A 72,089-nucleotide genomic window follows, 5' to 3' on the forward strand; every position below is an offset into this window, starting at 1 on the left:
TTTCTATTTTGTTGCTGGCTCTGTACACTGTGCCGGTGAACAATGTGAGGAGCAACAAATTTTTTTTTTATGTTTCACTACCGAAAATCGACAGTTAAGCTGGCGTGGACGATTTTCTAGCAAACCGGTTTCAAAATTAACTCTACCTCCGGTTTCTATTTTGTTGCTGGCTCTGTACACTGTGCCGGTGAACGATGTGAGGAGCAACAAATTTTTTTTTTATGTTTCACTACCGAAAATCGACAGTTAAGCTGGCGTGGACGATTTTCTAGCAAACCGGTTTAAAAATTAACTCTACTTCCGGTTTCTATTTTGTTGCTGGCTCTGTACACTGTGCCGGTGAACGATGTGAGGAGCAACAAATTTTTTTTTTATGTTTCACTACCGAAAATCGACAGTTAAGCTGGCGTGGACGATTTTCTAGCAAACCGGTTTCAAAATTAACTCTACTTCCGGTTTCTATTTTGTTGCTGGCTCTGTACACTGTGCCGGTGAACGATGTGAGGAGCAACAAATTTTTTTTTTATGTTTCACTACCGAAAATCGACAGTTAAGCTGGCGTGGACGATTTTCTAGCAAACCGGTTTAAAAATTAACTCTACTTCCGGTTTCTATTTTGTTGCTGGCTCTGTACACTGTGCCGGTGAACGATGTGAGGAGCAACAAATTTTTTTTTTATGTTTCACTACCGAAAATCGACAGTTAAGCTGGCGTGGACGATTTTCTAGCAAACCGGTTTCAAAATTAACTCTACTTCCGGTTTCTATTTTGTTGCTGGCTCTGTTCACTGTGCCGGTGAACGATGTGAGGAGCAACAAATTTTTTTTTTATGTTTCACTACCGAAAATCGACAGTTAAGCTGGCTTGGACGATTTTCTAGCAAACCGGTTTCAAAATTAACTCTACTTCCGGTTTCTATTTTGTTGCTGGCTCTGTACACTGTGCCGGTGAACGATGTGAGGAGCAACAAATTTTTTTTTTATGTTTCACTACCGAAAATCGACAGTTAAGCTGGCGTGGACGATTTTCTAGCAAACCGTTTTCAAAATTAACTCTACTTCCGGTTTCTATTTTGTTGCTGGCTCTGTTCACTGTGCCGGTGAACGATGTGAGGAGCAACAATTTTTTTTTTAAGTTTCACTACCGAAAATCGGCAGTTAAGCTGGCGTGGACGATTTTCTAGCAAACCGGTTTCAAAATTAACTCTACTTCCGGTTTCTATTTTGTTGCTGGCTCTGTACACTTTGCCAGTGAACGATGTGAGGAGCAACAAATTTATTTTTATGTTTCACTACCGAAAATCGACAATTAAGTTGACATGGCCAGTGTTATTTTTGGCGCCAATGAAAAAAATTTAAAATTTTCACTGTTTTTATGCAGCAACAAATTAGCAACAAATTCATCTTCATTTTTGGAACGATCCATCCCTTTTTCCGATTTCTGCACGCTACCTTAACGTTAAGCTAGAACTGTTGCTGATTTTCAGCGAACGGGTTGAGCAACAAAATCATCATTATAGCAACTAATTAGCAACAAATAAGCAACAAATTCTGGTGTTGTTTTTTTTTAATTTCGCTAATTTTTCATCGCCAGCTTTACGTACCTTCAAGTGCAGTTTGTTGAGAAAGTAAACAAAATGGTTTTATAATGGCAAGAGTATCAGTATCACGACTGCCAATGCCTAGTTTTGAAAAAAAAACCATCCTTATCTATACTAATATTATAATTTATATACTAATATTATAAAGCTGAAGAGTTTGTTTGTTTGAACGCGCTAATCTCAAAAACTACTGGTCCGATTTGAAAAGTTCTTTCGGTGTTAGATAGCCCATTTATCGAGGAAGGATAAAGGCTATATTTCATTAAGCTAAGATTAACAGGAGCTGAGCCACGCGGGTGAAACCGTGAAGCGCAGCTAGTACTAAATAATTAATTATTTCTGATATTTTCATTCCTCTATAATATAATTTTCATTAATGAAAAACGTTAAAACAACTTATCAGGCTATTATTTAATGTATCTCAAATAAGTTTGTTATATAATAGACTTGAAGGCCATAAAAAATACTGTGATTAAAAAATAAATCAAAGTTTGCTAAAAAATCATATTTTTCTAATTTTCAATTGGGTTGGGGCACCTCAAGACACGTAAACAATATTTTGTATGCTGAATTCACTCATTAAAAGGCACCTTTCTGTCGCTATGCCATTTGAAAAAAACAAAAAAAAATTCTTTCATACAATATCACTCCACCCTAATGTTTAATGTGATAGTATAGGTTCCACACGTATTCTACAGATCTTGAATATTAATGATTTAAAAATTTATAATTAAAAATAAAAATGTTCTATAATCTATTCTTAAGAATCTGTACCCAAAGGGTAAAAAGGGGACCCTATGGGGACTGGCTGACTGTTTGTCCATCTGCCACCAGGCATGTATCTCATGAACCTTGATACCTACATTTGAAAATTTCAGAGATCATGATGTCGATGTCGCTTCAACAACAAAAATAATAAAAACCGTAGATTAGCAATCTTGGCAAGGTCTTATATTGAAGTTTCATACTTATACGGAAACCTTAGTGTTGTGTGAGAACCGTCCGTAGAGAATCTGTATAAAAATATGGTTGTTTAACCTCGATTTTTTACAATTTGTTTTAATAACATCAATAGAAATTACTCATCTCGGTTCGTTACCTATATTATTATATTATTATTCACAACTATGCGGATTCTTCAACTACGCTGGCGCGCGGAGAGCTAGTACAAAAATATATACCTGTCGTAGCAAGGTGTAGAATGTGAATCTATTTTAGAAAGAAAGAAAGAAAGAAAAAATGTTTATTTAGCACCACACAATACAAACAGAAAACAAAATATAACAAAAATAAACCGAAAAAAAAAGAAAATACATTAAAAAGGTAGGTACTTACTGCTGATCAGTGTGGTGCCAAAAAGGGTAGCTACTCAGCATGTGCTACACGTTATGTTGTGAAGCGCTGATTTTCAGTAGTCCCTTGTTGGAGTGCCAGTCAAAAGATGTAAATCAATAATACTTAAATATAACATAATACAGAATACTATAATTTTTGTGTACTTAAATATATATTGTATAATATATAAATATATCTACCAATTAATAGAATACATAGGAATTAATAATAATAATAATTTAAATGCAATATTATAATAACACAATTATACATAAGATAAAAAATAAAAATAAAAAATACCATATAGAATAACAGGGAGTAAACAATAAATACAACAATCACGGTACGACTGTAATAACAATGCGACTAAGGCTGGTTACGAAACTCGGTAAGTAGCTGTTTTTTGAGACCATATTTAAAACTTGATAAGGTCCTCGAGTTTCGCAATGGAGGTGGTAAATTATTCCAGCACTTAGTCGCATTATATTTAAAACTACCTTTAAAAATGGATGTATGGTGTTTTGGTACTGCCAGCTTGACGAGGGTCGCCCTAGTAGTCATGCCCTTCGCGCTTCCCATCCATGTCAGCTTACTATAAAGATACGCTGGGGCTTTGGTACTGATCACATCGAAGAGAAGAGATGCAAGATGTAAACGCCTACGGTGGTCCATGTTGAGGATATTTGCATTTTTCAAGTAAGGTGAAATGTGTGTTCGAGCAGGAATATCCCAACAGAACCTAGCGCAGGCGTTTTGCACTCGTTGTATGGCTCTTTTTGTACGAGACAGGAGACGAGGACCGTACATTACATCCGCATAGTTAAGCTTTGACAGAACCAAAGACTCACACAGTCTCAGACGCAGACGAGGATTAAGATAGCTTCTTATTCGGTATAATAGTTTTAATCGGTAGAAGCAGTTTGCGATTGTTGTATTTATGAATTTTTCGAATCTTAGTGCTTCATCGAAAATAACACCTAGATTCCGAGCTTCACGCACACGTTCTAACGGGACTCCGTTTATATGCAACGGCGACGTTTGTTGCTCAACCTTTTTAATAACTTGAGGAGTACCCAGTATCATAAATTTTGTTTTTTCTGCGTTAAGTACTAATGCATTATTCGCTGACCACTTTGAAATACTGTCGAGATCGTCGTTCAATTTTTGTATGAAGTCGTGAGTTTTGTCAGGTTTAAAGGAGGTATATAATTGGACATCATCAGCGTAAATATGGTAATGGCTGTACTTAATTTTGGATATTATATCAGCAGTGTATAAGACAAACAATACAGGTCCCAAAATAGAACCCTGAGGTACTCCTCTTTTCACTGGGCTACAGTGAGAAAGAGAAGTAGTACCGTCACTATTAGAGACCACTACAGTCTGCCTACGTTCACCTAGATAACTCTTAAACCAAGCAACAGATTCTGGGCTAAAGCCATAATAGACCAATTTTGACAAAAGTAGGTTAGTATCTATGGTGTCAAAAGCACGTGAAAAGTCTAAAAGGACCAAAAGCGTTCCTTTACCACAATCTTGTTCGCATAAAATATTATCCAGCACATCTGTCAATGCCGTTACAGTACCTCTTCGCTTTCTGAAACCAGATTGAAGGTCGGGCAGTATGTTATTGGACTCAAGATAATCCATTAACTGTTTGTGAACAATTTTTTCAAGGATTTTGGAGCAACATGGCAAGATGCTAATAGGCCGTAAATCTTTAACAGATGCAGGATTACTTTTCTTTGGAAGTGGTCGCACCAATGCACTCTGCCACATCGCCGGAAATGTACTACTTTTTAAAGATACATTAATAATGTGCGTCAAGATAGGTAGTGTCTGTGATATTGTGAGGTTAATCATATCTAGAGATAAGTCATCAACACCTACTGCTTGAGACTTGAGACTCTTTAATGCCTTTAGTACAGTATCTTCGCTCACAGGCTTCAGTTCGAAAGAGGAATTGTTTATAAAGCGATGTTCGTTGAAGTGAGCTAAGTAAGATGTTGGTACGGTGTTATTGGTAGGAACATTTAGGAAATGTGTATTTATAGTATTGGCGTCACTGATATGCGCTGGAAGTATGAAGTCATCTTTTAGTTTAATCTGTACATTATCTTTTATATGGGTCCATAAGGCGCGTGGATTTTGTATGTTAGAATTAATGTATGTTTCAAAGTAAGCTGTTTTTTCTCGATGAAGTGCAGATGCAACATATTTTTTTAAATCGATATAGTAGTTTTTGGCACTATCTGTCTTACAAATTTTAGCCCTGGCTTGAGCTTCGTCTCGTCTTTTCATCATTTGTTTAATATTATACGTCAACCAGGGTGGCTGTTTCAGTTTGACATATATATTTTTCCTAGGCGCATGTGAATCGAAAATTTCTACCATACTACTTGTGAACAAAGTAACGATATCGTTGACATTTTTTATTGATAACAAGTAGTTCCAATCAACTGCGATTAACGATTTATTAAAATGATTATGATCTATGTCCCTTATACATCTACGCGAGATCCACCTTGGCTTTGTCCGTTCTTTTAAAATATTCAAATGGCAAGATATAACAGAGTGATTACTAAGAGAGGCAATGTGATCAACTGTTACACTAGATACGCCTGCATTGGTACAAATTAAATCAATTAATGTTTCACTGTCATTTGTAAAATGAGTAGGTTGAGACACAATTTGGTTCAATCCCGCTGATTGTAAAAATTCGGATAACTTTTTTGTATTGTTGTGATTTTTGTTCAATACGTTCACGTTAAAATCACCTAAAAGTACGATATAGTCACTAAAAATGAATGTGCCTATGGAGTCAATGAGAGCATCAAAGAATGTGTCAACGTCTAACCACGGCGGCCGGTACGCAGTACCGATAACAATTGTGCGTCCACAACTTGTTATTTTTATCCACATCTGTTCAACGGGATGTGTCACTGGATGTGTTAATATGCGGTACGACAAGCTCGATTTAAGATAAAATCCAACCCCACCTCCCCGAGAACGTACAGTCTGTGGCCGAGGGATATGGCGTAGACGGTAACCCGGCACACTTGGTGCTCGCCCTTCCTCTCCCTCACGCAGCCATGTTTCGTTGATTGCCATGATATCGACAGCGTGACGATCCATTGCCACCATAAACTCATCATGGCGAGTGCTAAGAGAACCAGGGTTAAGAAAACCAATTTTTATTCTGTTTCCCCTATCGAACATGAATGAAATATATTTATTTGTTCAAAAGTATTGTATTTGATAATAATTGTGTCTAATTTTTTATATAAACAAGAATAATTGTTCTCAGTTAATAAAAAGTAATACAAATGCATGTTATCATATATTTTACACATATAAACATTAGAATTAATTAATAGTGTTGTAATTATATAAATATAAGTAAGAAATACAAGTAAATATATCAGTATACACACATATTCTTTAAATACTATACAAGACACATACAATATTATTAATAAGATATATATTATAATATTATATACTAACGTTTGTAGAATACCCCAATTCAGCACCACACTGCCGCAATAATGAATAATAAACCTTAAACCAAAAACAGTATCCATTAGTAACTTAATAAGTAACAAACTAAAATAATTATGATAGACTGCAACAGTATCATAATTCTTAAATCTATATCTAAACATTTTACTCGCTTGATATTTTATAATTAATAAAAAATTACAAATATTTTTATTTTTGCAAATATAACAAGCCTTTCTATAAAATGCTGATAGCTTTTTACATAAAAACAAATTATATACAGTACGAATATTTAGAATTAAATTGTTCAAACGGCAATACGACAAAAAATTTGTTTAATGTCCTCTTCTGACTTTATACAAAAAGATTGAGAATTTGATTCACATCTAGCATATATACGTCCTGCACGGGTCCAGATATAACGCCATTTCATTTCAGTACCTTTTTGACGAGCCATAAAAAATAATTTTCAAGCTGTGGGCGTTGCGTTGGGTAATCGAGCAAAGAAACACCTCAAACTCAATCATTTCTTTATTTACCACCGGTTCGGAAAGCAGTATCTACAGAGAAGAACCGGCAAGAAACTCCATAGTTGCTCTTTTTAATCATGTCAGTTTAATACAATTACTTTAAATACAATCACTTAATAACCGTTACGTTACACATTTAAATTAAACACTAGCAAAGAAAAGGTTAACAGTTCCTAGTAGTGGAAGGTCCGAACTCTTCGATGTTCGAATGTGAAGTGCCGTCCCGAGGGCGAGCCTTCACGGGCTCGACCCGGTACAAGCATGAAGTAAGCCGCCAACTTCACTGTGCTGCCACCTCCCGGAACTCGTGCTTAGAGTCGTTTTACATCCGCGCTATTGACCGTCTCCGACACGGCCATCCTGCGCTGAACACGTCCTCGTGTTGTGGGTGCTGTAACACAGAAAACATCTCGCACAGTACATGCTCTTCGGCCAATTCTGACAAATTTTTACAATTAAACTCTGATCAACTTCAACCCTTTGAAATTAACCATTCTGATTAAAATAATAAAACATTGAATTCTGATCATTTCAATTAAATTTATGAACTACTACTAAAAGAAAATAACGCATAAGCGACCAATTACCACTTTCACTGCTATTGTCACCAGCAGATCATTATTAAAGTATCACAAGAAAAACTAGAGCATGAATCTTATCCGAGGCCTGTGGCTTTTCACTAAGCCCATCATCACACACGCATTCCACCGAATGCCAACTCTGGCTTTTCACTAAGCCCATCATCACACACGCATTCCACCGAATGCCAACTATGGCTTTTCACTAAGCCCAACAACACACACGCATTCCTCCGAATGCAAACTCTGGCTTTTCACTAAGCCCCACAACACACACGCATTCCTCCGAATGCAAACTCTGGCTTTTCACTAAGCCCAACAACACACACGCATTCCTCCGAATGCAAACTCTGGCTTTTCACTAAGCCCCACAACAAACCTCATGTTTGTTCCACACGCATTCCTTCGAATGCCGAGTCCCACGGACTCCCATATTCCAATGGTCTCTACAAGACCCAACCTCCGCCAGCGTCACCCGCGCACCGCGTATCCACGGTTTACTATAAGCAGCTATCTGTACTCCTAATAGCAGACGCCGGCTTCAACGGACTACGGTAATACCGCGTATCCACGGTTTACTATAAGCCGCCATAACTCCTAATAGTAGACACCGACTTCAACGGACTACGGTAATACCGCGTATCCACGGTTTACTACAAGCAGCTATCGATACGCCTAATAGCAGACGCCGACTTCAACGGACTACGATAAAACCGCGTATCCACGGTTTACTATAAGCAGCCATAACCCCTTATAGCAGACACCGACTTCAACGGACTACGGCTACGAAATGACTACTGGCACACTCTGACCAATCGAACTAAGATTCACCGCTATCACTCAACTCAAACTCAAGTTTCAAACATTAATCAACTTCAAGTGGTACTTGGCCCTCAGGCATCCTCAGTATATTAACAAAGTGAAGTTACCCGAACATTGTATAAACAACATCTCAAAGTGATTATTGGTGTTTAGTATTTCAATAGCTCAACAGTTAAAAAAAAAAAGAAAAGTGAAATCTTATCTGAACTGAATATTACTCATCCAACCGAATATTAAAACTCTAGGTATCTTCTATACAGCCATACTGACAATCATGCGTCCCCGTACGCCATTTCTCACACTAAATTACTACGGTAATTCATCCCGGGATACCAAAATAACTACCATCCTGCCTCGGCCCACACTGACCTTACAGGGTTACCATACTGCCCCGGTCCTCCTGACCGGTCAGAACACACATCTACTATCCTGGACCTCATGCCAGATAGAACACCACAATCCTTCGATGAACTACATTACCATCACAATATTATTTCACGCAACACACATTTACTTCACAACGTACGAGACAACACAACTATCAGTATTTTTTTTTTTTTTTTTTTTAAGTGGGGAAATCTTACCTAAGATACCCACGGCTCCCGGGGAAGGAGCCGTGGGTTATGTCGGATTCCTACCGACTAAAACCCCACTGTGTACCAACGCGCTGCTTTAGACGGGATGCGGGGACACTATCGCAATCTTCCGCATGTCCCGCCCAGCAGTTGCCCATTTCCAGGCCCTCCGCGAATTGCCTGTTTCCAGGCCCTCCACCAAATTACCCACCACGAGGCGGCGCAAGCTGGAACACGAGCTCACGCCACCCACTCGCCGACGATGGATTGTTCCCCGTTCCATCATCGGCGTTCCCCAAACCCCCGACCCCAGCACCGACCGGCCGGAGGGCGCGCGCCGAAAGGCCCCACGAAACGTGTTTCACGCGTCGAAGGACCCTCCGGCGCACTTTTATAGAGGTTTCCCTCGCAGCCCCCACCTCACACCAGAGGTGGCGGCCCTCGGTCCGGCCCCACGGACCGGATTACGAGTTGGCAGACGGCTGTCGCAGGACAGCCGCCGCCCCACACCCACCTACAGGAGTCACCGCATGTCACCAAAGTGACGTGTCGGGATCCCGCCCCCTGCTTTGTTGGTAGTCAGACTACCAACAAACACAACACGCGCGGCCTCTGGCCGCCATCCGCCGCCGCAAAAGCGCGGCCCCCTGCCAGTCAGTCGGAACGAGTCCCAAACGAGCCCCGATCGACCTTCCAACCTCATTTTTTCCCAGCCAAATCGCCAGGCCGCGACCGCTGGCCGCCATCCATCGCCGCACCGCAACGGCACCTGAGCCAAACCTGGCCCCCCGGAGGACCCTAGCTAGCTAGCCGGCCATCCAGCCAGCCAGCCAGCCAGCCGGACAACCAGCCGGTGACAACAAGCCAGCCAGCCGCCGCCCAAGGCAGCCGGCCAGCCAACCGGTGGAGCAGCCGGTTTCAGCCAGCCTGCGAGGCAGCCGGTGTGACCAGCCGGTTCCAGCCAGCTCGGCCAGCCGGCCTTCAAGCCAGCCAGCCAGCTATATGGATCCCTGGCCGTCGAGCCAATCGAGTCGTCAGACGACAGACCGGCCGTTCAGCCCCTCCGCGTCCAATTAGCTTCACCCAGAGTACACAGTGCACTCCGAGCTACTGAGCCCCCCCGGCCACGACAAGGCTTGGAACTGATGGGGGGGAACTATCAGTATGCTACAACTCTACTCAACTAGAACTCTACTGAACTATACCTCCCAAATCTATCATTGTGCTAGCCTGTGCAGCTTGCTCAAATGTTAACAGCAGTTTTATTTTGTTGTTATGATCATTGACAAACAAATGTGACAACAGCACAAAAATAACATCTAAAAAGTTTAAAACGAATAATTCGTAACTGAACCGCAGAAAACACTCAAAGTGGTGAAAGCTTATTCCCAACTGAATATTTACCAACTTGAATTTAAAGTAATCATGTGATAACATAATATCTGCCTACAAAAAAAAACTAGAGAAACACTTCAAAACTTTTTTTTTTTTTTTTTTTTATCGGCAAATTTACATGTGGCTAAATTTCTTAACAGTATATTTACTTTTGAAAACTCAACTTAAAACAATTAATAAGTGTAGGCTTAAACTCATCTGTGAATCTAATATCGAACGGCAAAAGGGCTGAGCTAAATTTTAGTTTCAACGTAATAAGAATGAACTGCTCAACAACTACTGTACAACTACCTAATTGATGTATTCAGTTGATGTCAAACTGCAGCTAGTCACAAAAACTAAATTATCAAGAAATTACATTAAATGCACACAATGTAAATCGATTAGGTACTATCGAATACTCCACGTTTAGGACTTATTTTAAGCTTTTTTTTTTTTTTTTTTTTTTTTTTATTGGTAATAGGGAAGCGCTTGACCACAATCTCGCCTGATGTTAAGCTGAGATGTGGTCTAAGATGGAACGCGCTTCCCTAGAAGGTACCTGTTCACTCTACGCTTGAAGACCCCCATATTGTACTCGTCGGGGAACACAGACTTAGGAAGCATGTTCCAGTCCCTCGCGGTTCGGATAAAGAATGTGGAACCGAACCGCTTAGTCCGGGTACATGGAACGTCCACCATATGGCGATGCCTAGAATCTGTGCGCCTCGACGATCGAAGGAAGAACGGGGATGGCGGAACGAGATCGTGCAGTTCGGCAGCGCACTCTCCAAAGTGTATCCGATAGAAGACCGACAAGCTGGCCACTCTGCGGCGGTGACCGAGGCTCTGGAGCTTTTTGCCTACTAGGTCATCGTCGTTAATGAGCCTCTTGGCACGCCTCTCTATCGCCTCAAGCGCCTCCAGCTGGTACTTGGCGGAACCGTCCCAGAGGTGAGAGCAGTATTCCATGCACGATCGGACTTGTGCTTGATAAAGGTTGAGCAACTGTCCCGGGCTGAAATACTGTCTCACCTTCGCCAGAATTCCAAGCTTTTTTGAGGCTACTTGGGCTTTTGATTCTATGAAGGAACCAAAGTTCAGAGTAGGCGTTAAGGTGATACCAAGAAGCTCGAGGTGGTTAGTTATCGGCACGGACACACCCTGGAAAGTCGGAGTCAGGTGGAATGGACTCCGTTTTGCGGAGAATAGACACGCTTGGGTCTTGGACGCATTAAACTTGACCAGATTGGCATCGCTCCAGTCAGAGACCGCCTGCAAGGACAAGTTCATGCGATCAACCATCGCCTCCCGTAGAGACTGAATTTGTGCCGTACTGGCTCGCGCGCTGGATACATATCTCTCCACAACAGTGCTATCGTCTGCGTACCCATAGATACCGGGTTTCAGCAGATCGTTGATGTGTAGCAGGAAGAGTGTTGCGGAGAGAACTGATCCCTGAGGGACTCCGGCATTTATAGCCATTTGGTCGGACGAGCAGCCGTCGACGACTACCCGAAGCGACCGGTCTCTCAGAAAATCTGAGATCCAGGCGCAGAGACCAGCAGGCAGACCGTAGGATGGAAGCTTGCCAATAAGACTATCATGCCAGACCCTATCGAAGGCCTTTGAGATATCAAGGGAGACAGCAAGTGCTTCACCATGATTCTCGATAGCCTCGCTCCAGGTGTAGGTGGCGTACGCTAGAAGATCCCCAGTGGACCGGTTTCGGCGGAACCCGTATTGTCGGTCACTGAGGAGGTCGTTCGCTTCTAGGTGTGCCAGGAGCCGGCTGTTCAGTACACGTTCCATAGTCTTACAGAGTATGGACGTGACTGAAATTGGCCTGTAGTTGGAAGGGTCGGCACGACTGCCTTTTTTGGGCACAGGCTGCACGTTGGCAAGCTTCCATGATTTCGGTACTATTCCAGTCGTCAACGAAAGGCGAAAGAGGCGTGTCAAAACAGGAGCAAGTTCAGGCGCACAGGTTTTAAGAACTATGGCTGGAATTCCATCAGGGCCACTGGCTTTATTCACATCAAGATTCCGCAGCGTTTTAAGAACCTCCGTCTGACGGATGCGAATTTCCGGCATTTTCGCCTCGCATCCAGGTAGACTGGGAGGTTTTGCGCTTGCGGGATCCAGACGCGAATTTTCCGCAAATAGAGTAGCAAATAGGTTCGCTTTCTCTACGGCGGTGTGAGCCAGCGTCCCGTCAGGTTTCAGCAGTGGAGGAAGTGAGGGGCGGCAGAAATTCAATTCAACCGACTTTGCCAGGGACCAAAACGCTTTACTACCGGAGGGGTAAGAAGCCAGTTTGTTCCCTATACGGCTAACGTGGTCGAATCGAGCTTTCCGTAGAGCCTTCTTGCAGGACTTGGCAGCCCGGTTAAAGGCTTTCTTCTTTTCTGATACGTCCCTCGCTTTGCGGTGTCGAGCGTCAACCCAAGCCAGATAAGCCTCTTGCTTTAGCGCTTCAGCGCGTCTACAATCGGCTCTGAACCAGGGCTGAGCTTTGCCGGACATGGCTACGTCGGAGAATGGAATAAAGTACTCCATTCCCTGTCGCAACACATCAGTCACAGCATCCGCGCAGGTCGAAGGGTCTTCAGAAGAAAAGCAGACAGGCCGCCAAGGATATGACGCAAAAAAGGAACGCATCTCATCCCAATCTGCTGACTTGTATTGCCACACGCGCCGAGGGCCCTTAGGACTGGGATCGGGCGGCGAGTAGACAGATACAGATTTCACCAGACAGTGATCGGAGCTGCCAAGTGGCGAGGAAATCGCTACCGAGTAACGGTCTGGATCTGTTGTCAGCAGAAGGTCCAAGCAATTGGCCGTATGGCTCTCAACATCAGGAACCCGCGTCGCTCCTTGAACCAGCTGGGTGAGATTCAATGCTATAGCAAGTTTACGCATCTCTCTCCCAGCGAGGTCAGTGCACTGGTATGGGTATAGCCACTCCTGGTGGTGGGCATTAAAATCCCCCAGTAACACAAGCTGAGCGGAAGGGTATTTGTGTTGAGCAGCGTCCGCCACCTCACTTAGGTACTCTGTGAGCCTGATCGTCTCCTGGTCTCCGCTGTGCGCTCGGTAGACACATGCATAGAGAAGTTTCTCTGGGCCTGTGTCCACCAGCATCCATAGTACGGAAAAATGGGGGTCTTCAAGATACCGGAGACGCCGACAACAGATGTCGTCTCGGACGTACGCGCACACACCTGACCGAGCTTTAAAATTGTGCTCCAGGGTGTAGCCGGGATAGGACAGGTACGCCAAATCAGACAGACATCTTATCTGCGTCTCCGTGAGGAACAAGATACAGGGTTTATGAGTCTCAAGGTGGAAGTGGACTGCAGCGAGATTTGAGTGGAGACCTCTGATATTGGTGAGGTCCACTTTCAGCGAGAGGGAGTGCTGCCGCTGTGCAGACTTATTTCTGTATCTTGCCTTTTTCATGTTTTTTTTAGAGGAGAGTGAAGAAGGTAAGAAGACGGTAGTGAATCGAGGCGCTTTACAACTGGACCTGAGACACACACTTAGAAGCCGCAGTGACGGGGACTAGTCTGGAGACTGCGGGGACGCCCGAGCCCCCCCAAGTTGTCCATAGGGCCCTCTCATCCGGTCGCCAACCGGCACTATGGCGCAACTTGGGATTTTTCGCTGGTTGGCGGGGCAGCCTTTCACATGTGGCTAGCACGCTACTTGGGCCCCCTACTGACCAGCGGTCGGCCAGCGGTGCACCGTGCCTCGGATCCCGCTACCCTCCATGACTAGCCTCCGGAAGCAGCAACGACAGTGTGCGTCAGATCGTCCCGATTGTAAAAGCGCAACTGATTCGACCCGTCTTCACCATGGCTACATCAGCTTCTTCATGCCGGAACACGAACGCTTGGCGACATGTCTTCAGCTGATGGGTGGTCCTTATAGCCGCGACGACTGTCTCCCACCATGTCACCTGTTTAGCACCACCCAGGGGCCACGTGTAGGGATTCAGAGTTCTGGGTATACTCCTACGGACGGAGGTGACTCGGCCCCCAAAAAGCTAAGCTAAAAAAACAAACAAAAATGTGTGCGTGTACTACGCGTACGTGTACACACGTAAGAAATGAAACTTCTTTATGACCTTATTTTTCAAAAAATAATTTACTATATGCAACTTTACAGAAATATGTCGAATCACGCGTGATAGGGATAAGAAAAAAATGGTGCGTAACGGAAAAATGTCACGCGTAACGAAAAAAAATGTTACACTAAATTCTTTTTTCAACCCCGATAAAGAAGTTTCACTTCAAAAACCTTCAGAAAACCTGGATGGGTTTTTCTTTTCTCTATTCAATTAAACAGACATTATCTGACGACAGTATGTAAACTGTAAAGGCGCTATTAACCTTAAGATTATTTTCAACAGTCTTAATATCTTAACATTGAACGGAACGGACCCAAACGTCGATGAGATAGTTAAAATAATTTTAAAGCAATCAAGTTACGTACTGAAACTAAATCCAGACCCGTATTCCAATCATAACATTTATCTTAGGCCAGCTGTTTATTTGAACATGCTAATCATCTGCGACATTTCACATTGTATTATGAACTGCCTAAATAAGGACCTAATAAATTCTCTGTAAAAATTCAAAACTAAATGCCTCGATTTACCTTTTATTCGATAAAACTAAATCTGTAACATTTCATAAAACTGCATATTGTAAAAACTGCATACTGTGAATTGTTCACAACTTTATTATTATTATTTTTTTTTTTTAAAGAAATGACCTCAAATGTCACCTAAAATAAAACATACGAAAAGTTTATTAAACCTTCGATGCACTAGTTAACGCATTACTTTTCGTTTTTATTCGAATAACAATAAGGCTGTCTTTGTGTAGCAATTAATTGCTATTTGTCAAGGGTATAGCCTAAATAAAAACTAACGCAGGTAGTTCAAGAAATTAATGCGGGTAGTCAAGAAACTAACGCGGGTAGTTAGAAAACTAATTTGAAAGTAATTCGCATACTGTTTTTGTTCTGATACACGGACAAGTGAATGTTTATCGTTTACGTTCGATTGAAGGATCTGGATGCAGTGTACCAATTAATGTGCTTTCTTTGTTAGTGTTAATATTTTTTTTAAATTACGTGAATTACCTACTAAAGTAAACCCGTCCCTGAATAAGTGAAATAGGTACTGTTAATTTATCACTGCGTAACTAAGATGGGCTGAATGTAATGGAATAAGATTAAACTATACACTGGTCTTGTAGGATACAACTTTGAACAAAATCTGTAATCATTACATTCGGTACAACCTGTAAATCAGCACTGTTTTTGTGCAGCATTTTGCCGAGGTTGTGACCATTTTCCTCAATTAATTTTAAAATAAATTTTGTAACTAATGTTTTTGGCAAAAAAATTCTTTTTCTTTTGAATAAGTTACTTGAAGTTACTACATTTTGAAAACCTACTTTCTTTATCTTACTGTACACTCAAAGTGGAATGTTATCTACTGACCGGTTTTGTATGAGATTGAAGGATAGTTGCACGACACGTCGACACGTCGCTCTGGTTCCGGTGATCTCAGGCTCGACGTGTTGATGGTAGTGATGGTAGCGCGACGCCCGGCGTGGTATTGCGGCGCCTGGCGTGGATGCGCAACGCCTGGCGTGGTGTCGCGGAGCCCAGCTTGGTGCCGCGGCGCACAGTATGGATGCAGCACCACATGGCGCCACGCATGACGCTCGACGCTCGACGCATGATGCTCGACGCATGATGCTCGACGATCGACGCATGATGCTCGAAGCCGGACGCTCGACGCAATGGCACGGTGCACGACATGATGACACGGCGCTGCTCTCGATGATACGGCTTCCGACGCGGTGATGCGAGCGGCAGTGTCATCCGTGCAGCGCGAGGCGAAGTTGCCACCCTGCCCGCACATAACGAGCTCTCCCTTTGTCACCGGCTGCTCAGTGACACGTATGCTCGTAGATCTGTAGGATGCTTCTTCCCGTTGAAACTGGATCGAAGTGCCACGTGGTTGCGGCGCTTTGACTTTTAATCAGGTTATCGTATATCGTATCGAGGTTATCGCCACGTGTTTTCTCATTTGCTCGATTTGATCCCAATTCTGATGTCGTAGCAAGGTGTAGAATGTGAATCTATTTTCAAGCTGTGGGCGTTGCGTTGGGTAATCGAGCAAAGAAACACCTCAAACTCAATCATTTCTTTATTTACCACCGGTTCGGAAAGCAGTATCTACAGAGAAGAACCGGCAAGAAACTCCATAGTTGCTCTTTTTAATCATGTCAGTTTAATACAATTACTTTAAATACAATCACTTAATAACCGTTACGTTACACATTTAAATTAAACACTAGCAAAGAAAAGGTTAACAGTTCCTAGTAGTGGAAGGTCCGAACTCTTCGATGTTCGAATGTGAAGTGCCGTCCCGAGGGCGAGCCTTCACGGGCTCGACCCGGTACAAGCATGAAGTAAGCCGCCAACTTCACTGTGCTGCCACCTCCCGGAACTCGTGCTTAGAGTCGTTTTACATCCGCGCTATTGACCGTCTCCGACATACCTATAATTATTCACAAATCACATTCAAGTGTTTTCAAGTTTCATTAAAACCTTTGATGTAAGTAACAATTTAGGTAGGCAGGTCTATATTGATATCATCATCATCAAAAATTAACTAAGAAATTACCTAATTGGCTAATATTTTTTTAGGAAGTCGGTTAATAACTTCCCAAGGTCGAATTGGTTCAAAATTTGGAATTGTGTCTGTATCGTATTGAATTTGAATAGCCTTTGTAGATATCTAACTACTTATTGGCGTCTTTTTCTCCAATTTTATTTTAAAATTCATGTAATAAAAGCTTATGAAGTATGGTCCCATAAACGTGAGGATTAAAGACAGATAAATAGATACCTATCTACAAATCTTCAGTCATTTGAAAATGCATTAGAATTTCCTGTCCATATTTTGTTACTATCTGCTAAAAGCGATTCCACAGTCAGTCCGAAATGCTTATAAATTCCCTATTCAAGTTTTTTTTCTAATCCGGGAGGCCATCTTCCACCGAAGTTGCGTGGTGCGCGGGCAGCAAGCAGCCCGCGGCGCGTCCCAGGGCAGTAATCTTCAGTCATTTGAAAATGTATTACAATTTCCTATCCATTTGTTATTAAGTATCTGCTAACAGCGATTCCCCAGTCAGTTGAAACTGCTTATAAATTACTTATTCAAATATTTTCTACTCCGGGAGGCTGTCGACCTTCGAGGTTGCGCGGTGCGCGGGCAGCAAGCAGCCCGCGGCGCCGTCTTTTGCCGTTGCTATTCAATTACCCTTCCTACTATGAAAATTTCCATACAAAATTTTCGAAAAAAAAAATTTCGCTTTTTAACAAAAAATTTTATATGCCTGGAAGCGGACCAAGTTTTGAAGTATTTTTTACTTCGGCGACCCCGACCTACCTGTCACCGATTCAGAGAACCATTGAATTTCGTGATGTATGGAAAATGGAAACCGGGGGTCGGAAAGAAATTCTGAGTATGTAGTTTTGTAAATCTGGCCGATTAGAGCATAGAAGTCAATTTTCAGACCGATCGTAAAGTAACCGGCGCCACCATCTTGCTTTGAAAAATTAGCCATTTTTGAAAAAAAAAATTGCGTCCAATTTGAAATTTCTCCATTGCTCTGGTAGCGCCCCATCTTCCTGATCATTTTTTAGTTCTACACCCCCCACCTATCTCGCGCCGTTTCGGAGAGCCGTCGAATTTCGCGTTGTATGAAACTCGGAAACCAGCTGTGGAAACTCCATTATGAGTATCCCACCTTAATGTGCGGCTCGATTAAAGCCCCTGTGCCAAGTTTCAGCGCAATCGGACGAACGATGGCCGTTTTAGAATTTGTATGGCGGCGGCCATTTTTTCCGCCATTTTGAATTTTTTTCACTATCTGTGGTAATTGCTCGAGGTCTACTCCAAGTTTAGTTCGAGCACCCCAGATGTAGCTGCTACCGTTTGCGCGGGCCGTTGACCGTCTTCGAGAGATGAGGGAAAGTTTAAGATTTCGTATTTTTCTGGATATCCTGGGAGCTGGGCGAGTACGAATGCATCATTGGTGTATTTCTCCGTTGCGCCACCTCGTCTAAATTTACGTTTTTATGTTTGCGCCAAAAATGGAAAAATTCCAAAATCGAGCGACCCACTATGGCTCCCTGGTAGCGTCCCAGGGTGGTGATCATTTTTAGTTCCGGGACCCCCCACCCAACTCGCACCGTTTCCGCGGGCCGTTGGATTTTACGTTGTATGGAAGTTGGAAACTGGAGCCCGGAGCCACTTGAACGGGGCACTGATCGATTCGCCGGCTCGAACAGAGCACGTGTGCCAAATTTGAGACGTAAGGATTCATAAACGGCGATTTTGGCAAAGTACGGCGGCCATCTTGTTTTCGCGAAAATCCCCATTTTTCCACCTCCCCTGGTAATCGCCACCAGTTCTGAGCATTTTTTGTTCCGACACCCCCCCTCCAGGTGTCACCGTTTTTGCGCACCTCCAGGGGTCCACTCTCTTGTCCAGGGTGTTGGAGATGTCAATATTTTTCCGGTGGTCACTGGGAGCACCTCTACACGTCCACGTCGAAATCCCCCCAACTTTCCCCGTAGTTTCCGAGAAACCCGATGTCAGTGAGTGAGTCAGTCAGTGGTAGTGTAGCTTTATATATTATAATAACTAGCTGGTGCGTTGTGCGCGGGCTGCAAGCAGCCCGCGAGCCCCTTTTGCCCCTGGGTTGAAGCAATAGGGCAGTCATTAGAAAATGCATCAAAATCCCCCGTCAATTTGTTATTATTTGCCAACAGCGATTCCACAGTCAATCGGAAGTGCTTATAAATTCCCAATTCAAATATTTTCTATTTTGAAATGCTGTCGACCTTCGAGGGTGCGTGGTGCGCGGGCTGCAAGCAGCCCGCGAGCCTCTTTTGCCTCTGGGTTGAAGCAATAGGGCAGTCATTTGAAAATGCATTCGAATTTCCTGTCCATTTGTTACATCTGCTAACAGCGATTCTACAGTCAGTCGGTAATGCTTATAAATTCTCCATTCAAGTATTTTCCACTTCGGGAGGCTGCCCACCTTCGAGGGTGCGTGGTGCGCGGGCTGCAAGCAGCCCGCGAAGCATCCCAGGGCAGAAATCTTCAGTCAGTTGAAAATGCATAAAAATTCCCCGTCAATTTGTAAATACCTGCTAACAGCGATTCCACAGTCAATCGGAAGTGCTTATAAATTTCCCATTCAAATATTTTCTATTCCGGGGGGCTGTCTACCTTCGAGGGTGCGTGGTGCGCGAGCTGCAAGCAGCTCGCGGCTCGTCCCAGGGCAGAAATCTTCAGTCATTTGAAAATGCATTTGAATTTCCTGTCCATTTGTTACATCTGCTAACAGCGATTCTACAGTCAGTCGAAACTGTTTATAAATTACTTATTCAAATATTGGTTAAATTCTTGAAACGTGATCCCCGAATTTCATCATTTTGAGGTGTCTAATCGATAGTGGGCAGTGACTTTTCATAATAAACTGTTAAAGAGTTTACTTAACACGCTCGTCGCTTCGCTCCTCGCTACCTATTTGAATATTTACGCCGGCCGCTGACGTGACTTGCTCGCTTCGCTCGCTTGGCTAGTGCGTTAGTTCAAAAGTAACCTAACTCGCTCGTCGCTTCGCTCCTCGCTACTTCTTTGAGTATTTACGCCGGCCGCTGACGTGACTTGCTCGCTTCGCTCGCTTGGCTAGTGCGGTAGTTCAAAAGTTAACCTAACTGGCTCGTCGCTTCGCTCCTCGCTACTTCTTTGAATATTTACGCCGGCCGCTGACGTGACTTGCTCGCTTCGCTCGCTTGGCTAGTGCGGTAGTTCAAAAGTTAACCTAACTGGCTCGTCGCTTCGCTCCTCGCTACTTCTTTGAATATTTACGCAGGCCGCTGACGTGACTTGCTCGCTTCGCTCGCTTGGCTAGTGCGGTAGTTCAAAAATTAACCTAACTCGCTCGTCGCTTCGCTCCTCGCTACCTATTGCACGCCTCATAAGCGAAGCGTTGAGGTGGGTACTACTGTCACTTCGCGCAAAACATCTGATTTTTCAAACTTAAATTTGAATATTTACGCCAGCCGCTGCCGTGATTCGCTCGCTTCGCTCGCTTGGCTCGTGCGGTAGTTCAAAAGTTAATAAATATTTTCTACTCCGGGAGGCTGTCGACCTTTGAGGTTGCGCGGTGCGCGGGTAGCAAGCAGCCCGCGGCGCCGTCTTTTGCCGTTGCTATTCAATAACCCTTCCTACTATGGAAATTTCCATACAAAATTTTCGAAAAAAAAAATTTCGCTTTTTACCAAAAATTTTTATATGCCTGGAAGCGGACCAAGTTTTGAAGCATTTTTTACTTCGGCGACCCCGACCTACCTGCCACCGGTTCAGAGAGCCGTTGAATTTCGTGATGTATGGAAAATGGAAACCAGGGGTCGGAGAGAGATTCTGAGTATGCAGTTTTGTATATCTGGCCGATTAGAGCACAGAAGTCAATTTTCAGACCGATCATAAAGTAACCGGCGCCACCATCTTGCTTTGAAAAATTGGCCATTTTTGAAAAAAAAATGGCGTCCAATTTGAAATTTCTCCATTGCCCTGGTAGCGCCCCATCTTCCTGATCATTTTTTAGTTCTACACCCCCCACCTATCTCAAGCCGTTTCGGAGAGCCGTCGAATTTCACGTTGTATGAAACTCGGAAACCAGCGGTGGAAACTTGATTATGAGTATGCCATCTTAATGTGCGGCTCGATTAAAGCCCCTGTGCCAAGTTTCAGCGCGATTGGCCCAGTAATGGCCGTTTTAGAAATTGTATGGCGGCGGCCATTTTTTCCGCCATTTTGAATTTTTTTCACTATCTGTGGTAATTGCTCGAGGTCTACTCCAAGTTTAGTTTGAGCACCCCAGATTTAGGTGCTACCGTTTGCGCGGGCCGTTGACCGTCTCCGCGGGCTGTGAGAAAGTTCAAAATTTCGGATTTTTTCTGATATCCTGGGAGCTGGGCGAGTATGAATGCATCATTGGTGTGTTTCTCCGTTGCGCCACCTCGTCTAAATTTACGTTTTTATGTTTGCGCCAAAAATGGAAAAATTCCAAAATCGAGCGACCCACTATGGCTCCCTGGTAGCGTCCCAGGGTGGTGATCATTTTTAGTTCCCGGACCCCCCACCCAACTCGCACCGTTTCCGCGGGCCGATGGATTTTACGTTGTATGGAAGTCGGAAACTGGGGCCCGGAGCCACTCGAACGGGGCACCGATCGATTCGCCGGCTCGAACAGAGCACGTGTGCCAAATTTGAGACGTAAGGATTCATAAACGGCGATTTTGGCAAAGTACGGCGGCCATCTTGTTTTCGCGAAAATCCCCATTTTTCCACCCCCCCTGGTAATCGCCACCAGTTCTGAGCATTTTTTGTTCCGACACCCCCCCTCCAGGTGTCACCGTTTTTGCGCACCTCCAGGGGTCCACTCGGTTTTCGAAGATGATCGAGATCGCTATATTTTTCCTCTGGTCGCTCGGCGCACCTCTACACGTTCACGTCGTTATCCCCCCCACTTTCCCCGTAGTTTCCGAGAAAAGCGATGTCAGTGAGTGAGTCAGTGAGTGGTAGTGTAGCTTTATATATTATAACTAGCTGGTGCGTTGTGCGCGGGCTGCAAGCAGCCCGCGAGCCCCTTTTGCCCCTGGGTTGAAGCAATAGGGCAGTCATTTGAAAATGCATCAAAATCCCCCGTCAATTTGTTATTTGCCAACAGCGATTCCACAGTCAATCGGAAGTGCTTATAAATTCCCAATTCAAATATTTTCTATTTTGAAATGCTGTCGACCTTCGAGGGTGCGTGGTGCGCGGGCTGCAAGCAGCCCGCGAGCCTCTTTTGCCTCTGGGTTGAAGCAATAGGGCAGTCATTTGAAAATGCATTCGAATTTCCTGTCCATTTGTTACATCTGCTAACAACGATTCTACAGTCAGTCGGTAATGCTTATAAATTCTCCATTCAAGTATTTTCCACTTCGGGAGGCTGCCCACCTTCGAGGGTGCGTGGTGCGCGGGCTGCAAGCAGCCCGCGAAGCATCCCAGGGCAGAAATCTTCAGTCAGTTGAAAATGCATAAAAATTCCCCGTCAATTTGTTAATATCTGCTAACAGCGATTCCACAGTCAATCGGAAGTGCTTATAAATTTCCCATTCAAATATTTTCTATTCCGGGGGGCTGTCTACCTTCGAGGGTGCGTGGTGCGCGAGCTGCAAGCAGCTCGCGGCTCATCCCAGGGCAGAAATCTTCAGTCATTTGAAAATGCATTTGAATTTCCTGTCCATTTGTTACATCTGCTAACAGCGATTCTACAGTCAGTCGAAACTGTTTATAAATTACTTATTCAAATATTGGTTAAATTCTTGAAACGTGATCCCCGAATTTCATCATTTTGAGGTGTCTAATCGATAGCGGGCAGTGACTTTTCATAATAAACTGTTAAAGAGTTTACTTAAAACGCTCGTCGCTTCGCTCCTCGCTACCTATTTGAATATTTACGCCGGTCGCTGACGTGACTTGCTCGCTTCGCTCGCTTGGCTAGTGCGGTAGTTCAAAAGTAACCTAACTCGCTCGTCGCTTCGCTCCTCGCTACTTCTTTAAATATTTACGCCGGCCGCTGACGTGACTTGCTCGCTTCGCTCGCTTGGCTAGTGCGGTAGTTCAAAAGTTAACCTAACTCGCTCGTCGCTTCGCTCCTCGCTACTTCTTTGAATATTTACGCCGGCCGCTGACGTGACTTGCTCGCTTCGCTCGCTTGGCTAGTGCTGTAGTTCAAAAGTTAACCTAACTCGCTCGTCGCTTCGCTCCTCGCTACTTCTTTGAATATTTACGCCGGCTGCTGACGTGACTTGCTCGCTTCGCTCGCTTGGCTAGTGCGGTAGTTAAAAAGTTAACCTAACTCGCTCATCGCTTCGCTCCTCGCTACCTATTTGAATATTTACGCCAGCCGCTGCCGTGATTCGCTCGCTTCGCTCGCTTGGCTCGTGCGGTAGTTCAAAAGTTAATAAATATTTTATACTCCGGGAGGCTGTCGACCTTCGCGGTTGCGCCGTGTGCGGGCAGCAAGCAGCCCGCGGCGCCGTCCTTTGCCGTTGCTATTCAATTTCCCTTCCTACTATGGAAATTTCCGTACAAAATTTTCGAAAAAAAAATTTCGCTTTTTACCAAAAATTTTTATGTGCCTGGAAGCGGACCAAGTTTTGAAGCATTTTTTACTTCGGCGACCCTGACCTACCTGCCACCGGTTCAGAGAACCATTGAATTTCGTGATGTATGGAAAATAGAAACCGGGGGTCGGAGAGAAATTCTGAGTATGCAGATTTGTATATTTGGCCGATTGGAGCACAGAAGTCAATTTTCAGACCGATCGTAAAGTAACCGGCGCCACCATCTTGCTTTGAAAAATTGGCCATTTTTGAAAAAAAAAATGGCGTCCAATTTTTAATTTCTCCATTGCCCTGGTAGCGCCCCATGTTTCTGATCATTTTTTAGTTCTACACCCCCCACCTATCTGGCGCCGTTTCGGAGAGCCGTCGAATTTCGCGTTGTATGAAACTCGGAAACCAGCGATGGAAACTCGATGATGAGTATTCCAACGTAATGTGAGGCTCGATTAAAGCCCCTGTGCCAAGTTTCAGCGTGATGGGACCAGCGATGGCCGTTTTAGCATTTGTATGGCGGCGGCCATTTTTTACGCCATTTTGAATTTTTTTCACTATCTGTGGTAATTGCTCGAGGTCTACTACAAGTTTAGTTTGAGCACCCTAGATGTATCTGCTACCGTTTGCGCGGGCCGTTGACCGTCTCCGCGGGCTGTGAGAAAGTTCAAAATTTCGGATTTTTCTGGATATCCTGGGAGCTGGGCGAGTATGAATACATCATTGGTGTGTTTCTCCGTTGCGCCACCTCGTCTAAATTTACGTTTTTATGTTTGCGCCAAAAATGGAAAAATTCCAAAATCGAGCGACCCACTATGGCTCCCTGGTAGCGTCCCAAGGTGGTGATCATTTTTAGTTCCGACACCCCCCACCCAACTCGCACCGTTTCCGCGGGCCGTTGGATTTTCCAATGTATGAAAGTCGGAAACGGGAGCCCGGAGCCACTCGAACGGGGCACCGATCGATTCGCCGGCTCGAACAGAGCACGTGTGCCAAATTTGAGACGTAAGGATTCATAAACGGCGATTTTGGCAAAGTACGGCGGCCATCTTGTTTTCGCGAAAATCGCCATTTTTCCACCACCCCTGGTAATCGCCACCAGTTCCGAGCATTTTTTGTTCAGACACCCCCCCTCCAGGTATCACCGTTTTTGCGCACCTCCAGGGGTCCACTCGGTTTTCGAAGGTGATCGAGATCGCTATATTTTTCCTCTGGTCACTCGGCGCACCTCTACACGATCACGTCATTATCCCCCCCACTTTCCGCGTAGTTTCCGAGAAAACCGATGTCAGTCAGTCAGTGAGTCAGTGGTAGTGTAGCTTTATATATTATAACTAGCTGGTGCGTTGTGCGCGGGCTGCAAGCAGCCCGCGAGCCCCTTTTGCCCCTGGGTTGAAGCAATAGGGCAGTCATTTGAAAATGCATCAAAATCCCCCGTCAATTTGTTATTATTTGCCAACAGCGATTCCACAGTCAATCGGAAGTGCTTATAAATTCCCAATTCAAATATTTTCTATTTTGAAATGCTGTCGACCTTCGAGGGTGCGTGGTGCGCGGGCTGCAAGCAGCCCGCGAGCCTCTTTTGCCTCTGGGTTGAAGCAATAGGGCAGTCATTTGAAAATGCATTCGAATTTCCTGTCCATTTGTTACATCTGCTAACAGCGATTCTACAGTCAGTCGGTAATGCTTATAAAATCTCCATTCAAGTATTTTCCACTTCGAGAGGCTGCCCACCTTCGAGGGTGCGTGGTGCGCGAGCTGCAAGCAGCTCGCGGCTCATCCCAGGGCAGAAATCTTCAGTCAGTTGAAAATGCATAAAAATTCCCCGTCAATTTGTTAATACCTGCTAACAGCGATTCCACAGTCAATCGGAAGTGCTTATAAATTTCCCATTCAAATATTTTCTATTCCGGGAGGCTGTCCACCTTCGAGGGAGCGTGGTGCGCGGGCTGCAAGCAGCCCGCGAAGCATCCCAGGGCAGAAATCTTCAGTCATTTGAAAATGCATTAAAATTCCCCGTAAATTTGCTATTATCTGCTAACAGCGATTCCACAGTCAATCGGAAGTGCTTATAAATTTCCCATTCAAATATTTTCTATTCCGGGGGGCTGTCCACCTTCGAAAGTGCGTGGTGCGCGAGCTGCAAGCAGCTCGCGGCTCATCCCAGGGCAGAAATCTTCAGTCATTTGAAAATGCATTTGAATTTCCTGTCCATTTGTTACATCTGCTAACAGCGATTCTACAGTCAGTCGAAACTGTTTATAAATTACTTATTCAAATATTGGTTAAATTCTTGAAACGTGATCCCCGAATTTCATCATTTTGAGGTGTCTAATCGATAGTGGGCAGTGACTTTTCATAATAAACTGTTAAAGAGTTTACTTAACACGCTCGTCGCTTCGCTCCTCGCTACCTATTTGAATATTTACGCCGGCCGCTGCCGTGACTTGCTCGCTTCGCTCGCTTGGCTAGTGCGGTAGTTCAAAAGTTAACCTAACTGGCTCGTCGCTTCGCTCCTCGCTACTTCTTTGAATATTTACGCAGGCCGCTGACGTGACTTGCTCGCTTCGCTCGCTTGGCTAGTGCGGTAGTTCAAAAGTTAACCTAACTCGCTCGTCGCTGCGCTCCTCGCTACTTCTTTGAATATTTACGCCGGCCGCTGACGTGACTTGCTCGCTTCGCTCGCTTGGCTAGTGCAGTAGTTCAAAAGTTAACCGAACTCGCTCGTCGCTTCGCTCCTCGCTACTTCTTTGAATATTTACGCCGGCCGCTGACGTGACTTGCTCGCTTCGCTCGCTTGGCTAGTGCGGTAGTTCAAAAGTTTACCTAACTCGCTCGTCGCTTCGCTCCTCGCTACCTATTTGAATATTTACGCCAGCCGCTGCCGTGATTCGCTCGCTTCGCTCGCTTGGCTCGTGCGGTAGTTCAAAAGTTAATAAATATTTTCTACTCCGGGAGGCTGTCGACCTTCGAGGTTGCGCGGTGCGCGGGCAGCAAGCAGCCCGCGGCGCCGTCTTTTGCCGTTGCTATTCAATTACCCTTCCTACTATGGAAATTTCCATACAAAATTTTCGAAAAAAAAAAATTTCGCTTTTTACCAAAAATTTTTATATGCCTGGAAGCGGACCAGGTTTTGAAGCATTTTTTACTTCGGCGACCCCGACCTACCTGCCACCGGTTCAGAGAGCCGTTGAATTTCGTGATGTATGGAAAATGGAAACCGGGGGTCGGAGAGAAATTCTGAGTATGCAGTTTTGTAAATATGGCCGATTAGAGCACATAAGTCAATTTTCAGACCGATCGTAAAGTAACCGGCGCCACCATCTTGCTTTGAAAATTTGGCCATTTTTGAAAAAAAAAATTGCGTCCAATTTGAAATTTCTCGATTGCCCTGGTAGCGCCCCATCTTCCTGATCATTTTTTAGTTCTACACCCCCCACCTATCTCGCGCCGTTTCGGAGAGCCGTCGAATTTCGCGTTGTATGAAACTCGGAAACCAGCGGTGAAAACTCGATTATCATTATGCCAACTTAATGTGCGGCTCGATTAAAGACCCTGTGCCAAGTTTCAGCGCGATCGGACCAGCGATGGCCGTTTTAGCATTTGTATGGCGGCGGCCATTTTTTCGGCCATTTTGAATTTTTTTCACTATTTGTGGTAATTGCTCGAGGTCTACTCCAAGTTTAGTTCGAGCACCCCAGATGTAGCTGTTACCGTTTGCGCGGGCCGTTGACCGTCTCCGCGGGCTGTGAGAAAGTTCAGAATTTAGGATTTTTCTGGATATCCTGAGAGCTGGGTGAGTATGAATGCGTCATTGGTGTGTTTCTCCGTCGTGCCACCTTGGCTAAATTTACGTTTTTATGTTTGCGCCAAAAATGGAAAAATTCCAAAATCGAGCGTCCCACTATGGCTCCCTGGTAGCGTCCCAAGGTGGTGATCATTTTTAGTTCCGACACCCCCCACCCAACTCGCACCGTTTCCGCGGGCCGTTGGATTTTACGTTGTATGGAAGTTGGAAACTGGGGCCCGGAGCCACTCGAACGGGGCACCGATCGATTCGCCGGCTCGAACAGAGCACGTGTGTCAAATTTGAGACGTAAGGATTCATAAACGGCGATTTTGGCAAAGTACGGCGGCCATCTTGTTTTCGCGAAAATCCCCATTTTTCCACCACCCCTGGTAATCGCCACCAGTTCCGAGCATTTTTTGTTCAGACACCCCCCCTCCAGGTACCACCGTTTTTGCGCACCTCCAGGGGTCCACTTGGTTTTCGAAGGTGACCGAGATCACTATATTTTTCCTCTGGTCGACCGGCTCACCTCTATACGATCACGTCTAAATCCCCCCAACTTTCCGCATAGTTTCCGAGAAAAGCGATGTCAGTGAGTCAGTGAGTGGTAGTGTAGCTTTATATATTATAACTAGCTGGTGCGTTGTGCGCGGGCTGCAAGCAGCCCGCGAGCTTCCGTGTGCTCTAAGAGTTTTAACAAACGATGTTGTTTTTTTTATCTATAATTATTCTAGCTATCATCAGCTCTTGGACTATAGCAATATAATTTCTAATTTTTATTTTGTCAGAAAAAAAAGTCCAAGACAACACTTACTCAATTAAACAAACAATCGCATTTCATCGTTTCATAATCATAAAATATATATATATATATATATATATATACATGTATATATAGGGTATATTATGACAAAAAACGCTAAGAGATCATTGATGTAAAAAAAATACACCGAAATTGTACGTTTTTAGGGTTCCGTAGCCAAAATGGCAAAAACGGAACCCTTATAGTTTCGTCATGTCCGTCTGTCCGTCTGTCCGTCTGTCCGTCTGTCACAGCCGATTTACTCGGAAACTATAAGTACTACAGTGATGAAATTTGATGGGAATATGTGTTGTATGAACCGCTACAAAAATATGACACTAAATAGTAAAAAAAAGAATTGGGGGTGGGGCCCCCCATACATGTAACTGAGGGATGAAATTTTTTTTTTCGATGTACATACCCGTGTGGGGTATCAATGGAAAGGTCTTTTAAAATGATATAAAGTTTTCTAAAAAACATTTTTCTTAAAGTGAACGGTTTTTGAGATATCAGCTCTCAAAGTCGTAAAAAGTATGTCCCCCCCCCTCTATTTTTATAACTACGGGGTATAAAATTCTAAAAAAAATAGAGGTGATGCATGCTAATTAACTCTTTCAACGATTTTTGGTTTGATCAAAGTATCTCTTATAGTTTTTGAGATAGGTTGATTTAACTGTAATTTATTATATTTGCTGCTACGGAACCCTTTGTGCGCGAGCCCGACTCGCACTTGGCCGGTTTTATTTCTATTATAATCATTATACAATTATACATGTTTCAACAACAGAATGTAATTGGCAATGTAATTTGTGTATTTTTGTTGTATGTACATATACTTATAGTTGTACCAACTAAAAAGAAAATAACAAACTGACACATTTAAGTTAAATATATGTAATACCTGTATATTTATACTGTGTTACATCAATCTTTAATATTGTTATTATGATATATTGAAGAATAATAATTGAAAAAATAATGTTTAAAAATCTTACACCACCATACTTCATAATTTGATCGATATTCATTAATCATATAATATGTACTATGTACTACCCTATTTTTCTTATTTAATTAAAAGTATAAAAAAGCGAAATATAAGAAAAAATAAATAAATCAATGCTCAGTTTTCGAGCAGCCTAGTCTCTAAGATCCCAGCCGATAAATTACTTGTCTTTAAATACATATATTAAACATTATAATACAAAATTTAAATATCACTAATTTCTCTTTCAGTTTTGAACGACTTCGATAGTATAGAAAGCGATTGTTTTTAACAGAAGCAATAATGAAAATAGAAGATTGAAATTATTTAATGAAAAAATGATCTTGGCAAAACGTGTTTTTAAAAGATACAATACAAAATAAGATACCTAAATAATGTGTTTTAATTTCATTGAACATATTCATATACCTACAAATAATGATTACCTCTTGTCTTGTTTAAAAACTAACAAAAAACTGAATTATATAAACAAGTACTCCTGTGGAGTGTAGCTGATATTAAAATTAAATGTTAAGTAGGTAGGTAGTTCGTTATGTAAAACCTCGAAATAATAGTTTGTTATCGTTATTTTTTCTTATCTAGATACATTAAATTGACTTTGTTGATTTTTAATTGAAGTTGTTTTCTCAATATTTCTAGTCCCTTAGGTATTTTAGTAATTTAGCTGCAAGCCAATAATTTAAATAGTAGTTAGGACCAATAATATTACTTAGTTAAAATCTTAAAATTTTCATTTGTCAATATCATTCATCAGTGTTTTTTTTTTAATTCTATCATTTTATAATCCTCGTAGTGCCTTTTTAGGGTTCCGTAGCCAAAATGGCAAAAACGGAACCCTTATAGTTTCGTCATGTCCGTCTGTCCGTCTGTCCGTCTGTCCGTCTGTCACAGCCGATTTACTCGGAAACTATAAGTACTACAGTGATGAAATTTGATGGGAATATGTGTTGTATGAACCGCTACAAAAATATGACACTAAATAGTAAAAAAAAGAATTGGGGGTGGGGCCCCCCATACATGTAACTGAGGGATGAAATTTTTTTTTTCGATGTACATACCCGTGTGGGGTATCAATGGAAAGGTCTTTTAAAATGATATAAAGTTTTCTAAAAAACATTTTTCTTAAAGTGAACGGTTTTTGAGATATCAGCTCTCAAAGTCGTAAAAAGTATGTCCCCCCCCCTCTATTTTTATAACTACGGGGTATAAAATTCTAAAAAAAATAGAGGTGATGCATGCTAATTAACTCTTTCAACGATTTTTGGTTTGATCAAAGTATCTCTTATAGTTTTTGAGATAGGTTGATTTAACTGTAATTTATTATATTTGCTGCTACGGAACCCTTTGTGCGCGAGCCCGACTCGCACTTGGCCGGTTTTTATTTAATTTATGTACCTACTGAATTAGGTGTTAGGAAGTTATACCTAAGTTTATTATAAAAAGATAAAAATATAGTTATTTATATCAGTTCCATCTGTCGGTTTGCAATGATTAATTTGTTAAGTTCTTCATACACTGTTTATTGAATCGAACATGTGAATAATGATTTTAGTAGTTCATTTCTATGTGTTTCTATGGCAAGTACTAAACATTGTCTTGTGTAGTAGATGATAGGCAATTTATCTAATCAAAACTTTAATTATTTCAATAATAAAACAGCTATCTTCATAGATTATTTACATATTATATCAAAATTTAGTTTCATAAAATCAATAATAATAATTATTTTTGAATTGCGAATAAAACAACAATAATTGAAACTAAAATGGTTTTATTAACATAACTATATTATTCAACTAATGGTAACAGTAATACATTTTTTCATACAACTTAAATAAAATCTATACATAAAAAAAAACGTAGGAAAATACACTTGAATATTTTTTGGGTGCGATTTACAAAATAATAATCGAAGCAAAAAATATGCTACCCCGGGCTAGACGTAAACAGTAGTGCATGGATAAACTTAAAATTTTGAATAAATATTATAAAAACAGGTCGGATCAACATATTAAAGGCTAAACATATAATATAACATCTTGCTAAGACCAATAGGAGCGTAACAATGCGGATAAAGCCACGGAGCACGATGGTGGTCTGTTTCGTGCTTTCACGTGTTTCTTCTTAGTGACGCTGCTTTGAGCACCTGGCGCGTCTGGCTGAAATTGTTTAAAATATGAATACATATTTTTGTTATCCTTTTTCACATGCATGAGTATGAGTATCAATCAAAAATCAAGAATAGTCCATAATAAAGATTAGATTGAAATTCAATTTATGAATAGATATATATATGAATTCTTGAAAGTCACAACTTTGGTTTTTAACAGCGATGTTTATTATAAAACTTATTGTTTGTGACGTGAGTTTTATAGTTAGAAATTAAAGATTTTAATGTATTTTACAACAAATATAGTTAATAGTATAAATTTATAAAAAAATATATTTTGTTCTAATAGTAACAGAGGTTGCATTGAGGAAACTATTTTTGATCAATACTTTATGTAGTTTGATCGTTTCATAAACAAAAATTAGGCCAAAAATATAATTAACATACTTAACTGGTGATTCCATTTTGTACTGATACAAAGCCTGTTTTATATATGTACAATATTTTGACTTCAATTATTCCTTTTATTGGTTGTGTCATTCCTCCTCCTGATGAAACTGTCTTTATGTTATAGAGTAATTTATGGCATTTCTGAAAAAAAAATCCACATTTAATGAAAACCTTCAATTTGTCAAAACTAAATCAAATAATTGGGACCACCACATTGCAGGCAGCTTTCAAATAAAAAAAAAGAATTCTCAAAATCGGTTTTCTCAGTGAAAAATTATGATGTAACAACGCGAAAAAGAGAATAAGTCCAATTTCGAAGTCGATTAAAATGTAAATTTAATCATGATGTGTTATTTATTACATTTATGCAGTTTAAATGTTTCACAAACAGGAATTAGGTCAATAAATATATTATGTACTTAACTTGATATTTTTTCTCATCAAAACTTTATATGTAATGTAAAATATTTTGCCCTCAAGTCCTTTTATTGGTAAAATAAGTAGTATCTTTCTTCCTATGGATGAAACTGGTCTTTTATATTTTCCTATTTCTACTGGGAATCAATTGTGGCGTTTCTGAAAAAAAAAACATTTATAAAATATTTGATTATCCTCATTTTTTATCACTGGCAATAATTTTAAACGTTTTAATACACTTTTTTTTAAATTTATTGAGAGTTTTGCATCCATACTTTTGTTATCTAAACTTAATCAAGATATTATGTTTTTTTAATGCTCCTTTTTAGACAAACAGGGAATTATGCCAAACAAATATAATATACTTAACTTGTGATTTAATGTTGTCATATTAAACCTATTATTTTGTGTTGTTTGTCCGTCTTCTGCGATCTGGAAAATATGAAATATATAAGTTGTATCATAAATTTAGAAAGATAATAAGAAGATTATAAAAGATAATATAAACCTATGACAAATATCCGCAAAAAGGAACACTGTTTTCAATTTTTTTGACTGGCAGCGAGGTGTTTCACATCATACTGAGCAAATTATATCTGAAACTTTCTGTATTAATGCAAAACTACCACCTCCTCCTTTATCCAGGCTTGGGACTGGCTGCGATGAGGTAGAATAAAATAATCTCATAAAATTTATTCTATTCACCCTCAAACACAGGCGGAGTTACGTTGATTGACGTTTGTGGCGGTTGAAGTGACAGTCGTTCTAACATTTCTTTAATTTTATAAAAATATATAGAAGTCTTTTTTAACAGTAACAAACGTGATAAAACAATCATAAGTATAAGTATTATAGTTAAAAGTGTTCGTTTCGTGTTATGTGCAGTGACAAAAGCAAAAATTTAAAACAAGGTGATCAGCTGTTGAGCAGCTGAGTTTGACGTTTACGTTGCTTATTATTTCGTTTGAACCTGTTCAGCACTACTTTTAACTACTGGTACGAATACTCTGAGAATCAATAAACTGAGTTTGTATTGAATTTGTTTGTATTGAAGCCAACAATAGTATATTTTCAAAAAATTGCATTGTGAAATTCCCTTGAAAATAACCGCCATCTATCTAAAAATAGCGATAACTTTCATCGAAATATATTTCAAGTAATATGGCGAAAAAATGTACTGCTTGTGGCAAATTCTGCGCGACAATAGATGGCGCAAAATGTAATAAGTGCAGTGCAATTTATCACAAACAATGCATGAATATTAGTCCCGGTTCTCGAAATATATCCAAATGGATGTGTAAGGAATGCATGAACAAACATGACCTACCTGTTATCACCGACCTATCCCTTCCCGTTGGCGACGAGGCGAAAAATAAACAAAATTCACCAGAACAATTTCAATCACCGTCTCTCGTAGATGAGATCAAACTCCTGCGATCCGAATTATCTGGTCTTCGGATGGATATGACGAATTTTACAGCTGCTATCCATGAATTTAATAAGAGGTTGGGGGATGTCGAAGCTAGGCTGTTGAGATTGGAAAGTCAGGATACGCAGGCTTCCAGTGAGCATACTTCGGCTGCCAGTAGCGATGCCATTGCGAAACTTGAGGCCCGCTTGAATCAGTCCGAGCAGGAAAATCTACTCAACGATGTGGAAGTAACAGGTGTAGTTGAGTCCAGTAATGAAAACCCTATACATGTAGTGATTACGCTTGCACAAAAAATAGGGGTCGAGTTGAGTGAACACGATATAGTATCTGCTAAACGCGTTGGTCTACGTCGTAATCAAAACACTATCCAGAGTTCTAACATCACTTCAAAACCACGCGCGATTGTCGTTCGCTTATCTAGACGGCATCTGCGAGACGAGCTTCTACGCGCGGCGCGCGTGCGACGCGGCGCGGACACGGCCGGTACTGGGATAGGCACAACAACAAACCGGTTTTATATAAATGAACATCTAACTCGTACGAATCGCAACCTGTTTTATTTAGCACGACAAAAGGGACATGATTGGCGTTTTATATGGACTAGGGGTGGTCGAATATATGCTAGAAAAGACTCTAATTCGAGAATTTGTTATATACAATCAATAGGGGATATAGATAGTGTTTTTGGTAAAGATTAATTTGTTGCTAACTGTAATAATAAGTTGTTTAGAGCTAGCCTGTAATCAATATCATGAACTTATTCACTCATTAATTACTATTTTCAACATCGTTTTTTATAACTTCAACAATCATTTCATAATAGTTGTGTGCTGTCTACTATTGTATGTTATAAATAGAATCTTATTTGTTGTAGGCAAAATAATAACAATCTTTAATGTTAAATATTTAAGACACGGTTATTGTTGTAGATATTACGTGGAAGTAGTAGTTATTTCTTTTTTATTCTTTATTATGTTATTGTGTCACGTATTGTTATATATATTGGGCGGTAGACGAATTCAAAATATTTACAAATTTTATTGCTATGTAAATGTATTAAAATGTATTTTATTCATATTATTTTCTATATTCTATATTACATGTAATTATATTATATTATATTATATATTTCAAGCTTATCATGTCGTTCCACTGAACATATTAATTCTTATTCAAATTATCTTTTTAAACTACTCCTACCTATATATTATTTGTATTTTGTGCTATTATATTGTAAATGATGTTTGGTCTTAAAAATAAACTTAAAATTGGTTTGCTAAATCCTGGATCCCTTGGTACTCGGCATGATGAGTTTCTAGTCGCGATGGACCGACACGGTGTGGACCTGCTGGCCATTAACGAGACTTGGCTCCGGGAAGGAGAAAGCGGTCGTGCACCTCGTGTCCCCGGGTATAGTCTCCGGCATGTACCACGCCCTTCGAGTGTGCGTTCCCGCGGTGGAGGTGTAGGATATTATATTAGGAATGGCATTAATGCACGTACATTGTCTCACCCTAGTAATTATGAGGTTGAGCAGATGTGGGTTAAGGTAGTGGTGCGTCGTGTAACAGTTGTCATCGGCACGGCATATCGACCGCCATGGATGTCGATAGATCTATTTTTGGCAGCTTTAATGGAATCTGTGGGTTCATTCATATGGAGTGATAATATTATTCTACTCGGAGATTTCAATGTAAATTTTTTAGATGTAAATCACATTAATTACCAAAAATTAAATGATTTCTTAATTGCTACCAACTTAAAGCAGATTATCTCTAATCCTACGCATTTTACGAATACGAGTGAGACGTTACTTGATTTGGTGTGTACTAATGCCACTGTATTGAATACTGAAATAGACTACATCAAGGACCTTAGTGGTCACGCATTTGTTTCATGCACTTTTGACTTCAAAATTGATAAGCCAACACCAAAGTGGATCTCATCAAGGCCAATTAAGGATATTCACTTGGAGGATTTCAACAAAACACTACGGTCCTTAGATTGGGAGTTTATTTCTGGTTTGAATGATGTCAATGACAAAGTGACCGCTCTAACTGCTCTTATTTCATATGTTTTTGATCTCCATGCACCCAAAAAGACTATCTATATAAAACACAAATATCCTCCTTGGTTGACCTACAATATAAAAATGATGATGAGGCGCCGGGATGTGGCTCAAGATGCTTTTCGACGATCTAAAAAGTCTTGTCATAAAGAGTTTTACACTGATCTAAAAAAGTATGTAAACTCGGCTATCTTTCGCGAAAAAACGGTATACTTTGACACTTTCATCAATGCTAATATTAAAAACTCGCAAGTGTTATGGAAACATATAAAGGCTCAGGTTAATGTCAAACAGAGGTCAGATCTTATCCTTCCAACGCATCTCCGCGACCCAAACAAATTAAGTGCTCATTTTCTTGACATACCTGGACACGATCATGTTCTCCCCCAAACACTTACGAGATATCAACATCATCGTCATAGTGACGCATCGTTTAATCTAAAGCCAGTGTCTCAGGACACTGTTTTAAAAGCTTTACAAGAGTTAAAATCACAAGCCATTGGTGTTGATGATATATCACTAGACATGTTCCATCTGACAACGTCTATGACCTTAACGGTGCTAACGGACATTGTTAACAGTTCTATATCATCCAGCACCTTTCCAGCATTATGGCAACATGCACTTGTAAAACCTATCCCCAAAAAAGAAAATCCTTTAGCTGATAAAGACCTCCGCCCGATTAGCATTCTGCCCTGCCTGTCAAAGGTGCTTGAAAAAGTTGTGCATAAGCAATTGATGGCGTATCTTGAGGGTAATAATATATTGCCTGAATTACAATCCGGTTTTCGTAAGAACCGAAGTACGGCTACGGCGTTGACTGACGTGCTGGACAATATTTTGAGCGCGCACGATAGTGGCAAGGGTACGTTGTTGGTGTTGCTAGATTACTCACGTGCTTTCGATACTCTCAATGTGCCATTGCTGTTATCCAAGCTAACATTTTATGGTTTCAGTTCGCAGTCGGTGGCGTGGTTCAGTAGCTACCTCAGTGGTAAACGGTGCCAAACGGTTGCCGTGAACAAGGAGGACGGATCAGTTTCATTTTCTCAGTGTACACCAGTAACCAGGGGTGTACCTCAGGGATCTATACTCGGTCCATTGTTGTTTATTCTCTACAGTGCCGATATCTTTGATTGTATACAGCACTGTAAGTACCATGCCTATGCTGATGACATTCAATTATATATTTCATTTGATCCCTCACAGACAGCTGCATCAACCGCAAAACTTAACAGCGATCTAGATCGTATATCAGCTTGGTCTCGCGAGAACTCACTGGTGCTTAATAAGGATAAAACAAAATATATGATTTTAGGCACTCCTAATATGGTCCGTAGGATTGAGTGTGAGAACCCAATTATTTTCATTGAAAATAATTCTATAGAACGCGTAAATGAGGCTCGAAATTTAGGAGTGATCTTCGATGAAAACCTACGTTTCGAAAAATATGTGAATACAACTATAGCTAATTGTTTTTATCGACTTAAGCTCCTGTATCGCATTCGACAACACCTAAACGTCGATGTACGAATCCGACTCTGTGAGAGTCTGGTACTCTCCAAGTTCAACTATGCCGACGTTATGTATGGTCCCAGGTTATTATGCCGTAGCAAGAATGCGATACAGCGTGTTCAAAACGCGTGTGCGCGTTTTTGTTGGGATATTCCTCCCAGGACCCATATTACTCCGTACCTGGTAGAGGCTAGGTGTCTTAAAATGGAATATCGTAGGCGGTTGCACCTCGCGTCACTCCTTTTTGGAGTGGTCATAACGAAAGCCCCGAAATATCTATACGATAAACTAACCTGGATGGGGGAGGGCAGCGCCTATGACACCCGTTCCTCATTTCGTAAACTTGCCATGCCGAGGAGTTTCACAATTGCCTTCAGGGGAAGTTTCAAATACTCCGCAACTAAGTGTTGGAACAATCTTCCACCACCTATATTAAACTCCAACACATTAAACTCTTTTAAAATTAAATATAAAAAATACCTGTTACAGGAGTTCAAAATCCAACCTTAGTTGCGTATTTCTCATTAGGTCTTAGCGTATTTTATATTATGTAGGTATATTATCATTTTATCTGGATATTAATTACTTTATTGTGTATTGTTATTGTTGAAAAATGTGAATTTTATTTATGTGTATATGTATATCGTGTGTTTTTTATTTACATGTTCTAATTAAAATATATATTTGCGAACGTACTGCCGCTCCAATCACTACAGAGAGGGGCCACTGAAAATCAGTGTTGCAACTGTGTCGCAACATATACTGAGTGGCTACCTGGTTTGGCTCCACTTACTTCACCTCATTTTATTTTATTTTTTTTTTTTTATTTTATTGTATTAATAAGATTGTTAATTTTTTACCTATTGTTATTTTAATTGTTTACTTGTTTATCGTTTATTTAACAGTTTTATTTGTTTGAAACTGCTTGTTACCTGTGTTTTTATTATTAATTTAAATTTTATATTGTGGAGTCAAATAAATGTTTCTTTCTTTCTTTCTTTCTTTCTTTCTAACTACCGTCTAAATACTCGATATACACTAATTACTACTATTATACTTAACTATAAAAGAAATAAAAATTGTAAAGTGTGTATATGATTGACACGTGTTTAAGTAAAGCGTTATGCGTGTAATAAAATAAAATTAAATAAATATAACCATGATTCTATCAAAAATACATACTTAGGTATACACGTAAATAAAATGTATGAATAAAATATCTACATTCTACATCAATAATTTACACGATCTAAATTAATTTACTCTAGTTTACTCTAGTCTATATACCTATAAACTAAACTTAATTGATTTTATGTACACAAAAATATAGTTTGTGTTGTGCATGTAAGTTTATGTTAAAAAACAAAATTGATTGATCTACATAGAAAATTGAAGCATAGCGAGACAAAATATTTAAATATTACTGTAAAATGCGCTCAGCGAATGTAAAAGTACGATATTAGAAGTAATGATGTAGCGCGTTGTACTGTAAATATACGTCGGACGTGATGCAATTTATAAAAATGAAATGATAGCCCTTCGAATATAGAATAACGATGGATCATGAAAGACGATAGCGGGCGCTTTTAGTCCAACGGAAGGAATGGATCCGCGGACGGTACCGGGTCGGTGTCGGGCGGAGCTGCGCGCGAGCGGCCTCGCTCGGCGGCGAGACGTGGCCGGGCCGGCGCGCGCCGCGGCGGGCGCAGGAGCGGCTCTGTCGCAGAGGTGAGTGCGGTGCCCTAAGTCGCTTTGCATTGGCGCTGCGGCGCGCCTGCAGTGATGGCGGTGGCTAGATGTAGACAGTGTCGAAACAATAGAATATTACGATTGATAATGCGGGGCGTTTCTCTCAAGTTATATGTATTAATATTTATATTACATCTCATATTATAATATGTCATAATTGTGCTAACCTAACCAAAATATTTGCGTATTTGAAAAAAAAAAATGGACAGATCACGGATACACAAAATAAAAACAATTTTATGTTCCTATAAATAATTGTTATTTATTTTAAGTATCAAATTTGATAAATGTTTTTATTTTTTTATTTTTATTAAGAATTTCCAACAAAGAAAACATAATTTATAAACTCTTAATAGTTAATACTAAAATAGCTTATCGTATAATAACAATATATGTTTCTTTACTTATAGGAAATTACAACAATCGTATATTTAAACGGATAACAATATCATGTTAGTTTAATGAAAAAATGAAATACAATTTCTGATGCAGGAAATACAAACAAACAAATAATAATTTACCAAAGTAGATCCAAAACAAATTTGCAATAATATCGTTTTTACTAATATTACTAATTACTAATTAAAAAACTAATGCTGACTACTATTATTTGTAAATAGTATGGTGCTTATCGACATGTTTCATTGAAATGTTTATTAAGAATACGCTTGAATACCGCAAGTGAATTGTGAAATATATCAATTTCACGCGACTTTGCTGCAACAACGTTGTACTCATGGGTAAGTCTAACTATTGGGGAATGCTTTCATAAGTTTGTTCGAAATGGAGGAGTTCTGAGTATAGCGCAGGGATATCGAGGGATCCTGGCGGGGACATTAATACATATTCTGCCCAATAATTCAGAAGAATCAATACAATTATTAATTATTTTATATAACAAAAATATATCTAACATTGTACGTCGAGATTTTAAGCTCAACATCTTGAAGTTATTGAGTCTGTCCAGATAACTTGTGCAGGTTTTACCAATTCCAGTTCTGAATGCTAGACAACGGACCAGTAATTTTTGTAAACGCTCGATCCGAATTATATGCGTTTGATAAGATGGGTTCCAGACTGTACAACAATACTCCAGACGACTACGAACGAAGTTGTTGTAAAGTACAAGCGCTGTTTTAGGATCCTTGAATTCTTTGGAGCACCATAGGATGAAGCCAAGCGATCGATATGATGCAGCCAATATGTTGTAGTAGTGAGATGTAAAACGTAATTGTTGAGTGAATGTTATCACTATCATGTAAACAAAATTTAAATGGACATGTTTATTAATATTATTTTATTAATATACCGTGAAATATTCACAAAACGAAAGATGTCGTTTACTTTAAAAGTCAAAGCAGTATCATGAAAGGTCGGGAACCTTCAGATGCTGGGAAATGTTACCCAGGCATTTTTTTTTCTCTTTTTCATATAAATCGCATTTTACTTTTCCAAAAAGCTGGTACATCTCAGTAAAATGAGCATTCTTTCGATTTCTTTTGCTGCAAAGATTTCGTAGTGGGATTATGTTGTAGGCAATAAAAAGACAAAAAAAGCAAAACAGAATATTGTTCATTGACTATTAAATAAAAATAATCATACTTTTACATTTAAGTTGTGCTTTAAATTCAGTGATTTAACTTTATTTATGGTTATTTCCGAGATACCAAATTAGGCTTATTTTTCCGAAATTAACCGAATAGAAATAATATTTATTAACTATCAAATTATGTGGTAATATAAAATGTGCTAACCCTAAGCTTCTTTTGATGCTGAGCAATGTTGTAAAATATAGATCGCTACATTATTAGGTAATTTTGCCCATCATTGTAACTTTTGTTTAAAACAACCTTCAGTGGTAGTTATAATATTTCAAACGTTATTTAATGACATATTATGAGTAAAAGAAGCCTGTGTTTTCGCCATCATGCACAAACTATCAACTTGAATTTTCACCATTTTTTTTTCCCGCGAAATGACACATGATATTCAATGAGTTACAACAAGTCGCTGATTTAAATTAGCGACACACACAATAGGCAGTGTTGACAGACAAATTAACCAACTATTTTACACCAAATACTTTGAATGTTGCCAAAGTATGAAGGTATTTTTGCAATTTAAAAATTGACTTATGAATTGATCTTCGGGCAAAGATATCCTTGGTAAAAAAATCACAATAAGACACTATGCATTTTCGAAGTAATTATGATATTGATTAATTGTTTTTGATAATGTAGTTTTTTTTTTGCGTTGGAAAATATTCAAGAATATGGTTATCATACTAACAAAAGATGTTTTCAACTCTTAGAGTATTTCATACATTTTACATTGTCTTAATAAAATATTGTAAATAACAAAAACTTATAGGTGATACGTAAACATAAATGTTCTACTTATGTATCTAATAAAAACTAAAATTATATTTTATAGATATATTATATGCATGTGAAAAAAGCAATTGATTGTACTTAGTTAGTATAACAATTCTTCAGTTCTCGATAGGTTTGGAGTTTGTACGATAACCGTACTTACTACATAGTCACTTTAATTATTTTAAGCAAGCAAGCAATGAAATGTTTCAATTTACAAAATAAATAACCAGTCGACCAGCTGTATTCCAACATTAGGTACATTAAGATAAAATGTATTTTACATAATGATAGTATGTACTTTATATACAATGAGTTCTTAATATTACAGGTTAACGTTGACTTTTTTTTAAATTACACATAGTATAAACTATAACGTATTAAGAAGAATTTAGAGAAGATATAAAGAAGAGAAAGAAGAATAGGCACAGTGGTGTAATTAAATAACACGAAACGAAAAGGGCGAGTTACATAAGAAGGTATAGCGAAAAAATAGAAGAGTTGCCTGATACTTTAATTCAATAAAGTTTCTCTCGAAGAAGAGAAGGCAGAGTAAAAGTAAGGAAGAAAGTTTTTATTTTTGCAATACGAATTACAATATTATAACTTTAATTTATTTTAAAATAACTGTTGACAACGTAACGTGTATGTAAATATTTTTTTTTTTCATAAGTACATAATAATCGACAACCAACATTTGTTTTAAACTTTAGTTCCATTTAAAACGAGATGAAAGAATAAATTTATACGAATACATTTTTTTATAATAAATTATAAAATAAATCTTGATCTTGCTTGATTGAGGTGATTCAAAATACTGGAATTACTAAATAAACGCTATTCACATATATATCGAACTATTCCACCATACTTCAATACTGAATACAGTCAAGTATTTTTATGTAGGTAAATTAAAATTCATTAACTCCACTCGCTTGCAGGATCCGTGCGATCAACCCCACCGGGTGAGACCCTTTTGGGAAGCCCAGCGAGTGCGATCAGCAACCGGATAGAATTCATGTTCTTGTTTGGATGTCGTTTCAGAAAATATTATCATACAAATCAATCATAAAAGCATAGCCTTCAGTGTTGTATTTGATGTCGTTAATATTAGGATTTTAGTTTCATGTTCGTTCGGTTATAATTTGCACTTCAGTTTAGTTCCAAAACTTTGTGACCTCACATACGACGGCAACTGGATCATAATGCCATTTTTTTTAATTACATATATTATATTTACCGTGAACTTTCACTGTGATAGTCAATTTTCTTTGGCTTTTATCAAGGATTTTGTCCACTTACGACGTTTCCTTTGGTGAACAGAAAATTTCTTTTGTCAGCTTCGAGACATTTTTGGAGTGAGAAAAAGTCATCATGTCACTCATGTTTGTTTGGCTATTGCGTCTGACCAATGTTTTCATTGCTTTCTATAATAGTAAAATGGCTATGACTGTTTATTATAATAGTAAAATGGCTATTTTAATTAGATAACGTATGTAATTCCAGTATTTGTTTCTTGTTTCGTTGATGCGGCAAATATATTCTTGATGTTCTATCATTATTATTTTTTTTTTGTTATTTTTTTTTTTGTTCTTTTTAGTGTTTTTTTTTTGTCTTTTTTTGTATATTTCTTTTTTTCTGATATTTTTTTTTTTGTTTTTGTTTTTTTTTGTATATTTCTTTTTTCTGATATTTTTTTGGTAGCTATTAAACAATTTGCCGTTTTAAATAGAATAATTAAAAATACATTTTAATTTATGAAAATTAAAGGCATACGAAATAATCTAAGAAGTAAAAATTCCACCCTTTATATTATTTACGTTAGTAAACAACGCTTGAATTTATTCGATGTGATGAATAACCATATTCTTGTTACAATATTTTTTACATAAAATACTCGTAAATGCATATGCATGCTTTGCGCAGGTGTGATTATTATAATATATAATCTGTAATCAAAGTTTCAATTTATGAGGATTCGGGTATAATTTACAATTTAAGTACTGAAAATGTTGTATATTATTATACCCAATCATAAGCTTTGCTTTGAATAGAAAAGAGGAGACAAGATGTACCTCTTATGTTTTATGGTGCTGAGTTTATATTTCGATACTTATAATAAAATAATGTTGATGATTGTTCCTTTATCTCCTCAAGAAGCATAGGGCTTCAGTATATAGTTCATTCAGTAGATAAATAATAAATTAATACTAATAAAATATTCATAGATAAATTAATATAGTGGTTGGGTACTGAAAATGTGATGATTGGCGTACAGGGGGTCATCAGCTTTGCTTTGAACAACACTTCAAGCAAAGAGAGACAAGATGTGCAACCAATGCTTTATGGTATCGAGTGTATTTTGATAAATAATAAATTAATACTAAAAAAATATTCATAGGTAAATTAATATAGTGGTTGGGTACTGAAAATGTGATGATTGGCGTACAATGGGTCATCAGCTTTGCTTTGAAGAACACTTCAAGCAAAGAGAGACGAGATGTGCTACCAATGCTTTATGGCATCGAGTTTGTATTTTGATAAATAATAATACGAATAAAATATTCATAGATAAATTAATAAAGTGATTGGGTACTGAAAATGTGATGATTGGCGTACAATGGGTCATCAGCTTTGCTTTGAAGAACACTTCAAGCAAAGAGAGACAAGATGTGCTACCAATGCTTTATGGTATCGAGTGTATTTTGATAAATAATAAATTAATACTAAAAAAATATTCATAGGTAAATTAATATAGTGGTTGGGTACTGAAAATGTGATGATTGGCGTACAATGGGTCATCAGCTTTGCTTTGAAGAACACTTCAAGCAAAGAGAGACGAGATGTGCTACCAATGCTTTATGGCATCGAGTTTGTATTTTGATAAATAATAATACGAATAAAATATTCATAGATAAATTAATAAAGTGATTGGGTACTGAAAATGTGATGATTGGCGTACAATGGGTCATCAGCTTTGCTTTGAAGAACACTTCAAGCAAAGAGAGACAAGATGTGCTACCAATGCTTTATGGTATCGAGTGTATTTTGATAAATAATAAATTAATACTAAAAAAATATTCATAGGTAAATTAATATAGTGGTTGGGTACTGAAAATGTGATGATTGGCGTACAATGGGTCATCAGCTTTGCTTTGAAGAACACTTCAAGCAAAGAGAGACAAGATGTGCTACCAATGCTTAATGGTATCGAGTTTGTATTTTGATAAATAATAAATTAATACTATAAAAAAATATTCATAGGTAAATTAATATAGTGGTTGGGTACTGAAAATGTGATGATTGGCGTACAATGGGTCATCAGCTTTGCTTTGAAGAACACTTCAAGCAAAGAGAGACGAGATGTGATACCAATGCTTTATGGTATCGAGTTTGTATTTTGATAAATAATAAATTAATACTAAAAAAATATTCATAGGTAAATTAATATAGTGGTTGGGTACTGAAAATGTGATGATTGGCGTACAATGGGTCATCAGCTTTGCTTTGAAGAACACTTCAAGCAAAGAGAGACGAGATGTGCTACCAATGCTTTATGGCATCGAGTTTTATTTTGATAAATAATAAATTAATACTAAAAAAATATTCATAGGTAAATTAATATAGTGGTTGGGTACTGAAAATGTGATGATTGGCGTACAATGGGTCATCAGCTTTGCTTTGAAGAACACTTCAAGCAAAGAGAGACGAGATGTGCTACCAATGCTTTATGGCATCGAGTTTGTATTTTGATAAATAATAATACGAATAAAATATTCATAGATAAATTAATAAAGTGATTGGGTACTGAAAATGTGATGATTGGCGTACAATGGGTCATCAGCTTTGCTTTGAAGAACACTTCATGCAAATTTTTAAATTGTTAAAATACCTTCATACTTTGGCAACATTCAAAGTATTTGGTGTAAAATAGTTGGTTAATTTGTCTGTCAACACTGCCTATTGTGTGTGTCGCTAATTTAAATCAGCAACTTGTTGTAACTCATTGAATATCATGTGTCATTTCGCGGGAAAAAAAAAATGGTGAAAATTCAAGTTGATAGTTTGTGCATGATGGCGAAAACACAGGTTTCTTTTACTCATAATATGTCATTAAATAACGTTTGAAATATTATAACTACCACTGAAGGTTGTTTTAAACAAAAGTTACAATGATGGGCAAAATTACCTAATAATGTAGCGATCTATATTTTACAACATTGCTCAGCATCAAAAGAAGCTTAGGGTTAGCACATTTTATATTACCACATAATTTGATAGTTAATAAATATTATTTCTATTCGGTTAATTTCGGAAAAATAAGCCTAATTTGGTATCTCGGAAATAACCATAAATAAAGTTAAATCACTGAATTTAAAGCACAACTTAAATGTAAAAGTATGATTATTTTTATTTAATAGTCAATGAACAATATTCTGTTTTGCTTTTTTTGTCTTTTTATTGCCTACAACATAATCCCACTACGAAATCTTTGCAGCAAAAGAAATCGAAAGAATGCTCATTTTACTGAGATGTACCAGCTTTTTGGAAAAGTAAAATGCGATTTATATGAAAAGGAAAAAAAAATGCCTGGGTAACATTTCCCAGCATCTGAAGGTTCCCGACCTTTCATGATACTGCTTTGACTTTTAAAGTAAACGACATCTTTCGTTTTGTGAATATTTCTCGGTATATTAATAAAATAATATTAATAATCATATGCATTTAAATTTTGTTTACATGATAGTGATAACATTCACTCAACATTTATCAAATTTGATACTTAGAATAAATAACAATTATTTATAGGAACATAAAATTGTTTTTATTTTGTGTATCCGTGATCTGTCCATTTTTTTTCAAATACGCAAATATTTTGGTTAGGTTAGCACAATTATGACATATTATATGAGATGTAATATAATAAATATTAATACATACAACTTGAGAGAAACGCCCCGCATTATCAATCGTAATATTCTATTGTTTCGACACTGTCTACATCTAGTCACCGCCATCACTGCAGGCGCGACGCAGCGCCAATGCAAAGCGACTTAGGGCACCGCACTCACCTCTGCGACAGAGTCGCTCCTGCGCCTCCCACGGCCGGCCGCCAGCTCCGGAACTCACGACCTACCGCCTTGCAGAGGACTCTCGACACGCATTTCCACCTGTCACCGAGCCGATAAGGTCCATTCAAATCCATTTAAATTCCTATGAACCAAGCAGCTGCTATGACTTTACATATCCATTATAACATTATTATATATAAGAAAAGTTCAGTCAATTTTATAAATTACTGTCACCGCCACTGACATATAAATACTCGACAATGCGCATACAACCTTAAAACCAATAACAAACTTATACATTCGCTCTCGCATTTTACTTTAATACAAATAATTTGTTACACAGTGTTTCAACTTTAACGTAGAATCAATTCGTTTTTTAATGTTAGCGTCGTGATGATAAGAGTTCATAAAAAAATACGCACAATGTAAACGTTGGCAACATGATTTGATTTTAATAATTGATTTCTGATATAGAACGGAGGTGAACAATTTCATTCCAGGAAGCCGAGTGTGTAATGCTTGCAAGTGTAACTCGTCAATCTACCAAGCAAAGTGAATAGTGTAATGCATGGTGGGAAATCCCTAAAGTAACTGTGGAATGACGACGTTATTTACGTAAGGTTTACCGTTAATTAATTTTTCCCTATGTACAAGAAGCATTAAATCGTTCCTATCCCGTACGCGACCTAATGCCACGTACAACTGTCCGTGACTAAATACGTCCGATCTTAAATCTATGCCGACCCTATTAATAGTTTGACCTTGACTCTTATGAATGGTCATTGCATAACACACCTGAAGGGGAAATTGCAATCGACACATTTCTATTGGACTATTATGATCAATGGGGGCTTTAAACATGATTCGCGGTATAAAAAACAATTCGGCTATTCCCGGTTTGCGAACTGTTATTAATCGAGGTGAAGTCGCTACGATTATAACTTTTGTACCATTAACTAAATGATCTGAAAAACTAAGGTTACGAATTATTATACAAATACATCCTACTTTTAAAGTGAGATCGTGTTCTGGTATACCTTTAGGGTGCATACTATTCAACACGTCTACGCCTAAATACAATTCGTCAGTGTCATCCGTAGCCGTTTTATCTACTGAATAGAAATGTAAAAGGTCGCCTGGCAAACGGTCTAATACAGTCCTATTTATTTCTCTAATATTTGAATTGTGAGTGGAAAGAATGGCCCTACCTATACAAACTTCTGGCTCGTTTTCTAAAAGGAAATCCGAAAAAACAAAATTAATTAACTCATTTAAATCAGTAGTAAATGATAAAAGTGAAAGGTCTATTAAATTTTGACAAGATCTACCGACCTTTACCGAATGTAAAGGCAAATTATTTGAACCTATTTGAAGCAAAAAATCGGAAAAAACACTGTCTTCACTACACCTCTGAGGTGTAGTTAGTGAAAACGTCTTTAAACTCTGCCATAAGGGCGATGATTTTACTGACGCATTAAATATATCTGAATGACACTTGGCGTTGGTAACTACGGGTGGAATCTGACGAAAATCTCCAGCAAAAATGATAACCTTTCCCCCAAAACTTTTATTAGACTTTGTCAAGTCTTGCAAAGACCTATCTAACAAATGAATGAGGTACTTGTGTACCATCGGCGCTTCGTCGTAAATAATTAAATCGGAGTGTAGTATGAGTTCAGCTCTCTGGGTTCCGTTTGTTACATACCAATAGCCTAAATCGTCAATAGCGCTTAACGGATACTTAAACATACTGTGCGCAGTCATACCGCCGTCATAGTTCTGCGCGGCAATACCTGAACTCGCTGTGCATAAAACTACACCGTTGAGTACGCCCCTCACGTACGCTGCTATCGTATTTAATAGCAACGTTTTACCAGTGCCTGCCGGACCGTCTATATAAATAGCACTTTCGTTACTATTGCGAAAACCGTGATCAGTGAGCAAATTTTGCACATATTCGAACACTTGCCGCTGGTCATGAGACAGCTTGGGCGTCCAAACATCCACAAATTCGCGTAACCCGTCTGCATCGTGTAGAGCCTTCTCACGACCTAGTTCGGTGGTGTCATCGTGCGCGTCAGGCAAACCTTGCTCTAACAAACACGAACCATGTTTTCGCAATAGACGGTCAATTTGAACCAAGGCCTGGGTGTACGCTCTATCCGGATCGTTATTTACGCGGTTAAGTATATCTTCAGCTAGCTCATTTTTAAATTTTTCCCACAGTGTCGCTACTGCTACCCCGTTAACAGCCAATAATACGAAAAAGTTACGCAGGCGTGGTCCGGTCAAAAAACATGAAGCTTCCTGCATAGCTATCTCGTATTCGGCTTCATCGTTGGCGATACCAACGGCTTTAGCGGCCTCCTGGAATGTGTTACAATTTGGACCACCCAAGTTATAAAGATCCCTGTAACTACGGCAGGGGTGTAAAGCTAACAGTAATCTTAAATAAAATTGTTCACCTCTGTTGGGCGCGACCCAAAATAAACGCGTCACTATTTCTCCCCTCTGTCTTTTGGTCAAAAATTTGCCGTTGGTCATATTATAAATGGTTGTATTTTTTGTTGAGGGGCGGCTGGAATGAACGATATACCTCTCGTAAAAATCTAAATATGTTAAACTATCGAATTCTTCACCGAGGGGACGATTAAAATACGTGATGAGATCCGAATTTGAATTTTGAACAGCACGCGATTCATTTCCCGCCTTAAAAAAAATAGACTGATGATTTTCTAAATGAACATCTAACATCTTTACAGTGGGCTCACGTCCCGTAACGTCAAACTCAAAAACTCTCCAAGCAGCCTCACCAGAACCGATGTATCGTTTTGTGACGTACTGTTCTATTTCGTTATTTTTTAGTTCTTCCGGAACAATGGCGACTCGAGCCTCGTCTGGACCTTTAGTCATATATTTAAAGAGATATTTAATGACTGTTCGAGTGGACACTGATTCTAAATTTAAATGGCAATCATATCTAAGAAGAAGTGCAGCGTTGTATGGTACTATCCACAAATCACTAATTTCTACATCCCTCCCTCTGTATTTAATGGTGGCTGTATTCTTACTATTACGCTTTAAGTTAATAAACCCTTTATCATTACAATATGTGACCTCTGTCTCTGGTTTTGGGAAATAGCTTGTACATTTTTTTTTTTCACTATCCCAACATTTTAAATCTGTCCTATGCGGCGGACCGCATGGACCATGTACCATGTAATCTAAAACAGCTTTTCTTAATTTTCCATCAACTTCTGAAGCGTCAGGAATATCTGCTCTAATAAATTTATCCACATCAGTACCGTGAACGGGGCCACCACCCTCGACTGCAAAACAGATATGAGCGTGTGGTAATCCCCGTTTTTGGAACTCTATTACATATAAAATATAAACAATTTTACCAAACCAAACCCCTGTGCGAAGATCCCTCAAAAGTTGTTGTAATTTAATGTTAAAAACTCTAGCACAAATTGAAGGCGTATTATGATGACCTGTTGTTGAATTTTGTATTTCAGGCCATTTGGGATTGCAAGTTAAAGTTAAAAGAAAAGATGGCAATCCTAATCTGTTAACTACTGCCATAGCATCCATATACTTTTGCTTCATATATCTAGGCCCCCCCGTGTAACTACTTGGCAAATAAACTCTACCAGGCACAACCCCACCCTCCCCTCGAATAGTCTCATCTACACTGATCTGCTGTAAAACTGACTCTACTTCTCTTAATGGAGCGGAACGGAGAGCATTATCCGTGTTACCTTTTTGGATGTTGTACAGGTAACGAAGTCTTTCTTCTAAAATCCTACATTGCATATCAACTAACCACTCTTCGGACAAACGATTAAAATCGTTGAAACGGGATTCGCTCAGAAGGAGACATCTAACATATTTGTTTTGGGTTAGTTTTGCTCCATTATTGTCCGTTTTGTTAGGAAACCATCCAGGGTTACCGTGCGGATACAATAATGGATATTGAAAAGTTTCATATAAGGGGTGCATTATATCTACTGTGTGAGGCTTTTTGTCACCAATTTTCCAGATTGCAATGGCGCGCGGTATGTAGCGCTCCTGCTCATTGCTTATAATGGCAGCAATCTCGTTGCCCAACGGCATATCACCGAGAATGTTACCATGTGTGCGTCGTGTGGTGTGCTCAAAAATGAGGTGTGCGTGGTCGGATGGTTCTTGGCTCAGCCGCTTGAAGCACTCTATATAAGGGTTGTGATTATGCAAGAAATTTGTAATCGATCGAATGACAGTTAAATCTAAATTTAAATTTGTAGCGAGGCTCTCTCGCTCACTGTTATCATAGATGTAAAGTCCAGCCGGGTTAGTAGTTTCTGAGTACGCAAGATCGAAAACTCTGTGATAAACCCTCCCTTGAATTTTTAAAAATGATACCCCCGTTGTTGGATGTTGAAATCCGTGTGAAACACCTAACGCACTAAAAGCAAATAAATTATTATAAGCCCTAGGTTTATTCAAAAAAGTTGGAAAGCTATAAAATGGTTCATTTAAAGGCGGGAAATTTTGAACGTTATAAGCGCCAGCCCCACAGCACCACTTGATACGATTCTTTTCCTCAAAGAACAATCTAGCATTACAGTGCCTACATAAAAACGCCTCCCTATCTAACAATGAAATATTCTTAAAACTATACAATTTGACGACAGTTAAGCCGTCGCCACTCTTTGTACCTATTAAATTGTTGGAATCCCGTAATTCCACGTCCAGATTTCGATTTACTTGATTGTACCTATCTACTGCTTGCCTATTAACCTCTGGATTACTCTGACTATACTTTTGAACGGCTTGTCTATTCACTTCTGGATTACTTTGATTATACTTTTGAACGGCTTGCCTATTAACCTCTGGGTTACTTTGACGATACTTTTGAACGGCTTGCCTATTAACTTCTGGATTACTCTGACTATATTTTTGAACGGCTCGCCTATTAACTTCTGGATTACTTTGACTAAACTTTTGACTGGCCTGCCTATGGATCTCAGGATGTTTCTTATTATATTTTGTGACCGCTTTTAGATGAGAATCTGCGTCTATAGATCGCCTACCTGGTCGTCCCCTTTTACGTCCTACTTCTACTGAACTTACTGATGAACTATCCGAATCTACGTTTATATTGTTTTGTTTGTGTGCTTTAGATTTATTATATTTAGCCGGTCTACCGCGTTTCCTACCTACATTACTAACGTCGGGTAATTTTGTGATGCAGACAACGGGTGTGAGTGTTGTTAATTTAGGGTCGCGAATATTTTTAAGTAAAACTTTTGGTTTTAAGGAATTTAATTTAGGGTCATATTTTGGGGGTATACCTTTATTAACTAAAACTATCGGTTTTAAATTAGATAATTTAGGGTCGTCAATATTAACTAATTGGTCGTCTACACTAACTAATTGATTAATAAGATCTACACTATGAAACTGATTTAAAATAATTTTATGAATTTGATATTGACTACCAAACGACGGATTCCAAAACAAAAATTTTGCAAGAGTATCTAAATTGTTGCATTGAAAAAGACGAGCGGCTCCTACAGAATGCGAGTTATGGACGTATTTATTATTTGCGTCTACTTTATGGCTATTAAAGATAAAGTATTTATTATTTGACCTCCAAAACGATATTGTATTATTAGCGCCGGTGAAGAGGTAGCTATGTGTGGAGTCATTGTGTGAAGTGTTAAATATTTTATTTTGCAGGATTAATTTTAATTGTAAAGTGTAAGTGGCTATGTCGCTGTCACATGTGGGAAACAGCCCGTTGTCGATCCAACTATCGTTGTCTGCCATTGGTTTAATTTTAGCCAAATAGGTCCCTACACGTATATCAGAAGGCAATTCTTCTGGGTATAAATGAGGATGATTGTGCGCAACCCCAAGTGGTCTTATTTGAATATATAACATATCACCGAAGTCTAAAATAGTGTCTATATTTTCCTGAGAAAATACGGCTCTATTTAGAATAGAGGAATAAACAGCCGCGCATGTTGCCATCGCGACACATTGTGCGTTGTTACCCTTAAACCGGGAATCGGCTTGATGCGTTGACCCTTTAATAATAATTTGATCGATTAAAGTAATAATACAAATAAAATGATACTTTATCAGGTCAGAAGTAACATAATATTTATATAATGCCGCACAATTTATTTATAATTTGTTAAGCAAATTGAAATGTTCCAAACAAAGAATAATGCATTGTACCTATAATTATAAAATACAAATCCGTATGAAATATGTTAAAGAAAGTATCCCTAGTGAAATCACTACTTCATTTCTAAAATTTCGTAACACAAAAATATTAAGTCGATTAGAGATGGGTTCAGAATGAGATCCAAGATGAAAAAGGAGTCGAAACTACTCTAAAAAAATACTAAGCTCGCTACGAAATACGAATAGAAAATGTGGCGTCATTCTACCTTACCCCGCAATCTATATAAAAAATATTCGCAACGATCTATGTTTCAGTATAATATTATTCTCGTATAATCAAACATATCTAGAATTATTTATCATGTTAATTTTAATCCTATCAAAACTACGTACTTACGTAATATGATGGAATGTTATTATTTTATGGAAATAGTTTACATACTGTTATTGGCAATTATTAATTAATCATGTAGGTATACATATAACTTATATATTTGTAATATCAAATCAAAATTAATCTCATTACCTATCAAGTAAAATTCTAGACTCTAGTAGGTATATGATACAACTTAGTCGTCCTTCCGTCTCCTATGTAATTCTAAAACCTGGTTTATAAATCTCACTTTAATGTTGAAAGTAAGTACCTACCTACATCACTATCACTACATAGTATAAAACAAAGTCGCTTTCTCTGTCCCTATTTCCTTATGTCCCTTTGTATGCTTAAATCTTTGAAACTACGCAACGGATTTTGATGCGGTTTTTTTTAATAGGTAGATGATAAGAGTGATTCAAGAGGAAGGTTTATATGTATTATAACATCCATTAAAATAGTGGAGAAGTACTGTTATTTTTGAGGTTTCTAATATGATGTCACAAATAATTTTTTCAAACGCATTTTTTCCGCTTACATTGCAAACGCAGGCTGAACCCTACGAGTTTTATCAAAATAGTATACTAATTACTAAGTATTGTAAACATTGAAAAGGTCTATAGAAAAGTCCGTGATGGTTATATATAATATGTATATGTCTAACTCTTATGGATAACCCACAATAACTTTTTTCTGTCATTTACTTTTTACGACAAATAATGGTTAATTTTCGAAGCGATTTTAACTAATACAGCATTAATCCTTAACCAATTAAATACCTTGAATACATTGTTCATTTAATATAGATCTATATGGCCCTTTACACCGTATGATTTAAGTGAATATTTTCGAAAATATTACAGATTTAAAAATTGCGGGACATAGCGTTTGCGGCGGTACCGGCCGGCCGCCATTGCACCCGTGCGAAGCCTGGGTCGCTAGTTTTTTTTTTTTCTAATATAATAGTGTAAATTAACTTCGCTACATAATGTGAAGAATGTGAATAATTAATTGAAATTAAACCGAAAATATCAATACTTTATCTATACCCACAGATAAGTTAAAAATAAATAAATATAAAATAAAATACATATATAATATACCTACGTTCAATTACATACAAATTTTCAAAGCGTCTGGACCAATTTTAACTACTCACTGGCAGAAAGCTTTCATTGAAAAGAAAATAGGTAGGTATGTATCCTTATAACATACGTTAAAATACAGAACATTGATATACCTAACATATGTTTGAATGATCAGAGACAATTTCATGATTTATAATAATTAATATTTTTACTATATTTTAAGAATATTTACAATTTTAAATGAATTACCTAATATCTAATTTATTTTTATAATAAATATATCTATCACACAAAATGGCGACGACGCACAGTGGATCCAAATTCAAGTTTCATGGACCTAGGATTCAATATCGGTCTATCGCGCTGATTTTTTTTTTCAAGGCAGATAATTGAACACCGATCAACTTTTTCTTATGGTAAAAATCCCCTAGGCGTATAGTTTTTGAGAAAAAAAATTGTTGAGTTTTTTTTGTATGGAGAAAAATCTTTATTATTTTTTTTCTCGCGTTGCTTTAAATTACGAATGCTTAGATTTATATATTAAGTAAGTCCGGATGCTATAGTATCCAGAAAAAAATAAAATATCTGCATCGACTTGCAGCCCCGCGCAGGAATGATCGATAAAAATTTCAATTTTCCAATGCTCTTTTCTCTTGTATTACCTGCGTTTTGTTGCTCAATACTTGCTTATTCGTACTCCTTACATGACATTAATGAATATTGAGAACATTTCAGCCCACTAAATACGTTAAGTTATATTTTTATATCTTAAAAATTTTCAAAAACAGGCAATTATAAAATAAGTCACAGTACAACGTAACCCGTGCCTAGAAACCAATTAGGTAACGACAACAACCTATCTGGAATGCGGTGTTAGTCCCAGTTAGTTCCGAGTATATAAACAACCTCGTTAGTGCCCAATCGTTAACGATGTACAAGTACATAAACAACCTCGTTAGCTTTAACGAGGTTGTTTATATACTTGGAAAGATTAAGAGATGTTAAAACAGCCAAGGATTTGTCTTCAGGAATGTCTTGCTTCTTTTTAATTAACAAAAATTCTGATACACTTGGTAGTATCAGGGTATTTTTCCAAATGCTCTAAAATTTTCGCAAAAGCTGCTTTGCCGTGAGCTTTTAACTTTTCAGAAAAGCAATAAAAAAGTTCCTCTTCATTTTTTTCACTCATAGTAGAGTCGGATCGTCGTTTTTTTTTTGTTTATTGCTCAAATCTTGGAATGGAACTCTAGATATCTTTTCAGTGGATGTACTTGCTTCAGCAGTGGACGTTGATGGAACTGATTCAACTATAAAAGAAGAAAAGTTGGTCTGAGTTTCTGCATCTACATCCGCACAATCACCAAACAAAACATTTAAGTCCACCGAATCACAAGTAGGCCACTGGATGTCAGATTCCAACCACCTTTTATTGTTTTCCCGAGTCAGAAACGTCTTCAGAGATCGGCTTGACTTAGACCATTTTTTCGTTATAATGTGTATAACTACGAGAAAAATCTTTGTGTTTACTGACTTCTTCAGACAGTTCATATGGGATTTTTGAGATGATAATTTCAAACAAATGGTTGAAATTCTTCAAATCACCAAATTTCCTCATAATCAGGAACATATCCAAATTAGTACTCAAGCCAGCCATTGTATAGTATTCGTAAATGTCGGAAATATAATGGAGCTCAGTTTAATGTGCGGCTTATTTATATAAATTAAGAGTACTCAGGTACTAAGGGCATGCAGGATTAAATGCGACCGAGTACATAAACAACCTCGTTAAAGCTAACGAGGTTGTTTATGTACTTGGACCTCGTTAACGATTGGGCACTAACGAGGTTGTTTATATACTCGGAACTAACTGGGACTAACACCGCATTCCAGATAGGTTGTTGTCGTTACCTAATTGGTTTCTAGGCACGGGTTACGTTGTACTGTGACTTATTTTATAATTGCCTGTTTTTGAAAATTTTTAAGATATAAAAATATGACTTAACGTATTTAGTGGGCTGAAATGTTCTCAATATTCATTAATGTCATGTATGGAGTACGAATAAGCAAGTATTGAGCAACAAAACGCAGGTAATACAAGAGAAAAGAGCATAGGAAAATTGAAATTTTTATCGATCATTCCTGCGCGGGGCTGCAAGTCGATGCAGATATTTTATTTTTTTCTGGATACTATATCATCCGGACTTACTTAATATATGAATCTAAGCATTCGTAATTTAAAGCAACGCGAGAAAAAAAATAATAAAGATTTTTCTCCATACAAAAAAAACTCAACAATTTTTTTTCTCAAAAACTATACGCCTAGGGGATTTTTACCATAAGAAAAAGTTGATCGGTGTTCAATTATCTGTCTTGAAAAAAAAAAATCAGCGCGATAGACCGATATTGAATCCTAGGTCCATGAAACTTGAATTTGGAACCACTGTGCGACGCCGCCCGCGGCGCGTGGCGCGCCCGCTCGGCGCGCGCGTTTATTCGCGATTCCCGCGCATTTCGATTTAGTACAACTTAGTACCACAACAAATACTACGATTTAGTACAACAAATTAGGAAAAAAATATATTACCGACTTATTACCTACTACATTTATACATATTATTATATTTAAAATATTATCTTCTATTCTATTTTATGTTAAAGAAAATGACTTTATTCTGTAACCTATAAGGTACATAGACACACATGACAACAACGGTAATTACGTAGGTATTAAGATGTTAAACATTAGATATCAATTTTATAAAAAAAATCTTTTTTATTAAAAGTAGGTATCAACTTATTCAGAACATTTCAATTTGCACAAAAAAAAGATAAAAGTGATTGATTACCTACCTAACAGAGCCTTATGAAAATATAAGTAGGTATATTAATTGACTTTAAACCTAATAAATTGAATAAAGCTTACCGGTAGCGATGCACGCCATTGCCGGCGCCGCTGCGTTGCCGCCATTGTTGCTAGATGATGCTTGGAACATGTTGAGGCACGAAGTCACGTAGAATCTCGAAGTTACTAAAAACGATAAATGAATATTTAAAAAAACAAAGCATTAAATAACAGACATCACTTGTTTTATTAAACCATTGAAAAAAAAAACAAAAGAATAAATCGTCATGAACTGAAATGAAGTCTTTTTATATTTTATAATTACCTATATTAATATATTTAATTGTTAGTAAGAATAAGAAAAATGTATAAAGACAACAATCAAACTCAAATCATTATTCACTCCAAGTACATTATGAGACCAATAATTAAAATAGATGTAAATGGACTTACCCTGCGAACAGACGAAATGTTAATGGAAGAGAATTGGCGCGGGCGCGGGGCGTTTTATTCTTAATTTCCCACCGGAAGTAGAAATGCAAACATTACGAAAAAAGTGGGAATAGACAATTTCACAGTTTTGTATTTTTTTTTCTTATCTTAATTAAAATATATTTTAATTAATAAGCGATATTTAAAATACGTAATCTAATCTAAAAAATATATTGACGTAACGATAAAATAATTTAGAAACATAATATGTATTAAATTAATATCCAACTGTTAGTAAGGGGTTTAATTTATGTTTTATTATTTTCATATTTAATTATTTTTCGAAAATATGCTTTAGAATATATTCAATACAAATATATATTTTTTAATAATAATAACAACTAACTATGTAATGTTTAATTTATTTTTAATATTACACAATAATTATAGAAGACTGTCTATGAATACCTTGAATACGTAAAGCGTCGTATTCACGGTCCATCTTGACGTACGTCCCGCCAAGGTCATACACGATGCACGACGCAAAACGACAGTTAATAGTGTTGACGTACGTCAATAATTATTATTATTATCTTGCTGGATGTGCACGACCAATTTTTCATCCAGCGAGCACCCCCACCACAGCGAACGTCGTGCAGATGGACAGTGAATAGCGCGGACGTACAGCAGATCAGTGTTGCCAACAGAAATTAATGTAAATATGTACTTGGAAACGTGGCTTATTGATATGATTTTTTTGTGAAAACCTAGTGAGTACCTACATGAGCAAGCAAGAAACAGTTATTTTATATTTTTATGTACACAGGAAATACCCAATTATCATTAATTTTGGATCAACCTAGTACACATGGACAGTTTATATTCAGAAGTTAATATCCTAACGAATTTGTTCGTTTAAAAAAATGATTAGCTATATACTCTCTGTTCCCGCCACTTCAGCATTTACTGAAAGAGTCTTTTCGGTCATGAATGTGAAGTGGAGGGAAGAGAGAAACCGAGCTTCATTAAAAATTAATTAAAAATGAGCTCTTGAAATATATAAATTTAGATTTGGAATGTTTGGATTCATATAATTCAATTAAAAATAATGAAAAATTGTTAGGTACTGCAAAAAGTACAAAAAAATACATTTTTAAAAATATTTATTTACTCTTTATTTACCTCCTTTAAAATCAGATATACTCTATATCTTCAAATAAAAGTTGGCAACCCTAGCCATGCCTGATGCGCGCACGATCGTCAGTAGGATACATCCAGCACCACGACCTTGAGCTGACATACGTCGGGGATGGACCGTGAATACGACGCTTTATATTGTTTTCAAAATTCAAATATAAAAATCAAATTATGCTTTTTATAAACATAACTAAGAAATCAATATTTTTATAATTATTAAACACAACTAAAATATTTATGAAATTATTTTAAAGTAAACAAAAAACGTATCGTCATAATTAAATTGTATTCAAGAATTTTATTCAAGTTTATTCTGATTTGAGAAAAATATATCCAATGCTGCCAACATTATATATTTTTTGGTCATAATAGCAATGTTTTAATTTAAATGCACTTGGAAAAAAGTTATGCGTGCTCGTAATTTTTTATTTCATTAAATCTGTTTTTTTTGTATGTTATTATATTTCTTTTATATATTTAATTAATTAAAGTCTCTCAATTATTGTTAATTTAATGCACTTTTTTTACTCATTAGTTGTCAAAATAAAAATGATAATTGTAACGTCAAATTAATAGTTATGTCAACAAACAACTTTCCGAAAACAAATAAGAAAACGGCTTCTTGTGTGAAATGTAAAATATTGTGTTTATTATGCATAGCAAAAATATGTTTTGCAATTTTATCACTTCAAAAGTAAGAAGATAAGAAGTTTTCATATCATTGATCTACTCATTATATTTAATTCTAATAAGTGTGGATACTATAACGTGTGATTCCAATAAGTAATAAAAATAAAACAACGATTCAATGAATTAAAACATACATTTTTGTGATCAAAGAAGACTACAATACCAAGTGTAAAACAAGTGAAATCTAATAAGATCAGAGGGTATGAAAATAAAGAAAAACAAAAGTTGAATTTACCAAACATAAAGGAAATGTTTTATGATTTGCAGATGCTCACATTAGTGACATATTATTACATTTATTGAAGATTCCAGAAAGTTATTTGTATTATCAATATTGAATAACACAGACTGATTGACCCATTGATGGTATTATGTAGATCATAATTATTATAGATGAAAAAATAATAATAAAGTGTATAAATTTCAATTTGAATAACCATGATATGTCTGAAAACTTTATAGCTATTGTTACTGTATTTCTTAGTTCTTACTATAATATGAAGGAAATACCTAATAAGTAGAAGCCGTCTACATTTTTAACATCATTGTTTGCTTTCAAAAAAAGGAGCCGAGTCCAGTAATGTGGCCGTCCTCTTTATTAATTTAAATTCACCAAACATAATAAATTTAATGTATCTATCCAAAAAATGTCTTGCAAGAACAATGTAACTCGGGATCCTAGAAGTATTGACAAAAATATGTAATAGAAGTTACTATGTCATTTAAATATTGATTAAAACATGATATATACCAAGTCATGTTAATATTATTTATGCCAATACAATATAATATGTACCAACTTTAAATTAAATAAATATCACTGTTGTATATTATGTTTTCAGTGTAAATATATAATGACAAAACTTTTTCATGTGTTTCATTTTCTTATTAATCTTGTTTTATTAGTTAGTTAAATATTCATAAAGTAAAAACGAATGATTTTTTTTAATTATTTATAATATATATTGCTATTCATATAATTTATCTTATTGCATTTCATATTAGATACCATTGCTTATAGTAAATGTTAAAGTATTAATTTGAGTATGAAATTCTCATTGAATGTTTGATAATCTTATAATATATAAAAATGAATCGCAAAATGTGTTGGTAAGCGCATAACTCGAGAACGGCTGAACCGATTTCGATAATTCTTTTTTTATTATATTCCTTGAAGTACGAAGATGGTTTTTATGTAGAGAAAACGTAAACATGTACCACGGGCGAAGCCGGGGCGGACCGCTAGTTTATAATAATTTTATGTTTATTTAATATAATTATTCCAATTTGAAATCATATACATATTATTATAGTTATTTGAAGTGAGTAGGTATGTATATTTTATGCACACTTCATTTCATTCATTGTTTATATTGTTGAAATAAATTAATGAAATAAAAATCTGTTATCTATACTAATATTATAAAGAGGAAAAGTTTGTAATTATGTATGTATGTATGTATGTATGGTTTTCACGCATAAACTACTGGACCGATTTCAAAAATTCTTTTACCATTAGAAAGCTGCATCTTCACTGAGCAACATAGGCTATATTGCATTTTCAAAAAAATTAGAGATACTTACCAAAAATGCAATAATGTAACCCAAGGTGTAAAAAATTCCTTAATAAAAATGCTGATCATCGCGTGCGCTGCGGAATTTATTGAAGATAGAACAAAAAAATGTTCTACAGTATTATAGAATGGATCAATATCTACAAGAAAGTCCGCGATACCATATGTCCATCTTCAGTAGTTATGTTACTACAACAACTTTTTTACGTTTTCAAAGTAAATAGAAGTGCCGACAGTAACCAAACCATGTTATCCATACACATATTATATTAATCCTTATCCCATTAATTAATGATGTTTTATTAAAGACTGTTTCAATACCAGCAAAATACTTTACTTTCAATAAAAAAATTGGATATTCCATTCAAAAGATATAACGAATTTTTAAAAGTGTCAATCTACAGAAAATAGTAGGTATAATGAGCAGGCGTAGTGCGGGACGGGGTGAAGGTGATTTTCATGTGATTAAAAATTAAACCTATAGTCCGACCTATAGGTATAGTAGACTTTTCACTGTCACGATATCGCTATCTATGCGGGTGAAACCGTAGGGCATTGCTAGTAATAAATAATAGGTAAATATTAGACATGTTTAATGATATACATACTTAGTAATTAGTATATATTATATTTTAGATCTTTTAATATTAAGAGCCAACAAAATGAGTGAGAGAATTAAAAATAAGGTTTTCCTAATATTTATTGTTGTCACGCTATGCCTCAAGCCTCCCCCCGTAGAGCGCGACAGGGACAACTGCAGCTCGGACCGAAAATACCTAGGAAAATTATCGCTAATTCAAGTTCCGTAGTCCCTTGTTTCCTACTCCAATACTGGACCGATTTAATTACATACTTTTTTCATAATTTAGTAGAGAAAATACGTACCTACCTATAGGCTATGTTCCTACGTTTTGCTTTTTAAAGTGAAACTTTTATTACATCGTCTCAAACTTTTTGGTCTGTGTAGCACATGTCGCGTGACGGTCGGCTGCCGAGTAGGTATAAAAGCAGTGTTCGGAGTCATTATCGTACAAATACGATAATTTTGTGCCTAAAGTTTCACTTTTACCGTGGTTTCATAAAACCACACAACATTTTTTTATATAATGTTCAAAAATTAGTTTTATGGAAGTCGGAACATAAATCCGTCCTATTTCTTACGTTTTCAAAGATTCATATCTCTTTAAACAATTAAGATAATTTGACAAAAAGGATAACGTAGAAATATGGCTAAAGTTACCATAGATTAATCTTAATCTTAATATACCTAATATAATAAATCTCGTGTCACAATGTTTGTCCTCAATCGACTCCTAAACCACTAAACCGATTATAATAAAATTCGCACACCATGTGCAGTTCGATCCAACTTGAGAGATAGGATAATTTAAACATGTAGGTACCACGGGCGAAGTCGGGGCGGACCGCTAGTAGTATAGTAAAAAATATATTGCTCTAGTGGCACAATCAAGAATTTGTTTTATTTTAGGGTTCTGTACTCAAATGGTAAAAGGGGGACCCTATTACTATAAAAAGTTATACTATGCTATTACTGACTTTTGTTTCTGTCTGTTCATCTGCCACCAGGTTCATGTAGTTAAGCAATGTTGTCAAGGTTTTATATTGAATGGGTGACCATTTTTTTTCAGTTTCATATTTATACGGAAACCAACATGTTTTGAGTCCAACTCGCACTTGACGCTTTTTTTAAATATACCTACACCTACACCTACTTAACATAAAATAAAAAGTAAACAGTCTGTTTGAGCTGCACATCAAATATTTTTTACAAAGAGCAATTGCTTTGCTAATACAATACGCTTGTTTTATAAGCCCCAAAGCAATCGTGAGTATTCACACGACCACTGATCCAGCCAGAGAAGATCGTGAGGTACCTAATCAGAATACCGAAGAGTCAAAAGTTCGACTACATGTCCATTTTCGAATCCCAGCTGGTTCCACTTGGTGAGCGAAAACGAAAGAATCCAGCAGGTTTATGATAAAAAAAAAATATGACCGAACTTACCGCAGCGGACTTCTATAATTTGATAGCATTTTATTGAATTAGGTACTTATCATTCGTTCAAAAAATGTGATATTCATTTGATAGTACATAAATTTATACTAATTAATGTTTTATTTTGTTAATGTGAATGTTAATGTTTTAGGTTGTTTAGTAACCTACTGCAAAAAAGATGACAAAGTCAGCATGTTAAGTGCATAATAATTTTTAGTCACTTCATAATGAATTGCCATAACCTGTTTATTGTAGGTAATTTGCGAAAAACGATATCGAAGCTGCAACCAGCCCGCGGCAGAAAGCGGCAGTCATTTGAAAATTAATTGTAATTCCCAGTCCATTTGTTGTTATCTGCTTACAGCGATTCCACAGTCAGTCGGAAATCCTTATAAATTCCTCATTCAACTACTACTACTACTTCCTCATCTACTACTACTTCCTCATCTACTACTACTTCCTCATCTACTCCGGGATGCCGTCTCCCACCGAAGTTGATTGGTGCGTATCCCGTATATGCGGCGTATCCCAGGGCAGACATCTCCAGTCATTTGAAAATGAATTGTAATACCCTGTCCATTTGTTACTATCTGCTAACAGCGATCCCACAGTCGGTCGGAAATGCTTATAAATTCCCCATTCAAGTTTTTTTTTGCTCCAGTAGGCTTTCTTCCACCGAAGTTGCGTGGTGCGCGTCCCAGGGTAGAAAATTTCAGTCATTTGAAAATGCATTAGAATTCCCTATCCATTTGTTATTATCTGCTAATAAAAAACAGCGATTCCACAACCAGTCGAAACTGCTTATAAATTACTTATTCAAATATTTTCTACTGCGGGAGGCTGTCGCCTTCGAGGTTACGGGCAGCAAACAGCCCGCGGCGCCGTCTTTTGCCGTTGCTATTCAATTACCCTTCCTACTATGGAAATTTCCATACAAAATTTTAGAAAAAATAAATTTCGCTTTTTAACAAAAAAAATTATATGCCTGGAAGCGGACCAAGTTTTGAAGTATTTTTTACTTCGGCGACCCCGACCTACCTGTCACCGATTCAGAGAACCGTTGAATTTCGTGATGTATGAAAAATGGAAACCGGGGGTCGGAGAGAAATTCTGAGTATGCAGTTTTGTAAATATGGCCGATTCAAGCACAGAAGTCAATTTTCAGACCGATCGTGAAGTAACCGGCGCCACCATCTTGGTTTGAAAAATTGGCCATTTTTGAAAAAAAAATTGCGTCCAATTTGAAATTTCTTGATTGCCCTGGTAGCGCCCCATCTTCCTGATCATTTTTTAGTTCTACATCCCCCACCTATCTGGCGCCGTTTCGGAGAGCCGTTGAATTTCGCGTTGTATGAAACTCGTAAACCAGCGATGGAAACTCGATGATGAGTATTTCAACGTAATGTGAGGCTCAATTAAAGCCCCTGTGCCAAGTTTCAGCGCGATCGGCCCAGCAATGGCCGTTTTAGAAATTGTATGGCGGCGGCCATTTTTTCCGCCATTTTGAATTTTTTTCACTATCTGTGGTAATTGCTCGAGGTCTACTCCAAGTTTAGTTCAAGCACCCCAGATGTAGCTACTACCGTTTGCGCGGGCCGTTGACCGTCTCCGCGGGCTGTGAGAAAGGTCAAAATTTCGGATTTTTCTGGATATCCTGGGAGCTGGGCGAGTACGAATACATCATTGGTGTATTTCTCCGTTGCGCCACCTCGTCTAAATTTACGTTTTTATGTTTGCGCCAAAAATGGAAAAATTCCAAAATCGAGCGACCCACTATGGCTCCCTGGTAGCGTCCCAGGGTGGTGATCATTTTTAGTTCCGACACCCCCCACCCAACTCGCACCGTTTCCGCGGGCCGTTGGATTTTCCAATGTATGAAAGTCGGAAACGGGGGCCCGGAGCCACTCGAACGGGGCACCGATCGATTTACCGGCTCGAACAGAGCACGTGTGCCAAATTTGAGACGTAAGGATTCATAAACGGCGATTTTGGCAAAGTACGGCGGCCATCTTGTTTTCGCGAAAATCGCCATTTTTCCACCACCCCTGGTAATCGCCACCAGTTCCAAGCATTTTTTGTTCAGACACCCCCCCTCCAAGTGCCAGAGTTTCTGCGCACCACCAGGGGTCCACTCGGTATTCGAAGGTGATCGAGATCGCTATATTTTTCCTCTGGTCACTCGGCGCACCTCTATACGATTACGTCGTTATCCCCCCCACTTTCCACGTAGTTTCCGAGAAAAGCGATGTCAGTCAGTGAGTGAGTGAGTGAGTGGTAGTGTAGCTTTATATATATGTAACTAGCTGGTGCGTTGTGCGCGGGCTGCAAGCAGCCCGCGAGCCCCTTTTGCCCCTGGGTTGAAGCAATAGGGCAGTCATTTGCAAATGCATTCGAATTTCCTGTCCATTTGTTACATCTGCTAACAGCGATTCTACAGTCAGTCGGTAATGCTTATAAATTCCCCATTCAAGTATTTTCCACTCCGGGAGGCTGTCCACCTTCGAGAGTGCGTGGTGCGCGGGCTGCAAGCAGCCCGCGAGCCCCTTTTGCCCCTGGGTTGAAGCAATAGGGCAGTCATTTGAAAATGCATTCGAATTTCCTGTCCATTTGTTACATCTCCTAACAGCGATTCTACAGTCAGTCGGTAATGCCTATAAATTCCCCATTTAAGTATTTTCCACTTCGGGAGGCTGTCCATCTTCGAGGGTGCGTGGTGCGCGGGCTGCAAGCAGCCCGCGAAGCATCCCAGGGCAGAAATCTTCAGTCATTTGAAAATGCATTAAAATTCCCCGTCAATTTGTTATTATCTGCTAACAGCGATTCCATAGTCAATCGGAAGTGCTTATAAATTCCCCATTAAAATATTTTCTATTCCGTGGGGGGCTGTCCACCTTCGAAGGTGTGTGGTGCGCGAGCTGCAAGCAGCTCGCGGCTCATCCCAGGGCAGAAATCTTCAGTCATTTGAAAATGCATTAAAATTCTCCGTCAATTTGCTATTATCTGCAAACAGCGATTCCACAGTCAATCGGAAGTGCTTATAAATTTCCCATTCAAATATTTTCTATTCCGGGGGGCTGTCTACCTTCGAGGGTGCGTGGTGCGCGAGCTGCAAGCAGCTCGCGGCTCGTCCCAGGGCAGAAATCTTCAGTCATTTGAAAATGCATTCGAATTTCCTGTCTATTTGTTACATCTGCTAACAGCGATTCTATAGTCAGTCGAAACTGCTTATAAATTACTTATTCAAATATTGGTTAAATTTTTGAAACGTGATCCCCTAATTTCATTATTTTGAGGTGTCTAATCGATAGCGGGCAGTGGTTTAATGCTCTAAGGCGGGCAGTGACTTCATAATTTTATTTTTATTTTATTTTATTTGTCGGAGATCCCCCCCCTGATATTACCGAACGCAAGCGCATGACTCACGAAGTGCACTTGGACATGGCCGTGGTAGCGGACGGGCATTCAAGTGTTGGAGCTCGTGCCGAGCGGACTTGTCTGTTCGAGTCTATATCAGTCTCTATATTAGTTTGAGTTTAGATTCGCTATACAAAGTATTCATTTCAGTTCATAAGTGATTGTCAGTGTTAGATTCCGTTTATGTCTTTTGATGCTCGAAGTTACCCAAGACGCCCAATGTAGAGGATATAACCAGCCCACATAGTTTTAAAATCCAGCCGTCGCCGATATCAGAAGCGGGATTGCTTTGAGCACAAAGAATAAACGTGATTTTTACAATCGTCATGTGGTAATGTAGACACGTTATAAAATTATTCTGGAGGTGCAAAATAGTATCAAACGGCGTTTAATCGTAGCCATAAGAAAACCGGTGAGTGCTTACAACATACAACAAGTGGAACAATAACGTGCGTGATGTAATTCCATTGTCCGTTGATCTGTGTTTTGAAAAAAGCCGTTAAAGTTATTATTTGTTACTATTTGCTATTTATGATGCGTTAAAGTGCTTTGCAGTGTCTATCATGTCTCTTAATTTATTTTCTGGTAGCAGGGGACAAACTAAGGAGAATTGTTACAGTATTGTGTACCGTAATGTGACTATGTTGAGCCCGCTGCGGCTGCTTGTGTTAACTTGCAGGGTGGCGAGCCAAGCGACGTGAGTGCCTGTCGGTGTGTGTCGTCGGGTTGTGTGCGTCAGTGGCTTCTTGGCGATATGTAAGCGTGAAGGAAGTTGCCACTTCAACCGTGTTGTCGCATGTTTCACGGTTTGACAAGCGTTTGCAGCGTATGGCCCTTGCTACTACTGAGATTGTTGCCGGGGATTGCTGCAGCGAGAGCTCAGGGCAGCCGTCTTTATGCGGTGAAGGGCTTCGCAAATTAGTGACATTGACAGGATAAGTGCGAGGCGTAACAGGGCTGTTTCGCTGACTGTGTGCTATCAATAAGTTTGTAGGAGACCTGCGTGTGAATGCCATTCGCAGACAGCAGATGGAGGGCGCGCGACGGATCAGCAGTCCTCTTAGTGCAGGGTTTAACCATCGCGAGTCATTTGTTTCATGTGTGGCGTGTCTGGCCACTTTGCATCGGAGTGCACGGGCGGATAAGGTGCTAATGATTGCACTAGGCATAGAATCACCGAAAACCAGCAGGTCAGGTACATCCACGTTGCCTGAGCGCAATCATTGAGTCAACACGTGCCGTGTGGCAAACTTATGGACAACTGTGAGTCATACATGTTTAGTTTTGTTTTTTTGGTGCTGAGTGACCCTTATCAGAGATATAATTGCTAGTAGCAAATTGACGAGTAAGCGTTTTTAATAATAACGTAAAATTTACAAGAATCTGTTAACATATTGTAGACAGTTCATAACAAGGTTTATGGCAAGTTACAATAGGCGATTACTTTTTAGTAATTTTAATTTGTGTTGTGCCTAATCATTATTATGATAGCGATGCTAGCTTATTAGGTTGAGAAATTAAACACAAAGTTTACATGTGTGATATTCTAATGTGTTACATTATTGCGTAATAATGTTCTTATTTGTAACAAGTCTGATACGACAAATTGTTTTGATTTTTATCACGCATACATTGGCTTCCTTTATTGTTCGTATGTAACGGACTCGATTTTGAACTACCTACTTTAATGAGACAGATTTAGTTCACACTGTGTACATTTACTAAGGAATAGTGACAATACAATAATTTCATCTTATTGAAGCGTGTTGCTTAGTTAATTGAGTTTCTCTCTATTATACACTGGTACCGATAGAAGAAAGATACCTAGCGGTTTGGTAGGCTTACTTAGGGACATAAGTCCAACATGCAGAGGCGTGAATTTCAATTAGAGAATTTTAATGTGTTGTGTTTTAGTGTATTATTATTGCATTAGCACTGATTTACCATCTGAGTTACAGTTGAAATATGTGTCTGTTCTAGAGGAAATTTGTGCGTTGAACGAGCAGCAGGTTGCGTAACAAATCATTGAGTTTTTAACAGCTGGATTAGTGAAACCAAGTAGCTATTTGGTTAGCTTCTCTCGTCGAAAAAGTTACAGTGCGCTTCAGAATTATTGTAGTAAGGAATGGAGAGAGTGCTTTGAGGAAGGTAGTATCTTCTTTCAACCTATCCAAATGTAAGTTTTGAAAGCGTAGTGTTTAATACTTAGGCTTTGTTATTAAGGATGGTAAAGTACAGAAACATAGCTTATACAGCTTCTTATTTCTGTTTGTTTATTAACAGTTTTCTTAAATTATAGCACTATAATTGTTTGTGCTTACAAGTTAAAAGTGAAGTAAAATTGATTGGTGATTACTCATCGTCACATGAGCTAATCAGTCGAACGTTTATTAGTCTTTTAACATCACAGCCTATTCTTATGGTGTATGACCGCAGCTCTCATAGATGCGAGCGCGGATGGATGTGGTACTGAACTGATATGGAAACATGACGGTAGTAGCATCCAGTTGCTTACTACAGACGTAGAACTACTGCCTTAGAGACCAGGTTTTACTCCCATGCACACGAGACCGCAGTTTAAGTTGCAGCAGCATAGCAGTGGTTAATGCAGTTATGCACTTCAGGTATTATTTACAGGTTTGCAAGTTTGCAGTGGTGACTGATTGCATTTCGGTGGGAGCCGTTTAGTAAAAAGCAGAGTAGTGTCTTCAAGTGTTCACAGGTAGAGAGGGTCTGTCTCCAGTCTATCGACTCTAATATCATTCATGACAGAGATAAAGGGAGCTAGTTTGTAGGATGTTAGTTGCCTTTCGAGTTTCGCGCAATGCACAATCGCTATCACAGTATGTATTTCGATTATTGCAAATTATGTGGGGCAGAACGAGTCAACATAGCTGAGCTTTCCGTTGACTGGTTGCCAGGACCATGAGAGGCATTTGGACATGCAGAATGAGTTGTTACATGTTGAGTTATTACTGTTGTCTGGAAGACATGCGGTAAGGTTGCAAATTATTTGTCAAGGTGCAGATAAAATGTTAGATTAGTGGTACATAATATCCACGATTCAGTCATGCATCTGGGTTACATGTCTAAGTTCGTGCGTAAGTTCGTTGTGAACTTTATCACTTGCTAAATCTCTAAGCCTAGCTCGGGTAGAATTCAAGCTAAACTCTTAAGTTAGTATTTCGTGCACATTGATGCTACAGGGGAAACTTAGTGGGAAGAATGATGTTAAGGAGTATGTTTTAGTCTAATTGATACTTTTACCCGATATGTTTTGCTCTATTACTTTAAAAATGTGTAGAGTGGTTTAGTAGTACTAGAAGTAGTATAACGGCACTAGAGGCCAGTGTTAATTTGTTTTGATAACTAGCCAGTACGATTGATAATCGGGCAGGTTCTTAGAAAGTAAATGTTTTCTCAGTTATTTTGTAAAAAATAATAAAGTTACATTAAGATGTAGTCTCCACCGGGGGTAGTGGTGTTAATGATCAGGTAGATGGTAACGAGTACCTACGCTGATGTGTGCTCATGACAGTCACCATTCATCATCGTCATCGATATAGTCCACTACTGGACATGGCGTCATCGTCAACATAATCAGCCTTTTGCAGTACACTGCTGGACATGGAAGTCATCATCATCGTCATCGTCAACATCATCTGCCTTTCGTAGTCACTGCTGAACATGGAAGTCGTCATCGTCATCATCATCAACATCATGAGCTTTTGGTTGTTCACTGCTAGACATAGCAGTAGAGTCTAGCAAACATCGATATTGTCAAGATGCGTTAGGTGACGTATGACTGGCAATGAACTTCACTATAAACGTGTTACAAAAGCTAGATAGCTGAAGGAGCTATTATTTGTTAAAGGAGACTTTGGGGTTAATGTCTGTAAGTGATAATGAAGTCGATCAAGTTATGATAAAAGTAAAGCTTCTCTAAAAGGAAATTTAATATTGGTGATAATCTTCTTTTCGACATTGAGGAAATAAATCAAAGCAAGCTTGACTTGAAGTTGAAGGGTACGCTTAAAATTGTTGAGGTGTAGTTATTAGTGCCGTTTCAAATCATTCAATTCCAAAATCCTCACAACAGAGTCAGGAAAATATCCGACCATGAGGTTATTAGTAGTAGCTAGTAGTGGTAGTAGATAAAATGACGTAAGAGCTTTGTGTAAAAGGGGAGATGTAAAATGTTTATCTGGATTTTGTAATGCATTGTAGTGCCGTTTGTTGAGTGCTGTGGTTGAGTGGTAGTAGATGCAGTTGCCATTTGTCTTTTGTCTTGTTTTTCGTTACGTTGGTGCGTTAACGAGTAATGTCGTTGTAGCGATGGGCTATCCTTGCTTTCGCTGGCACATAAGCAAGATGAGTCGTTGTAGCGACGACATTTAGAGCTATCCTTGCTTTCGTTGGTGCAAAAGCGAGATGAGTCGTTGTAGCGACGACCTTTTGAGATATCCTTGTTTTCGTTGTTGCGAACGCGAGATGAGTCGTTGTAGCGACGTTATTCAATGTTGGCCTCATTTCGTTGGTGCGAAATTGTGGTGTGTCGTTGTAGCGACGATGTTCCGTGCTTTAGTTATTTCGTTGGTGTGAAATTACGGTGAGTCATTGTAGCAACGTTATTCAGAGCTATTACGTTTCGTTGGTGCGAAATCGACATGAGTCGTTGGTGCGACGTTATTCAGATCTATTACGTTTCGTAGGTGCGAAATCGAGGAGAGCTGTTGGTGCGGCGCTGATTGATGAATAATGATTATTGTTTGTTTTAGTGACGACCTAAAATGGTTGACAAAAATCAGTATGGCCGAGCAGGATACTGTGAGTATGTAGTCTTTGCAGAGACCTCACACGAGGACGTGTGATCGTCAGAGATGGCCGTGTCGGAGATCCCCCCCCTGATATTACCGAACGCAAGCGCATGACTCACGAAGTGCACTTGGACATGGCCGTGGTAGCGGACGGGCATTCAAGTGTTGGAGCTCGTGCCGAGCGGACTTGTCTGTTCGAGTCTATATCAGTCTCTATATTAGTTTGAGTTTAGATTCGCTATACAAAGTATTCATTTCAGTTCATAAGTGATTGTCAGTGTTAGATTCCGTTTATGTCTTTTGATGCTCGAAGTTACCCAAGACGCCCAATGTAGAGGATATAACCAGCCCACATAGTTTTAAAATCCAGCCGTCGCCGATATATTTATTAAAAAAGGTTCATCAATAGTTGTTACATACGTATCTTTCGCGTTAAACAGTTAAAATTAGATTTATAACTTATTATTATGCACAACAATTACAGATGAACACAACATTCACAGAATCTAATAATAAATTAGGCGATATCTATACACAATATATCTATACAATTAATTAGACAAAAAGAAATGTGTGTGCTCTTATGATAAACAAGTTCAGATTGAAATGATTTAATACAACAGGCGATATTAAAAATAATAAACTGTTCAAGAGTTAACCTAACACGCTCGTCGCTTCGCTCCTCGCTACCTATTTGAATATTTACGCCGGCCGCTGCCGCGACTCGCTCGCTTCGCTCGCTTGGCTCGTGCGGTAGGTAGTTCAAAAGTTAACCTAAGACGCTCGTCGCTTCGCTCCTCGCTACCTATTTGAATATTTACGCCGGCCGCTGCCGCGACTCGCTCGCTTCGCTCGCTTGGCTCGTGCGGTAGGTAGTTCAAAAGTTAACCTAAGACGCTCGTCGCAATTCGCTCCTCGCTACCTATTTAAATATTTACGCCGGCCGCTGCCGCGACTCGCTCGCTTCGCTCGCTTGGCTCGTGCGGTAGGTACTTCAAAATTTAACCTAAGACGCTCGTCGCTTCGCTCCTCGCTACCTATTTCAATATTTACGCCGGCCGCTGCCACGACTCGCTCGCTTCGCTCGCTTGGCTCGTG

The 72,089-nt window shown here is 38.6% G+C and overlaps 1 long non-coding RNA gene across 2 annotated transcripts; it reads right to left on the reverse strand.

Annotated features, from left to right (window-relative positions):
- Nucleotides 1-30,939: 30,939 nt before the first annotated feature.
- Nucleotides 30,940-57,319, reverse strand: LOC149895092 (uncharacterized). Of its 2 annotated transcripts, XR_016458523.1 has the most exons (4): nt 57,304-57,319; nt 56,932-57,036; nt 31,743-32,594; nt 30,940-31,344 (listed from the first exon to the last, which is right to left on the reverse strand). It is a non-coding gene; the product is annotated as an uncharacterized LOC149895092 (long non-coding RNA). The 2 variants fall into 2 exon arrangements; XR_016458522.1 differs by lacking the exon at nt 30,940-31,344 and having other exon boundaries at nt 31,352-32,594.
- Between the last annotated feature and the right edge of the window lie 14,770 nt (nt 57,320-72,089).

Source organism: Colias eurytheme, chromosome 32 (assembly GCF_061535395.1).
Source record: "Colias eurytheme isolate Ceu_HAF_F1 chromosome 32, ilColEury1 Martin Lab GWU primary, whole genome shotgun sequence".
In the NCBI taxonomy this organism is placed as follows: Eukaryota; Metazoa; Arthropoda; class Insecta; order Lepidoptera; family Pieridae; genus Colias; species Colias eurytheme.